Source organism: Papio anubis, chromosome X (assembly GCF_008728515.1).
Source record: "Papio anubis isolate 15944 chromosome X, Panubis1.0, whole genome shotgun sequence".
Lineage (NCBI taxonomy): Eukaryota > Metazoa > Chordata > Mammalia > Primates > Cercopithecidae > Papio > Papio anubis.
The window spans coordinates 87266056-87338144 of NC_044996.1; positions in this window are offsets into that span (position 1 = coordinate 87266056).

Consider the following 72089-nt stretch of genomic DNA (forward strand, 5'->3'; position numbering starts at 1 on the left):
CTGTGCAGAAGCTCTTTAGTTTAATTAGGTCCCATTTGTCAATCTTCGCTTTCATTGCAATTGCTTTTGGTGTCTTCGTCGTGAAACCTTTTCCTGTGTCTATATCATAAATAGTATTGCCTAGAATTTTTTCTATGGTTTTTATTGTTTTGAGTTTTACATTTAAGTCTTTAATCCATCTTAAGTTTTGTATATGGTGTAAGGAAGGAGAACAGTTTTATTTTTTACCATATGGCTATCCAACTCTTCTAGCATCATTTATTAGATAGGGAATACTTTCCCTATTGCTTGTTTTTGTCAGGTTTGTAAAAGATCTATGGTTGTAGGTATGCCACCTCCTTTCTGGGCTCTCTATTCTGTTCCACTGGTTTATATGCCTGTTTTTGTACCAGTACCATGCCATTTTGGTTACTGTATCCGTATAGTATATTTTGAATTCAGGTAGTGTGAGGTCACCCACTTTGTTGTTTTGCTTAGGATTGCCTTGGCTATTTGGGCTCCTTTTTGTTTTCATGTGAATTTTAAAATAGGTTTTCTAATTCTGTGAAGAATGCCATTGGAAATTTCATAAGGATAGCATTATATCTGCAAATTGCTTTGGGCCGTATGGACTTATTAACAATATTGACTCATCCTATTTAGGAGCATGAAATATTTTTCCATTTGTTTGTCTCATCTCTATTTCTTTGAGCTGTGTCTTTGTAATTCTCATTGTATAGCTCTTACACCTCCCTGGTCTGCTGAATTCCTATGTATTTTATTCTTTTTTATGTCTATTGTGAATGGTATTGCATTGTTGATTTGGATCTTGGCTTGGCTGTTCTTGGTGTATAAGAATGCCAGTGATTTTCATACATTGATTTTGTATACTGCTACCTTGCTAAAGTTGTTTATCAGCTTAAGGAGCTTTAGGACTGAGACAATGGGGTTTTATTGATATGGAATCATGTTATCTGCAAACAGGGATAGTTTGACTTCCTCCTATTTCGATGTGTTTTATTCCTTTCCATTGCCTGATTGCTCTGGCCAGGACTTTACATACTGTTTTAAATAGGAGTGGTGAGAGAGGGCAACCTTGTCTTCTGCCGGTGTTCAAGGGAACTGATTCCAGCTTTTGTCCATTTAGTATCATGTTGTCTATAGGTTTGTCATTGATGGTTCTGGATTTTTTGAGGTATGCTTTTTGAATACCCAGTTTTTTGAGAGTTTTTAACATGATGAGGTGTTGAATGTTATTGAAAGCCTTTTCTGCATCTGTTGAGATGATCATGTGATTTTTTCTTTAGCTCTGTTTATGTGATGAATCACATTTATTGATTTGCCTGTGTTGAACGAACCTTGCCTTCCAGGGATAAAGCCTACTTGATTGTAGGGGATAAGTTTTTGATGTGATGCTGGGTGCGTTTTGCTAGTATTTTGTTGAGGATTTTTGCATCAACGTTTATCAAAGATATTGGCCTGAGGTTTTTTGTTTTTTGTTTTTTGTTTTTTTTCTGTTGTGTTTCTGCAAAGTTTTGCTATCAGGGTGATAACTTATAGAATGAGTTAGGGAGAAGTTGCTCCTCCTCAATTTTTTGGAACAGTTTCAGTAGAAATGATACCAGTTCTTCTTTGTACATCTGGTAGAATTTGGCTGTGAATCAGTCTGGTCCAGGGCTCTTATTGGTTGGTTGGCTATTTACTACCGATTAAATTTCAGAGCTCATTATTGGTTTGTTCAATCATTTAATTTCTTCCTGGTTCAGTCTTGGAATGGAATATGTGTCCAGGAATTTATCAGTTTCTCCTAGATTTTCTAGTTTCTGTGCATGGAGGTGTTCATAATAGTGACTGACAATTATTTGTATTTTTATATGGTTACTGGTTATATCTCTTTTTGTCATTCCTGATTGTGTTTATTTGGTTCTTTTGTCTTTTATATTGTATTATTCTACAAGTAGTCTATCTTATTAATTTTTTGAAAAACCACTCAGTTTCTGAATTTATTGATCTTTCTAATGTTTATTTTGCATCTCAATCTCCTTCAGTTCAGTTCCGATTTTGTTTATTTCTTGTCTTTTGTTCACTTTGGGGTCAGTTTTTCTCTTTCATCTCTAGTTCTTTTTGTTGTGATGTTAGGTTAATTTGAGATCTTTCTAACCTTTTCATGTGGCTATTTAGTACTACAAATTTTCCTCTTAACAGTGCCTTAGCTGCCTTCCAGAGATTCTGGTACATTGTATCTTTGTTCTCATTAGTTTCAAAGAACATCTTGATTTCTTCCTTAACTTCATTATTTACCCAAAAGTCATTCAGGAGCAGGTTGTTTAATTTCCATGTAATTATGTGATTTTGAGCAATTTTCTCAGTCTTGAACTCTATTTTTATTGCACTGTGGTCTGTGAGATTGGTTGGTATAATTTTTGTTCTTTTGCATTTGCTGAGGATTGTTTTATGTCTGACTGTGTGGTCAATTTTAGAGTATGTGCCATGTGCAGATGAGAAGAATGCATATTCTGTTGTTTTAGGGTGGAGAGTCCTATAGATATCTATCAGATCCACTTGGTCCAGTGTTGATTTCAGGTGCTGAATATCTTTCTTAATTTTCTGCCTTGATGATCTAATATTGTCAGTGGATTGTTGAAGTCTCCCACTATTATTGTGTGGGATTCTATGTCTTTTTGAAGGTCTCTAAGAACTTGCTTTATAAATCTGAGTGCTCTTGTTTTGTAGGCATGAATATGTATATGAAGAAGACCTTTACCATTATGTAATACCCTTCTTTGTCTTTTTTGATCTTTGTTGATTTAAAGTCTGTCTTGTCTGAAATTAGAATTGTGACCCCTGATTTTTCTGTTTTCCATTTGCTTGGTAGATTTTTCTCCATTCCTTTATTTTGAGCCAATGTTTGTCATTGGATGTGAGATGGGCCTCTTGAAGACAGCATAACATTGGGTCTTGCTTCCTTATCCAGTTTGCCCCTCTGTGCCTTTTAGTTAGGGCGTTTAGCCCATTTACATTGAAGGTTAATATTGATATGTGTGGATTTGATCCTGTCATCATTAATCATTTTTTATGTTGGTGGATTCAACTCACCAATATTTTGTTGAGTGTTTTCAGGTCTATGTTCATGAAAAATACTGGTCTAACATTTTCTTCTCCTGTATTGTATTCATCTGGCCTTTTTAAAATTAATTTTTAATTTTTAACTTTTGAGGTACATAGTAGGTGTATGTCTTTATGGGCTACATGAGATATTTTGATACAGATGTGTATTGTGTATTAATCACATCAGGGTGAATGGATCTTACTCATTCTTTCAAAATATTTTTTGTACTCAATAAGCATCCTCATTTTTCCCCACCCACTACCTTTCTCATCCTCTAGTAACTATCCTTCTACTCTCTATGTTCATCAGTTCAATTATTTTAAATTTTAGCTCCAACAAATATGTGTGAACAGGCGAAACTTGTCTTTCTGTCACTGGCTTATTTCACTTAACACTTAAAAATGACATCACACTTAACAAATGACAGGATCTCATTCTTTTTATGGCTGAATTGTGCTCCATTGCATATAGGTACCACACTTTCATTATCCATTCATCTGTTGATAGACACTTAGTTTGCTTCCAAATCTTGGCAATTGTCAATAGTGTTGCAGTAAACATGGGAGTGCAGATATATCTTTGATATACTGATTTCCTTTCTTTTGGGTGTATACCTAGTACTGGCATTGCTGGATTTTATGGTAGCCCTATTTTTGGTTTTGTGAGGAACTTCCAAGCTCTTCTCCATAGTAGTTGTACTAATTTACACTTCCAGCAACAGTGTACAAGTGTTCCCTTTTATCCACATCCTCACCAGCAGTTGTTATTGCCTATCTTTTGGATACAAGCCATTTTCACTGGGGTAAGAGGATATCTTATTGTAGTTTTTATTTTAATTTCTGTGATGATCTGTGATGGTGAGCACCTTTTCATATACCTGTTTGCCATTTGTATGTCTTCTTTTGAGAAATGTCTATGCATATTTTCTGCCCATTTTTAAATTAGATTATTTGATTTATTCCTATACAGTTGTTTGGCTCCTTATATGTTCTGGCTACTAATCCTTTGTCAAATGGATAGCTTGCAAACATTTTCTACCATTATGTGGATTGTCTGTTCAATTTGTTGATTATTTCCTTTGCTGTGCAGACAGTTTTTTACTTGGTGTAATCCAATTTTATCATTTTTGCTTTGATTGCTGGTGCTTGTGGGATATTATTTGACAAATCTTTGCCCAGCTCAATGTCCTGGAAAGTTTCCCCAATGTTTTTGTAGTAGTTCCACAGTTTATGGTCTTAGATTTAAGTCCTTAATCTATTTTGATTTGATTTTGTATATGGAGAGATATAGGGGTCTAGTTTCATTCTTCTGCATAAGTATATTCAGTTTTTCCAGTACCATTTATTAAAGAGACAGTCCTTTCCCCAATTTATATTCTCAGGAACGTTGTCAAAAATGACTTCACTGTTCATGTATATGTTTGTTTCTGGGTTCTCTAGCCTGTTTCATTGGTCTATGTCTCTATTTTTATATAAGTACCATTCTTTTTGTTTTTTCTATAGCTCTGTAATATAATTTGAAGTTAGGTAATGTGATTCCTACAGTTCTGTTTTGTTTCACTTTGTTTCCCTCAGGATAGATTTGGCTATTCTGAGTCTTTTATGGTTCCATATAAATTTTAGGATTTTTTTCTCTTTTTCTGAAGGTTGTTATTAGTGTTTTGACACAGAGTGTTTTTAATCTGTAGATTGCTTTTGGTAGTATGGACATGTTAACAATATTGATTCCTCCAATCCATAAACAAGGGATATATTTCCATTGTTTCATGTCCTCTTTAACGTCTTTCATCAATGTTTTATAGGTTTCATTATAGACATCTTTCACTTCTTTGGTTAACTCTGAGGTATTATATTTTATTTGTAGTTACTGAAAAACTGATAATTTTCTTAATCTCTTTTTCAGATTGTTCACTGTTGCCATATAGAAATGCTACTAAATGTGTATGTTGATTTTGTATCCTGAAACTTCTTTTTTATTTTTTTTTATTTTTATTTATTATACAACCACCAACCACACCCATCAACCACTGAGATGCCCTTCCTTGCAGTCCAAGTGATTCATTGTTCAGTTCCCACCCATGGTGAGAACATGCGTGTTTGGTTTTCTGTTCTTGTGATAGTTTGCTGTGCCTTGCTGGTTTGCTGCATCCAAAGTCCCTACAAGGACACACAAACTCTCATTCTTTTATGGCCGCATAGTATTCCACGGTGTATATGCTTTCACATTTTCAATCCAGTTCAATACCGATAGACATTTGCGGATCTGTGTTCCATATTGTGAATAGCGCCGCTAATAAACATATGTGTGTTATTGCCTTTATACAGATGATTTATAACTTTGGTATATAATGCCCAGTAATGGGGACGGTTAAATATATGGTACTTTCAGTTCTAGATCATTGAGGAAGTCAGCCACTGTTTTCGAGCTGAACTAGTTTGTTATCTCACCAACAAGTGTAAGTGTTCCTTATTTCTCCACATTCTTCTTCAGTTACTCAATACCGACTTTGAATATCGTCATTCTAACTGGTGTGAGATGGTACTATTGTGTTTTTGATTTGTATTTTTCGACGGTCAGTGATGGTGAAAGCATTTTTCATAGCTGTTGGCTGAGCGAATGTCTTTCAGAAATGTTCACCATATCTCGTCTGCTCTGACGGGTTGCTTGGTTTTCTTCTAAATAGTTTGAAAGCCTCAGGTTCTGGATACAGCTCAGTTAAATGAGATTGCAAAATTTCATTCGTGGTCGTTCGTTCACTCGATGGCAGTTTCTTGTTGCGGTATCTTTTGTTTAAGGAGAGGTCTTCATTTCAAACATTTTGCTTTTGCCGCCGCGCTTGGTGTTTTAGACATGAAGTTCCGTTCACGCCTGAGCGTCCCGAATGGCATTACTTGTGTTTCTTCTGTGGGTTTTTATGTATTAGTCTAACATTTGCCTAACTCATCTTTACCAATTTTGCATAGGGAGTAGATCCAGTTTCAGCTTTCTACTAGCATAAAGTCATTCGTTCAATCATTTATCAGGGAATCTTTCCTGTTTTCGTTTCTTCAGGTCGTTATCGATGGTTGTAGATGCGGGTAATATTTCGAGACTGCTCGTGCCCATTGCTCATATCTCTGTTTTGGCACCATACCATGCCGTTATTAATGTAGCTCGTAGTAGTTTCAAAGTCAGGTATGATGTTCGAAGCCCTGATTTCAGATAGAGATGGCTTCGGTTCCACATGAACTTCTTTCCACCTGCAGAAACGCATTGGTGTTTTCGATGGGGATTTACTGAATTCATAAATAACTCAGCAGTCATTCATACGATTCTTCTCATTCATGAAAGATGGTAGCGCCCTTCCACTCGTTTCAGTACCTTCACCGAGCGTCGCTGTAGTTCCTTCTCGGAAGAAGTCTCTTTAAACTTTCGTGTTGATCCCCAGGTATTCTCATTCCCTGTGCCAACCGTGAACGGAAATTCTCACGATTTGCCCGTGCCTGTCCGTCAATGGCGTATAACACGCTTGTGATTTCGCGATGATTCCGGTATCCCGAGATACTTTTGCCGAGTTGTTATCAAGCCAAGCGAAGATTTTGGCCGAGACAACGGGAGCCTTCTTAAATACATAATCATGAAATACCGTAAACAGATACTTGACTTCTCTTCTTTCCCACCGAATACCCCGATTTCCGTACTCGACGTTTCAGCCAGAACTTCCGGGTCTGCGTTGAATAGAGTGGTGAGAGTAGGGCTATCCCGTTTGCGCCAAAGCCGCCAAAGCTGGTTTTTTCCAGCTTACCATTCAGCATGATACATACGTGGGCGTTGTCGCAAATAGCCTGATACCTTGAGGCAAATGCCCGACACCCATTTACCGAAATGCTTTTAGCAGAAAGGGCCGCCGAAATTCCGTCGCCTTTCGGCATCTGGCTGAGATAACATATTCTGTCAGTCTCCGCCTACATGCCGACTTCATGCCTTTGCCGATTTCATGCATGTTGAACCAGCCTGCATCCCAGGAGATGAAATTCACTGGCTGGTGATGCTTTCGACGTGCCGAGCCAGTCAGTATTTATTGAGATCGATAACACTGCGACAATATTCAAAATCTCTTTTTATTGTAATTATGTCAGTTTTGGTATTGAGCGATGTTACCCTCATAAAATGAATTGAGCCCCTCTTTTCTGCTGACAATAGTTTCGCGAAGCGAATGGTATTCTCTTAGTACCTTCGGTAATTAAAGCCGTGGTTCATCTATCCCGGGATCCTTTTCAGGCTTCTCCGCTATTGAACATTCAGATCAATTCTTCCTCGGTTTAGTTCGGCAGTGGTGCACCAGGAAATATCTCATTTCTTTTCAGATTTTCTCCAGTTTATTTGCATAGAGGTGTTTACAGGTATCCTCTCGATGATAATCGCAGTTTCTGTCGGCGTATTGTCCCTGGTCATTTTTATTTTCGTCTGGTTTGATTCTCTTCTTTGTTGTCTACAGCGGTACCAAAACATTTTGCTGATCTTCTCACTTCGACTACTGACTTTCTTGAGGGTTTTCTGTGTTCATCTCCTTTCGTTCGCTCATCTAGTTACTTCGCTCTGCCAGTTTTCGAATGTAAACAGCCAGCTTTCCTTTCCAGCCTACCATTGTGAGCGTTCACAGCTCGATCTTTCCGCTTTCTGGTATTTAAAAGTACCTCGCGCCTCTCTGGCCAATACCGTGGTGCCATCAAACCCAGAGATCTCGGTATGCCGTATCTGTTCATTGGTTTCAAACAAACATCTTTATTTTTGCCTTCATTCTCGGCGAGAGCACCAGTGTTCGCTCAGGAGCAGTGTCAGTCAAAGCCTTCACGTAGCGTTTGACCGAGTTTCTTCATCCCGAAAGTTCTAAGCTGATTGGCACCGTGAACCGAGACAGTTTGTTGGCTCTTCAGCCCCAGTATTTCAGCCGAGAAGCGCTTTCACTCTACTGGCGTAACGGACCTGGAACAGCGATGTGGTGCCGAGAAGAACGTAGCACTGTTGAGCTGGTGAGAGTCTATGTTCAGGTTCGCGCCACGGCAGACAATTCCTGACATCTCGTTAACTTTCATCCGCTGATCTTCAATGTCGACAGCGGAGTGCCGAAGTCCTCCCCATTGTTAGTTGCATGGAAATTAAGTCTCAGGTATTCGGTGATTCGCCTTTACGAATTCGGGGCACCCCCGGTATTGCGCATGTAGTTTAGATAGTTAAAGCTTTCCTCGCTGAATTGATCCTTTCGGCCATTAGTGTAATGGCCTTCGACTCTTTTGCCTGATGGTTTTAAAGTTCGTTTTGGTCAGAGCATCAGTATGCTGTCGCCCATTGCTTGGTGTCTTCATCCCTTTATTTTGAAGCCTGTTACAGCCCGCGAGATATTTCCTGAATACAGATGGCCCGACTTATTCAGTTTGCCAGTCTGCTCCTTTACCGACACTGTTTGAACCATTTGGCTACTATCGCCATATTGTTAGTGTGAATTCTTTGGATCTCGCCATTGGTGATATTAACCGGTTGTTTTGCCGTTGCTGATGCAGCCTTTTCCAGCCGATGATAAGCATGCTTGCGCAATGCCCGGCGGTCGTTGTTCCTTTTCCATATTTAGTTTCAGGGTCTCTTGTAAGATTAGGTTTCCAGGAGATTAAAATTTAAGATTCGCTTCATCTGTAAAGGATTTTATTTCTCCTCTCAATTTTTATGAAACTCAGCCTTGACTGGATGTTCTAAATGAAAATTCTTTTCTTTAAGAATGTTGAATATTGGGCCCCACTCTCTCTGGCTTGGAGAGTTTCTGCTGAGAGACGCCGTTAGTCTGATGGGCTTCCTTTGTGGGTAACCTGACCTTTTCTCTGGCTGCCCTTAAGATTTTTCCTTCATATTTCAACTTTGGTGAATCTGAATTATGTGTCAGTGGAGTTATACTTTCCTCGGTGAGTATCTTGTATGCTCTCTCTGTATTTCCTGGATTTGAATATTGGCCTACCCTTACTGTTGGGGAAGTCTCCTGGATGATGGTCCTGAAGAGTGTTTTCCCAAACTTGGTTCCATTTTCCCCCTCACTTTCACAGGCACCCTAATCAGACGGAGATTTGGTCTTTTACATAATCAAATACTCTTGCAGGCTTTGTTCATTTTTCTTTCTTTTTCGTTTCTCTCAGTTTTATTTCATTCATTTGACCTCAATTTCTGATACCTTTTCTTCCAGTTGATCGAAGTCGGCTACTGGAAGCTTGTGTATCGTCACGCATTTCTGGGCGTCAAGTATTTTCATCTCTTTCTTACTCGCTAAGCGCACCAGCTCCGGCCCAGCTTTTGATCCGCTGGCGATGAGCTGCTTCCTTGTCAGAGATGTGGATCTTATTTTTGAATTTCCAGCTTTTCTGTCTCTGCTTTTCCCACTTTTGTTTTATCTAAGGCTGGTCTTTGATGATGGTGACGTACTGGTGGGTTTTTCTGGTGTAGGTGTCCTTCCTGTTTGATAAGCTTCCTCTAACAGTCAGACTCTCAGCTGCAGGTCTATGTTGGAGATTGCTTGAGGTCCACTCCAGACCCTGTTTCACCTGGGTGTCAGCAGCAGAGGCTGCAGAAGATAGAATATTGCTGAAACAGCTAGTATACCTGTCTGATTTTGCTTTTGAGGCTTCCCTCTCAGGCATGCAGTAATTCCCACCCTGTGAGGTGTGGCGCGGTCAGACTGCCCCCTAGTAGGGATGTCTCAGTTAGCTACCTCAGGGATCAGGGACCACTTGAGCAGGCAGTCTGTCCCCTTCTCAGATCTCAAACCTCCATGTTAAGATCCACTGCCCCTTCAAAGCTGTCAGACAGAGTCGCCGCATCCGCAGAGGTTTCGCTGCTTTGTTGTTGTTTAGCTGTGCCCTGTCCCCAGAGGTGGGAGTCTACAGAGACAGGCAGGTTTCCTTGAGCTGCTGTGAGCTCCACCCAGTTCGAGCTTCCCAGCTGCTTTGTTTACCTACTTAAGCCTCAGCAATGGTGGGCGCCCCTCCCCCAGCCTCGCTGCTGCCTTGCTGCGATATCGCAGACTGCTGTGCTACCAATGAGGGAGGTTCCGTGGGCATTGGACCCTCCCGGCCAGGGGTGGGATATAATCTCCTGGTGTGCCCGTTTGCTTAAAGCGCAGTATTGGGGTGGGAGTTACCCGATTTTCCAGGTGTTGTGTGTCTCAGTTTCCAGATGTTGTGTGTCTCAGTTCCCCTGGCTAGGGAAAGGGAATTCCCAGGTGAGGTGATGCCTCGCCCTGCTTCAGCTCTCGCTGGTTGGGCTGCAGCAGCTGACCAGCACCGACTGTCTGGCACTCCCTAGTGAGATGAACCACGTACCTCAGTTGAAAATGCAGAAATCACCAGTCTTCTGTGTCTCTCGCGCTGGGAGTTGGAGACTGGAGCTGTTCCTATTCGGCCATCTTGCTCCCCCCCCCCCTTGAAATTTTACTGAATATATCAGTTCTAATAAATGAAAGAGGAGACATTAAAAACTGATACCACACAAATGCAAAGGATCATAAGAGGCTATTGTAAATAATGATCTGCCAAAAATGGATAATCTAGAAGAAATGGATAAAGTACTAGACATATACTAGACCAATAATAAGTGAAAACATTTGAGGACATTCAATCAGTAACAAAAATTCTTCAATCAAAAAGAAGCCCAGGACCTTATGGCTTCACAGCTAGATTCTAAAAAACATTTAAAGAACTAATACCAATTCTCCACAAACTTCCAAAAAATCAAAGAGAAGGCAACACTTCCAAATCTTTTTTACAAGACCAGCATTACCCTGATACCGAAGCCAGACAGACATCACAAGAAAACTACAGGACAATATCCTTGATGAATATAGGTGTAAAAATCTTCAACAAAATGCTAGCAAACAAAATTCAACAACACATTAACAGGATCACTCACCATGATTAAGTGGCATTTATCACGGGAATACAAGGATGGTTTAATATTAAAAAATCTCTAAATATGATATACCACATTAAAAGAATGAAGGACAAAAATGATATTATCATCTCATTAGATGCAGAAAAAAGCATGTGACAAAAGTCAACATCCCTTCGTGATAAAAACTCTCAACAAATAAGGTATAGGAGAAATGTACCTCAACACAATAAAACCCATATACAATAAACCCATGATAACATCATACTGAACAAGGCAAAGTTGAAAGCTTTTTCTCTAAGATCTGGATCAAGACAAGGGTGCCCACTCTCTCCACTTCTATTCAACAACTATTGTAAGTTCTTAACTTAGCAATAAGGCAATAAAAATAAATAAAAGGCATCCAAATTTGAAAGGAAGAAGTAAAATGTTGCTGTTTACTGATTATGCAATTTTATATGTAGAAAACTCTGAAGATTCCAGCAAAAAAAAAAAAAAAAAAAAAAAAAAAAAAAAGCTGTTAGAATTGGTCAACAGATTCAGTAGAGTTGCAGGGTACAAAATCAACATACAAAAATCAGCAGCGTTTCTGTAGACTAACAATAAACTTTCTATAAAAGAAATAAAGAAAATAATCCCATTTACTATAGCAACAACAAAAATGAGAATAAATTTAACCAAGGAGATGAAAGATGTGTACATCGAAAACTATAAAATATTAATGAAAGAAATTGAATAAGATACAAATAAACAAAAATATATCTTCTGTTCAATTGGAAGAATTAAAATTGTTAAAATGTCCAAACTACCCAAAGTGTCTACAGATTCAATCCCTGACAAAATTCCAATGTCGTTTTTAATAGAAACAGAAAAAATTCCTAAAATTCAGATAGAACCATAATAAGCTCCAAATTGCAAGGCAGTTATGAACAAAAAGAACAAAGCTGGGGGGCGGAGCAAGATGGCCGAATAGGAGCAGCTCCAGTCTCCAACTCCCAGCACCACCGACACAGAAGACCAGTGATTTCGGTATTTTCAACTGAGGTACTGGGTTCATCTCACTGGGGAGTGCCGGACGATCGGTACTGGTCAGCGGCTGCAGCCCGACCAGCAAGAGCTGAAGCAGGGCGAGGCATTGCCTCACCTGGGAAGCGCAAGGGGAAGGGAACCTTTTCCTCAGCCAGGGAACTGAGACACACAACACCTGGAGAATTGGGCAACTCCCACTCCCAATACCGCGCTTGAGCAAACAGGCACACCAGGAGCTCATATCCCAACCTGGTTGTGAGGGTCCCACACCCACGAGCCTCCCTCATTGCTGGCACAGCAGTCTGTGATCTACCGCGCAGCAGCCAGGCTGGGAGGGCGCTCGCCATTGCTGAGGCTCTGGTAGGTAAACAAAGCTGCTGGGAAGCCTGAACTGGGTGGAGCCTACAAGCAGCTCAAGGGAAACCCGCCTGTTCTCTGTAGACTCCTCTAGGGAAGGGCACAGTAAACAATAACAAAAGCAGTAAGACACCTTCTGTAGACGCGAAACTAATTCTGTCTGACAGCTTTGAAGAGAACAGTGGATCTCCCAAAACAGAGGTTGAGATCTGAGAAGGGACACAGACTCTGCTCAAGCCGGTCCTGACCCCTGAGTAGCCTAACTAGGAGACATGATTCCCCACTAGGCAGTCTGACACCCCACACCTCACAGGGTGGGAGTACACCCCTGAGAGGAAGCCTCCCAAAGCAAGAATCAGACAGGTACACTCGCTGTTCAGAAATATTTCCCATCTTCTGCAGGCCTCTGCTGCTGATACCCAGGCAAACAGGGGGTCTGGAGTGGACCTCAAGCAATCTCCAACAGACCTACAGCTGAGGATCCCGGACTGTTAGAAGGAAAACTATCAAACAGGAAGGACACCTACACTAAAACCCCATCAGTACATCACTACCATCAAAGACCAGAGGCAGATAAAACCACAAAGATGGGGAAAAGCAGGTAGAAAAGCTGGAAACTAAAATAAGAGCATCTCCCCCGCAGTTAGAGCCGCAGCTCATCGCCAGCAACGGATCAAAGCTGGATGGAGAATGACTTTCACGAGATGAGAGAAGAAGGCTTCAGTCCATCAAATTTCTCAGAGCTAAAGGAGGAATTATGTACCCAGCTAAAGAAACTAAAAATCTTGAAAAAAAGTGGAAGAATTGGACCTATTAGAGTAAACAGAGAAGGTCATAAATCCTAAATGAAAGAGATGAAACCATGATTGACGAGAAATAGACGCGGGATTAAATGCACAAGCTTCAGTAACCTAATTTGATCAACTGGAAGAAAGAGTATCACATTGAGGATCAAATGAATGAAAATGAAGCGAAGAGAAACCCAAAAGAAAAAGAAGAAAGAAATGAACAAAGCCTGCAAGAAGTAAGGGATTAAGTAAAGACCAAATTCCGCCTGATTGGGGTGCCTGAAAGTGAGGGGAAATGGAAACCAAGTTGGAAACACTCTTCAGGATATCATCCAGGAGAACTTCCCCAACCTAGTAGTAGGCAGGCCAACATTCAAATCCAGGAAATACAGAGAACTAATAAAGATACCTCGGAGAAGAGCAACTCCAAGACACATAATTGCCAGATTCACCAAAGTTGAAATGAGGAAAAAATTTTAAGGGCAGCCAGAGAGAAAGGCCGGGTTACCCACAAAGGAAAGCCCATCAGACTAACAGCAGATCTCTGGCAGAAACTCTCCGCCAGAAGAGAGTAAATAATATTCAACATTCTTAAAGAAAAGAATTTTCAACCCAGAATTTCATATCCAGCCAAAACTAAGTTTCATAAGTGAAGGAGAAATAAAATCCTTTACAGATAAGCAAATGCTTAGAGATTTTGTCACCACTAGCTTGCCTTACAAGAGACCCTGAAGGAAGCACTCAAAACATGGAAAAGGAACAACTGGTACCAGCCATCTCAAAACATGCCAAAATGTAGCACCATCGAGGCTAGGAAGAAACTGCATCAACTAACGAAAGCAAAATAACCAGTTAATATCATAATGGCAGGACTGGGTTCACATAACAATCTTAACCTTTTAGAAATGTAAATGGACTAAAATGCCCAATGAAAAGACACAGACTGGCAAACTGATAAAGAGTCAAGACTCATCAGTCTGCTGTATCTAGAGACCCATCTCACACGAGACACATAGGCTCAAAATAAAGGGATGGAGGAAGATTTTACCAAGCAAAATGGAGAAACGTTATTGCAATACTAGTCTCTGATAACACAGACTTTAAACCATCAAAGATCAAAGAGACAAAGAAGGCCATTCCAGAATGGTAAAGGACCAATTCAATAGGAAGAGCTAACTATCCTAAATATATATATCCGCACCCAATACAGGGATACCCAGATTCATAAAGCAAGTCCTTAGGGAGACTTCATAAAGAGACTTAGACTCCCCATACAATAATAATAATGGAGATCCCCCAACACCCACCGTCAACATTAGACAGATCAACTAAGAACAAGTTCCAAGATATCCAAATTGAACTCATCTCTGCAGCAAGCAGACCTAATAGACATCTATAGAACTCTCCACTCCTAAATCAAGAGAATATACATTCTTTCACCACATCGTACTTACTCCAAAATTGACCACGAATTGAAGTAAAGCACTCCTCAGCAAATGTACAAGAACAGAAATTATAAATAAACTGTCTCTCAGACCACAGTGCAATCAAACTAGAACTCCGTGGACTAAGAAACCATCCAAACCGGGCCAACCAAGCATGGAACTGAAACCTATGTTCTGAATCGACTACTTCGGGTACATAATGAAATGAAGGTAGAAATAAAGATGTTCTTTGAAAACCAATGAGAACAAAGATACGACATACCAGAATCTCTGGGACACATTTAAAGCAGTGTGTAGAGGAAATTTATATAACTAAATGCCCACAAGAGAAAGCAAGGAAAGATCTAAATTGACACTCTAACAACATCGCAATTAAGAACTAGAGAAGCAAGAGCAAACACACCTCGAAAAGCTAGCAGAAGGCAACAACTAAGATCAGAGCAGAACTGAAGGAGATAGGAGACAATAAAAACCCTCCAAAAAATCATCAATGAATCCAGGAGTTGGTTTTTGAAAAGATCAACAAAATTGACAGACCACTAGCAAGACTAATACAGCTAAAGAGAGAAGAATCAAATTGATCTAATTAAAAAATGATAAAGGGGATATCACCACCGACCCTAATAGAAATACAAACTACCATCAGAGAATACTATAAACACCTCTATGCAAATAAACTGAAAATCTAGAAGAAATGGATAATTTCCTGGACACTTCATACCTTCCAAGACTAAACCAGGAAGAAGTTGAATCCCCTGAATAGACCAATAGCAGGCTCTGAAATTGAGGCACAATTAATAGCCTACCAAATCCAAAAAAAAGCAGGACCAGGATGGATTCTTCACAGCTGAATTCCCACCAGAGGCAAATAAGGAGGAGCTGCTACCATCTCTTCTGGAAACTATTCCAACCATTGTGAAAAGAGGGAATCCCTCCTAACTCATTTCTCTTTATGAGGCCACCATCATCCTGATACCAAAGCCTGGCAGAGATACAAGAAAAAAGAGAATTTTGCACCAATATCCGATGAACATCGATGCAAAAATCCTCAATAAAATACTGGCAAACCGGATCTCAACAACACATCAAAAGCTTATCCACCATGATCAAGTGGGCTTCACCTGACGCAAGGCTGGTTCAATAAACATAATCCAGCATATAAACAGAACCAAAAGACAAGAACCACATGATTATCTCAATAGATGCAGAAAAGGCTTTTTGACAAAACTAACAGCCTTCATAAAAAACGCCAATAAAATTGGTATTGATGGAATGTACCTCAAAAATAATAAGAGCTATTTAGCGACAACCCACAGCCAATATCATACTGGACGCAAAACTGGAAAAATTCCCTTTGAAACTGGCATTAAGACAGGGGATGCCCCTCTCTCTCACCCTATTCAACATAGTGTTGGAAGTTCTGGCTAGGCAATCAGGCAAGAGAAAGAAACTAAGGGTATCTGTGCTGTGAAAGAAGAAGTCAAATTGTCCCCGTTTGCAGATGACATGATTGTATATTTAGAAAACCCCATTGTTCAGCCCAAAATCTCCTTAAGCTGATACAACTTCAGCAATGTCTCAGGATACAAAATTAATGCAAAATCACAAGCATTCTATACCAGTAATGACAAACAGAGAACTAACCAGGAAATGAACTTCCTGATTCACAATTGCTTCAAAGAGAATCAAATACCTAGGAATCCAACTTACAAGGGATGTAAAGGACCCTTCAAGGAGAATATACAAACCACTGCTCAGTGAAATAAAAGAGGACATGTCAAATGGAAGAGAACATACCATGCTCATGGATAGGAAGAATCAATATCGCGGAAAATGGCCATACTCGCTCCAAGGTAATTTATAGATTCAATGCCATCCTTATCAGCTACCAATGAGTTTCTTCTCACAGAATTGAAAACTGCTTTAAAAGTTCATATGGAACCAAAAGAGCCCGCGATCTCCAAGACAATCCCAAGTCAAAAGAACAAAGCTGGAGGCATTACGCCACCTGACTCAAACTATACTACAAGGCTGAAGAAAATCAAAACAGCATGGTACTGGTACCAAAAACAGAGATATAGAATTAAATGGAATGAACAGAGTCCTTGTGAAATAATACCACATCCACAGCCATCTGATCTTGACAAACCTGAGAGAAACAAGAAATGGGGAAAGGATTCCCATTTAATAAAATGGTGCTGGGAAAATTGGCCAGCCATAGCAGAAAGCTGAAACTGGATCCTTTCCTTACCCTTATACGAAAATTAATTCAAGATGGATTAGAGACCTCTAAATGTTAGACCTAATACCATAAAAATCCTAGAGGAAACCTAGGTACCACCATTCAGGCATTGGGCAAAGACTTCATGTCTAAAACACCAAAAGCAACGGCAGCAAAAAGCCAAAATTGACAAATGGGACTCTTTTAAACTAAAGAGCTTCTGCACCACAAAAAGAAACCACCATCAGAGTGAACAGGCAACCTACAGGAATGGGAGCAGGTAAATTTGCACTCCAACTACCCCTGGACAAAGGGCTAATATCCAGAACCTACAAAGAACTCACAAACAACTTACAAGAAAACAAACAACCCCATCAAAAAGTGGGCAAAGGATATGAACAGACATTTCTCAAAAGAAGACACATTCATACAAGCTGCTCAGACACATTAGAAAAAATGCTCATCATCACTGGGCCATCAGGAGAAATGCAAACTAAAACCACAATGAGATACCATCTCACACCAGCTAGAATGGCTTATCATTAAAAGTCAGGAAACAACAGGTGCTGGTGAGATGGGAGAAATAGGAACACTTTTACAATTGTTGGTGGGATTGTAAACTAGTTCAACCATTATGGAAATAGCATGGCTTATCTCAAGCGATCTAGAACTAGCTGCACCATATGACCCAGCCATCCCATTACTGGGGATATACCCAAAGGATTATAAAATTATGCCAAGCAGAAGACAATACGCAACACGATGTTTATTGGGCAGCACTATTCACAATAGCAAAGACTTGAATCAACCCAAATGTCCATCAGTGACAGATTGGATTAAGAAAAAATGTGGCACACATAACACCATGAAATACCATGCAGCCATAAAAAATGATGAGTTTGTGTCCTTGTAGGGGACATGGATGCAGCTGGAATCCATCATTCTTAGCAAACCATCACAAGAACAGAAAACCAAACAATCAGCATGTTCTCACCATAGGTGGGAACTGGAACAATGAGATCACTTGGACTCAGGAAGGGGAACATCACACACCGGGCCTATCATGGGAGGGGGGTGGGGGGAGGGATTGCATTGGGAGTTATACCTGATGTAAATGACGAGTTGATGGGTGCAGCACACCAACAAGGCACAAGTATACATATGTAACAAACCTGCACGTTATGCACATGTACCCTACAACTTACAGTATAATAATAATAAATAAATTTAAAAAAAAAAAGAACAAAGCTGAAAGCATCAAACTATACATCAAAGAGATAGTAATTAAAACAGCACAGTACTGGCACAAAAAATAGACACGTTGACTAACAGAATAAAATAAAGGTCCCAAAAATGAACTCACACATCTACAGACAACTGATTTTTGACAAAGGTGCCAACAATATACAATGGGAAAAGGATTGTCTTTTCCATAATGTTGGGAAAATTGGATGTCCATATGCAAAAGAATAAAATTGGATCCTTAACTGACATCATATACAAAATCAACCCAAAATAGATTACGGACTTAAACATAAGACCTGAAAACATAAGACCTTAAGCATTAAACTACTAGAGAAAAACATAGGGTGGGAAACTGCACATTGGTCTGGGCAATATTTTTTAGATATGACACCAAAAGCACAGGAAACAAAAGCAAAAATAGACCAAGAGGATTACATCAAAATAAAAAGTGTCTACACAACAAAGGAAACAAAACTGAAGGGACAATCTATGGATTGGGAAAAAAAAATATTTGCAAGTATATTTGAAAAGGAATTAATATCCAAAATATATAAGGAACTCAGCTCTATAGTATGAAAACAAATAATTCAATTAAGAAACGGGCAAAAGACCAGAATACACATTTCTCAAAAGAAGACATACAAATAGCTAACAACTAAATGAAAGTTCTCAACATCATTGATCATTAGGGAGATACAAATTAAAACCACACTGAGATACCACCTCACACCTGTTAGAAACGCTGTTATCCAAAAGATGTAGGTAAGTCTGAGAAAAGATATAGAGAAAAGAGAATGTTTGTATACTGTTGATGATAATGTAAATTAGTACAGCCATGGAAAAAAGTACAACGGTTCCTCAAAAAACTGAAAGAATTTGCATATACTCCAGTAATCTCACTTCTGCGTATTTACCTGAAAGATTTGAAATCAGTATGTTGAGGACATGTCTGTACTCTGATGTTCACTGCAGCACTATTCACAATAGCCAAGTTATGAAATCAACCTAAGTTTTCATCAATGAATGAATTAATAAAGAAATTGTAGTATGTATAGACAGTGGAATTTTTTTTTTTTGCTACAAACTTTTTTTTATTATTATTATACTTTAAGTTCTAGGGTACATGTACATAATGTGCAGGTTTGTTACATATGTAAACTTGTGTCATGTTGGTGTGCTGCACCCTTCAACTCATCAGCACCCATCATCTCGTCATTTACACCAGGTATAACTCCCAAGGCAATCCCTCCTCCTTCCCCCCTCCCCATAATAGGCCCCGGTGTGTGAGATTCCCCTTCCTGAGTCCAAGTGACCTCATTGTTCTGTTCCCACCTACGAGTGACAACATGCAGTGTTTGGTTTTCTGTTCTTGCGATAGTTTGCTGAGAATGATGGTTTCCAGCTGCATCCATGTCCCTACAAAGGACACAAACTCATCCTTTTTTTATGGCTGCATAGTATTCCAAAGTGTACATGTGACACATTTTCTTAATCCAATCTGTCACTGATGGACGTTTGGGTTGATTCTAAGTCTTTGCTATTGTGAATAGTGCCTCAATAAACATACGTGTGCGTGTGTCTTTATAGCAGCATGATTTATAATCCTTTGGGTATATACCCAGTAATGGGATGGCTGGGTCATATGGTACTTCTAGTTCTAGATCCTTGAGGTTAATATTGTTATGTGTGACCTTGATCCTGTCATTATGATATTAACTGGCTATTTTGCTCGTTAGTTGATGCAGTTTCTCCCTAGCCTCGATGGTCTTTACATTTTGGCATGTTTTTGCAATGGCTGGTACCGGTTGTTCCTTTCCATGTTTAGTGCTTCCTTCAGGGTCTCTTGTAAGGCAGGCCTAGTGGTGACAAAATCTCTAAGCATTTGCTTATCTGTAAAGGATTTTATTTCTCCTTCACTTATGAAACGTAGTTGGGCTGGATATGAAATTCTAGGTTAAAAATTCTTTTCTTTAAGAATGTTGAATATTGGCCCCCACTCTCTTCTGGCTTGTAGAGTTTCTGCCGAGAGATCTGCTGTTAGTCTGATGGGCTTCCCTTTGTGGGTAACCCGATCTTTCTCTCTGGCTGCCCTTAACAGTTTTTCCTTCCTTACAACTTTGGTGAATCTGACAATTATGTGTCTTGGAGTTGCTTTACTCGAGGATTATCTTTGTGGCATTCTCTGTATTTCCTGAATTTGAATGTTGGCCTGCCTTACTAGGTTGGGGAAGTTCTCCTGGATGATATCCTGAAGAGTGTTTTCCAACTTGTTTCCATTTTCCCTCTCACTTTCAGGCACCCCAATCAGACGTAGATTTGATCTTTTCACACAATCCCATACTTCTTGAAGGCTTTGTTAATTTCTTTTTCCTCTTTTTTCTTTAGACTTCTCTTCTCACTTCATTTCATTCATTTGATCCTCAATCGCTGATACTCTTTCTTCCAGTTGGTCGAGTCGGTTACTGAAGCTCATGCATTTGTCATGTAGTTCTCGTGTGTTGGTTTTTATCTCTGTCAGTTCCTTTATGGACTTCTCTGCATTAATTATTCTAGTTATCAATTCTTCCACTCTTTTTTCAAGAATTTTAGTTTCTTTGTGCTGAGTACGTAATTCCTCCTTTAGCTCTGAGAAGTTTGATGGACTGGAGTCGTCTTCTCTCATCTCGTCAAAGTCATTCTCCATCCAGTTTTGATCCATTGCTGGTGATGAGCTGTGTTCCTTTGCAGGGGGAGATGCACTCTTATTTTTTGAATTTCCAGCTTTTCTGCCCTGCTTTTTCCCCATCTTTGTGGTTTTATCTGCCTCTGGTCTTTGATGATGGTGACATACTGATGGGGTTTTGGTGTGGGTGTCCTTCCTGTTTGTTAGTTTTCCTTCTAGCAGTCAGGACCCTCAGCTGTAGGTCTGTTGGAGATTGCTTGAGGTCCACTCCAGACCCTGTTTGCATGGGTATCAGCACCAGAGACTGCAGAAGATAGAGTATTGCTGAACAGCGAGTGTACCTCTCTGATTCTTGCTTTGGAAACTTCATCTCAGGGGTGTACCCCACTGTGTGAGGTTTGGGGTGTTGGTCTGCCCCTATTGAAGGATGTTTCCCAGTTAGGCTACTCAGGGATCAGGGACCACTTGAGCAGGCAGTCTGTCCCTTCTCAGATCTCAACCTCCATGTTGGGAGATCCACTGCTCTCTTCAAAGCTGTCAGACAGGGTCGTTTGCATCTGCAGAGGTTTCTGCTGCTTTTCTTTTTTTGTTTAGCTGTGCCCTGTCCCCAGAGATGGAGTCTACAGAGACAGGCAGGCCTCCTTGAGCTGCTGTGGGCTCCCCCCAATTCGAGCTTCCCAGCGGCTTTTTTTTACCTGCTTAAGCCTCAGCAATGGTAGGCACCCCTCCCCAAGCCTCACTGCTGCCTTGCCGTATAATCTCCTGGTGTGCCCTTTGCTAAGACCCTTGGAAAAGCGCAGTATTGGGGTGGGAGTTACCCGATTTTCCAGGTGTTGTGTGTGTGAGTTCCCGTGGCTAGGAAAAGGGATTCCCTTCCCCCTTGTGCTTCCCAGGTGAGGTGATTCCTCACCCTGCTTCAGCTCTCGCCGGTCCAGCTGCAGCAGCTGACCGGCACCAATTGTCCCACACTCCCTAGTGAGATGAACCCAGTACCTCAGTAGAAAATGCAGAAATCACCCTTCTTCTGTGTCACACATGCTGGGAACTGGAGACTGGAGCTGTTCCTATTTGACCATCTTACTCCGCCTCCTAGACAGTAGAATATTATTCAGCCATAAAAAAGAAGAAATTCTGTCATTTATGATGACATGAATGAAATCGGAGAATGTTATGCTAAGCAAAATAAACCAAATCCAGAAAAACATTTCATATGTGCAATCTAAAACAATTAAACTCATAGAAGCAGCGTATAGTATGATGGCTACCAGAGGAAGAGGGTGAGGGAAACATCATAACATTACTTGTTACCTCATAAATATATACACCTATAATTTCAATACATTAATACAAGAAATATATTAATACAACAAAAATCAATACATTAACACATTAATACAATAAATTAACACAAGAAAAATTTTAAAAGATACTGAACTATTCATGTTGTCTATTTATTCTTTTAATTTTGGATAAAGTTTAACAGTTTGTGGGTTTCAAGGAACTGGTCCATTTCAACTAACTTGAATTTCTTTGCATAATAGTCTTCATTGTATTCTTACATTGTTTTTAATGTTTGTTTTATTTTTATTTTATTTTTTTTGTTTTGTTTTTTTTGTTTGTTTGTTTGTTTTTGAGACGGAGTCTCGCTGTGTCTCCCAGGCTGGAGTGCAGTGGCCGGATCTCAGCTCACTGCAAGCTCCGCCTCCCGGGTTCGCGCCATTCTCCCGCCTCAGCCTCCCAAGTAGCTGAGACTACAGGCACCCGCCACCACGCCCGGCTAGTTTTTTGTATTTTTAGTAGAGACGGGGTTTCACCATGTTAGCCAGGATAGTCTCGATCTCCTGACCTCGTGATCCACCCGCCTCGGCCTCCCAAAGTGCTGGGATTACAGGTTTGAGCCACCACGCCCGGCCTCGTTTTTAATGTTTGTAAACTCTCTACTAATTCTTTTATATGAGCTATTGTTGATTTATGTCTCTTTCTATTTCTCTCTGTCAGTCTGGCTACACGTTTATTGGTATTGATTGTATTGAATTTTTCAAAGAGCTAGTTTTTGGTTTCCTTAAATTTTCTTAATTTCATTGATTTCTGCTTTTTTTCATTATTATTTCCTTTCTTCTACAGCTTTGGGTTTACTTTGCTGTTTTTTCTAGTTTCTTAAGTTGGAAACTGAGATTAGTGATTTGAGGTGTTTGTTTTCTTCTTTGGTAGTATTAGCATTAAAAATATAAATTTCCCTCTGAGCACTGCTTCAGCTGCATTGCACAATATTGACAAGTTTTATTTTCTTTTTTTATATTGTCTAATTTTATTCGAGACTTTTTCTTTGACCCACGAGTTATTTATAATTGTTTTGTTTACTTTCTAAGGATTTGCAGATTTTCTAATTATTTTTCTATTATCAATTTCTAGCTAATTCTATTGTGGTCAGAAAAAAAATTCATTGTGGGATTTCAATTCTCTTTAATTTCTTAAAGTTTATTTTCTGATTCAGCATATGGTCCATCTTAGTGAATGTTCCATGTTTATTTGTAAAGAATGTGTATTGCACTATTGTTGGATAAAGTGTTTTATAAATTTCTATTATATCTAGTTGGTTGACAAAGTTTAAATTTTTTATATCCCTGCTGATTTTCTGAGTACTTCTCCGAATTAGTGAAAAATGAATGTTGGAAGTCTCCAGCTATAATTGTGAAATTTTGTATTTCTTCTTTCATTTTTATAAGCTATTGCCTTGTTTTGAAACTCTGTTGTTAAATGCATATGCATTCAGGATTGTTATGTCTTCTTGGTGAATTGGCCCTTTTATCATTACATAATGTCTCTCTGTATCCTGGGTAAGTTCCTTACCCTGAAGTCTAGTCGACTTGGTATTAAATATAGCAACCCCAGCTTTCTTTTGAAGAGTGTTTGCATGGTATATTTTTTCCATAATTTCCTTTTGAACTACCTACATCGTTATATATAAAGTAAGTTTCTTTTTCTTTCTTTTGTTTTTTTGTTTCTTTGTTTTGTTTGTGTTTGTTTTGTTTTTGTTTTGTTTTGTTTTTCGTTTGAGGAGTCTTGCTCTGTCCCTCAAGCTGGAGTGCAGTGGCATAATCTCGGCTCACTGCAACCTCCGCCTCCCAAGTTCAAGCGATTCTCCTGCCTCAGTCTTCTGAGTAGCTGGGATTACAGGCACTGTGCCACCACACCAGACTAATGTTTGTTTTTTTAAGGAGAGACGGGGTTTCACCATGTTGGCCAGGGTAGTCTCTAACTCCTGACCTCAAGTGATCCACCCGCTTCGGCCTTCCAAAGTGCTGGGATTACAGGCGTGAGCTACCGCACCCGACCCTAAAGTAGGTTTCTTATAGGTAGCACATAGATGGATTGTGTTCTTTTATCCACTCTGTCAAACTTTGTCTTTTAATTAATGTGTTTAGATCATTTACCATTAATGTAATTATAGATATGTTTGAATTTAAATCTACTTTTCAATTATTTTTCAGTTTTTTGAAATCCCATTTCTTATTTGTTGCCATCTTTTAGATTATTTGATTTTTAAATTCAACTCTAATGCATCTACTTACTTTTTGCATGGGCACATTTTTTACTGTATCTCTTCGTATAGTTTCTCCTGGTCACACTGGGAATTAAACCATACATAATTATTTTTTCACAGTTTATTTACCTCTTCAGGTGAAATGTAGAGCTCTTATTACCCTATAGGTCACTTTACCCTCCCCCCTTTTTATTGTAGATGTAGTTATATTACATCTACATACATGAAAGGCCCACTATACATGTATAATTTTGTATTTTAACCAATTAAACATTTTAAGTACTTAAGAGGATGAAAATTATCTGCTATATTTACCCAGGTATTTACCATTTCTATTGCTCTTCCTTCATTCCTGATATTGCAGGTATCTCATAATACTTTTTATTTCTGTGGAATTGGAAGTAATACTTGGACTTTCATTTCTGATTTTAGTAACTTAGGTCTTATTTCTTTTTATCTTAGTCAGTCTAGTTAAAGGTATGTCAATTTTGTTAATTGGGACAAACAGTCAATTACACAATAATACAGACTTCAATATCTCAACTTGTAATAATAGATAAAACAACCAGGCAGAAGACGAAATAAAAGACTTTAACAACAGTACAAACCAATTATATCTAAAGCAAATATATTAAAAAAACACTCCACCTAACAACAGCACAATCCATACTACCTAAAATTCATATGGAACCTCAAAGGACCCTAAGAAGTGAAACAATCTTGAAAAAGAACACAGTTGGAGGACTCACACTTTCTGATTTCAAAACCTATGACAAAGTTACAGTCATCAAAACAGTGTGGCACTGGACTAAGGACAGACTTATAGACCTTTAGAATAGAATAGAGATCTCCAAAATAAACCATCACCTGTGTGGTCAACTGATTTTTGACAAGGATTCCAAGGCAATTCAATTGAGAATGGACAGTCTTTTTAATAAATGGTGCTGGAAAAACTGGATATCCAGTTCCAAAACAATGAAGTTGGACCCTTACATTACATCACACACACAAAAAAATTAGTGAAAATGGATCAGAAATCTAAATATAGGAGCTAATAGTATAAAACTCAAAGAAAAAACCCATAGCAAATCTTCACAACATTGGTTTTGGCAATGATTTCTTGGATATGACATTCAAAGCACTAGCAACAAAAGAAAAACAGATAAACTGTACTTTATCAAGATTAAAAGCATTTTTTAATCAAAGAACACTATCAAGGAAGCAAAATATAACCCTTAGAAAGGGAGGAAATATTTTAAAATAATATATCTGACAAGTAATTAACATCTACAATATAAAAGAACTCCTCCAAGTCAATTATAACAATCAAAAATGCAATTAAAAAATGGACAATGAAGTTGAACAGATATTTTTTCAAAGAAGACATACAGATTCTCAGTAAGCATGTGAAAAGATGTTCAATGTCACTAGTTATTAGGTAAATGCAAATCAATTCCACAGTGAGATACCACTTCACACCCACTAATGTGGCTATTTTAAAAAATGGAAACTAGCAAGTTTGGCCAAAATGTAGAGAAACTGGAATCTTTGTGCATTCTTAGTGGTAAAGCTAACAATGGTATAGCCACAGTAGAAAACGGGTTGGCAGTCACTCAAAAAAGTTGAAGAATTACCACATGATCCAGCAATTCCACTTCTATGTATACACCCAAAAAAATAAAAGCAGGGTGCTGGGCATGGTGGCTCATACCTGTAATCCTAGCATTTGGAGGCCAAGGCAGGTGAATTGCATGAACCCAGGAGTTTGAGACCAGCCTTGGAAACATGACAAAACCCTATCTCTACAAAAAATACAAAAATTAGCCAGGTGTGGTGGCATGCACCTGTCATCCCAGCTACTTGGGAGGCTGAGGTGTGTGGAGTGCTTGAGCCCTGATCACATCACTACACTTCAGGCTAGGTGACAGAGTGAGACCCCATCTAAAACAAACAAACAACAACAACAACAACAAAAATTAAAAGCAGGAACTCAATCAGATTTGTGTGCACCAATGTTCATAGCAACATTATTCACAGTAGTCAAAAAGTGGAAACAACTTGTGTCCATCAAAACAGATAAACAATGGATAAGCAAAATGTGGGATACATATATATTTACAAATATATATATGAATATTATTCAACCTTAAGCCTTAAAAGGAATACAATTCTGATGTATGTAACAACATGGATGAACCTTGAAAACATTATGCTAAGTGAAATAAACTAGATACAAAATGCCAAATGTTGTATGGTTCCACTCATGTGGTATACCTAAAATAGGCAAATTCATAAAGACTGAGAACAGAATAGAGGTTAACAGAGGCTACAGAGAGAGAGAAATTGACGTTATTATTTAATGAGTACATACTTTCTGTTTGGGATATTCATAAAAATGTTCTGGAAATGGATAGTGGTGATGGTTGCATAACATCGTGAATGTACTTAATGCCACTGAACTGTACACTCAAAATGTAGAAAACCATAGAGTTTTAAAAATTTTATCCATAAGTATCTTTAATATGCCTAGTTAATTTACAGATACTTAATTCCTAGATACTAGATTGTTTTCATTGTTATTGCAAATGGTATCTCACATATCTTTTTTATTATGTTGCTGGGACAGAAATGTTGTTAATTTTTGTAAGGTGAGTTTTATTTGGCATGCTAAACTCACTTATTAGTTTTAATAGTTTATTTTTTGGTATTTCATATCTACACCTAATGAAAACTTTAGACCTTCTCTTTCCATACTCATGCCTCTTTTTAAAAATTCTATACTGAGTCGGGTAGAAACTCCCATACTCTGTGAAACAGTATGAGTGATAGTAGGCATGGATCTTGATCTCAATCTTAAATGGGACTTTATTTAAAGTTCCCCTATTAAGTACAGACAGTCTCCAACTTATAATGGCTCAGGTTATGATCTTCTTGACTTTAGATAGTGCAAAAGCAATATGCATTTGGTAGAAAGTATACTTGGAGTTCCCATACAATGATTCTGTTTTTCACTGTCACTACAGTATTCAATAAATTACATGAGATATTATTTTTCTGTGTAAAATAGGCTTTGTTTTCAATGATTTTTTTTCCCAACTGTAGGTTAATGTAAGGGTTCTGAGCATCTTTAAGACAGGTCAGGCTAAGCTAGGATGTTCAGTAGATTAGTTATATTAAATGCATTTTTGACTGATGATACTTTCAGTTTACAACGAGTTTATCAGGAAGTAACCCCATCAAAAGTCAAGGAGCATCTGTATGTCTGTTAGCTTTTTCATACATAACCTCTACAAAGTTAATAAGTTTTCTTTTAATTCCTAATTTACTAAGACTTTTTGTTGTTACTCTCAATAAGACTTGAACCTTATCAAATATTTTTCCTGCAACAATATGTTTGCCTCCCTTGACAGACTGTGAACATCATGAGTGCAGGCCTCAAGTCTGTCTTGTTCATTGTTATATTTTCAATGTTTAGCAGTATTCCTGACACATAGTGGTTACACAATAAAGATCCATTGAAATTAATGGATTCAAACTTTTGAGTACCTGTATGTGTAGAGGGTATCAATCCTGGACTTCAGTTCAATATATTTTTTCACTAAAGACAATTTGTTAATTGTATAACTCAAATGACACTGAGCAGATCACTAGTTTATGGACTGTCTTGAATGCCATGGCACTGTCTTATTCATTTACCCCAATCCTCTAGCATCTAGTCTCATCCTGGCATATCACCAGTGCTTAATTCATAGTTCATGAATGGATTTCATTTTTGAAATGTTTTGTTTTTGAAATCTCATCCTTCGAATGCACAATTGGAAAAACATTCTTTGTTTTGTCAGGCCACACATTTAGATTTTCTATTTGGAAAATAGGGATTCTGTACCTGTATGCTAGGAACTGGGGTAGCTATACCACCAACACCATCCTTTCCCTTTCTTGACTTCCTACTCATTGTCTAGACCACACAGCCCAACATTCAATGCTCAATTTTATCGATAATAATGAAGTAACTGCTATTTCCTCTGTGCCAGGTACTGTGATAAGCATGTTGATATTTATTCTCACATTCACATCTCTATGAGATAAATACCATTATTAGCCTTGTTTTACAGATGGGGAAAGTCAGGATCACAAAAAGTTACACAACACATAATTGGTGGATCTGGAATTCAAATTCAAACCCAGGTGAGTCTGACTACAAAGGCACACATTCTCAACCATTATGTCAGTGGCTTTCAAATATTTGTCCACAACCCACAGTAAGAAATACACTTTAAATTACAAATCTCTACACACTATTACACTTATGTATGTATGTATATAACATACCTATGAATGTGTGTGTATATATATGTGTTATACATATATATATATATATAAAGACATACATATAATACATACATAACAGATAGTTTCACAAACCAATACCTGGAATGACTGCTATTTTTTATTCTATTCTGTTACATTCTTTAAAGCACAAATATCTATACCCTGTATTGATTTCACAACTCACTAATGAATTGTGACCCCCAGTTTGGAAAACACTTCACTACACTGTGCTAAATCCTCAAACTTATTCATCCTTCACCACCTCCACTGCTACCACCTTAGTCCAACACACCATCATCTCACGCTTGAATTATCTAAAGAACCCCTTCACTGGGCTCTTTACTTTTGCTCTTGCCCCATTCTTAACACAACGGCCAGAGGAATCTTTTCCAACTCTGAAGCATGTCAATCCTATTCCAAACTCTCCAAAAATTTCCCATCACATTCATAACAAAATCTGAACTCCCAATCAGCCTACAGAGGTTTGCATATGCTAGACACTGCCTACCTCTCTGATGTCATGTTTTTCTCCTCTCCCCTTTGCTCGCTATGCTCCAATCACATAGGCCTTCTTTGTGTTCCTTGAACACCACAGCTTGCTCCTGATAAAGGTTTTTGCACTTCCTTTCCCTCTATCTGGATCACTCTGAGCTCCAATTTTCTTGTGCCTGGCTCCTTCTCCTCCAAATTTTAGCACAAATGTCATATCTTCAGAGAGGAATATTCTGAACACTCCATATCAAGTACCTCCTTAAACCAACTCAATTTTCTTTCTTATAACACCACCATCTCATTTTCCACGTAGCACTCCATCACCATCCAAAATTACTTTGTTAATTTTTGTATATGATTATTGTCTGTCTTATTCACTGTTGCATTCCCAGCACCCAAAACAATGTCTGGAACATTCTAGTTGTGAAATAATATATTTGATAAAGGAGTGCTTCCTTGTCTACCCCCTCAACTTAAGTCTAATTACAGGCAATGTGTACATTTTTTCTGACTCCTCCAGGGCCCAGTTTAGGCCAGTGCCCACATTTTTGACACAACTTATATTTGCCCATTGGTTGTTTCAGCTGGTCCTTATCAAGAGAAGGACAAGCCTTCTCTTTGTCCTCATAGTCCCTCCAAGAAGCAGGGAGAGGCAAGAATCCTGGTTCCTGCCTGAAGGCCAGAAATGAAAACCAGAGAGAGATTCATGAAAATTCTATACCCAGTCAGTGGCTATAATCCAGGCATTCTGGAAACTTAGACTTCTTGCATCTAAATCTCATGGTTTTAAGAGAAGAAGGCCTGTCCTAATCAATGCAGGACACTGGAACCAGATGAGGCATCAGAGTCAAGGGGCTACTTTGTTTAAAGATGGGACACAGGGAAGAGAGGAGGCAACCTTCAGGCCTAGACAGCAGCCTTCTCAGGCAAGGGACCTTGACCTCCCCTGTTCACAAGCAGTGAGCCAGTTACAAGGTGTGTCCCTCAGTCTCAGGTGGCCCTAGCCAGGGTAATAAAAGCAGATTCAAGGGAATAAAGTCTGTGGTTTCTGGACCTATGAAAGGTTGTCACTAGCCACAAGTAAGTGGAAGAACATTACGTGCTCATGGACAGGAAGAATCAATATCGTGAAAATGGACATATTGCCCAAGGTAATTTATAGATTCAATGCCATCCCCATCAAGCTACCAATAACTTTCTTCACAGAATTGGAAAAAACTACTTTAAAGTTCATATGGAACCAAAAAAGAGCCCGTGTTGCCAAGTCAATCCTAAGCCAAAAGAACAAAGCTGGAGGCATCATGCTACCTGACTTCAAACTATACTACAAGGCTACAGTAACCAAAACAGCATGGTACTGGTACCAAAACAGAGATATAGACCAATGGAACAGAACAGAGTCCTCAGAAATAATACCACACATCTACAACAATCTGATTTTCATAAACCTGACAAACCAAGAAATGAGGAAAGGATTCCCTATTTAATATATGGTGTTGGGAAAACTGGCTAACCATATACAGAAAAGTGAAACTGGACCCCTTCCTTACACCTTATAGAAAAATTAGCTCAAGATGGGTTAAAGACTTAAACATAAGACCTAAAACCATAAAAACCCTAGAAGAAAACCCAGGCAATACCATTCAAAACATGGGCATGGGCAAAGACTTCATGACTGAAACACCAAAAGCAATGGCAACAAAAGCCAAAATTGACAAATGGAATCTAATTAAACTAAAGAGTGTCTGCACAGCGAAAGAAACTATCATCAGAGTGAACAGGCAACCTACCGAATGGGAGAAAATTTTTGCAATCTGTCCATCTAACCAAGGGTTGATATCCAAAATCTACAAATAACAAACTAATTTACAAGAATAAAACAAACAACCCCATCAAAAAGTAGGTAAAGGATATGAGCAGACGCTTTTCAAAAGAAGACATTTGTGTGATCAACAAACATATGAAAGAATGCTCATCATCACTGGTCATTAGAGAAATGCAAATCAAAACCACAATGAGATACCATCTCATGCCAGTTAGAATGGTGATCATTAAAAAGTCAGGAAACAACAGATGCTGGAGAGGATGTGGAGAAATAGGAATTCTTTTATGCTGTTGGTGGGAGTGTCAATTAGTTCAACCATTGTGGAAGACAGTGTGGCGATTCCTTAAGGATCTAGAACCAGAAATGCCAGTTGACTCAGCAATCCCATTACTGGGTATATACTCAAAAGATTATAAATCGTTCTACTATAAAGATGCATGCAGAAGTTGTTGTTGTTGTTGTTGTTGTTTTTAACACTATTCACAATAGCAAAGACTTGGAACCAACCCGAATGTCCATCAGTGATAGACTGGATGAAGAAAATGTGACACATACACACCATGGACTACTATGCAGCCATAAAAAAGGATGAGTTCATGTCCTTTGCAGGGACATGGATGAAGCTGGAAAACATCATTCTCAGCAAACTAACACAAGAACAGAAAACCAAACACCATTCTCACTCATAAGTGGGACTTGAATAATGAGAACACATGGACACAGGGAGGGGAACATCACACACTGGGGCCTGTCAGGGGGTGGGGGCTAGGGGAGGGATACAGTTAGGAGAAATACCTAATGTAGGTGATAGGTTGATGGATGCAGCAAACCACAATGGCACGTGTATACCTATGTAATAAAACTGTACATTCTGCACATGTACCCCAGAACTTAAAGTATAATTTAAAAAGTGCTGGCTATGCAACTGTATACATAATATTTTATTTAAATCAACTATTTTTCTACTTGCAGAAATTTATTTTAAAAGGAAACTATAACACTTTTGCAAGTGGAGAAGCAACAATATTCCACCATCAAAAGATAAGCATAAAATAAATTTGTAACTTGTAAAGAAATGATCATAGTAGCCACCATAATCATACCCAATGTCACCTCTAGAATCCATGCCAAACATTGGGAAGCATTTAGTTGAGCCCATTGCTTTTCATATGAGGAAATCAAGAATCATAAGGCAAGAGTAATTTGAGCACATCCTCAGTCCGATCTCATATCTCCAAGGACCAAATATATTCCCCCCATTTTTTTTTTATCAAAGACAAGAGACACACAAGAAAGCTGCGTATGGTCATGCAAGTTCTCCACAGCACAACTCTAGGACATATCAGTTACATGGACTACAATGTGAATGGTGTTCCTTGGAGTTAACAGTGTACAACTTGAACCTGTTGGTGGGAATGTAAACTAGTTCAACCATTATGGAAGACAGTGTGGCGATTCCTCAAGGATCTAGAACTAGAAATACCATTTGATCCAGCCATCCCATTATTGGGTATATATCCAGAGGATTATAAAACCAACCTTTCGCTATAAAGACACATGCACACGATGTTTATTGCAGCACTGTTCATGGCTAGCAAAAGACTTGGAACTAACCAAATGTCCATCAATGATAATTGGATTAAGAAAATGTGGCACATATACACCACGGAATACTATGCAGCCATAAAAAAAGATGAGTTTATGTCCTTTGTAGGGACATGGACGAAGCTGGAAGCCATCATTCTGAGCAAACTTTCGCAAGGACAAAAAAAAAACACTGCATGTTCTCACTCGTAGGTGGAATTGACCAACGAGAACACTTGGACACAGAAATGGGAAATATCACACACCTGGGCCTGGTCGGGGTGGGAGGGGAGGGATAGCATTAGGAGACATACCAATGTAAAATGATGAGCACGGCGCAGCACACCAACATGGCACATTGTACACATATGTAACAAACCTGCAAGCTGTATTAAAATTCTAGAACTTAAAGTATGTAATTTAAAAAAAAAAAAGGTAAAAAAAAAAAAAAAAAACCCAGCTCTCCCTTTACAAAAAAAAAAAAAGAAAGAAAAAGAAAGAAAGAAAGGTTGTCACTAGCAGAGAGAGCAGACTGCTCTGTGTTGCCCCAGGGTGCTTTAGTAAGACCTGTGGGTAAGAATCCCAGAGAGGTAGATATCAGCTAAGCACAAAGATAGCATCAATGACAATATGTATTGCTTTGTGAAGCAATGAACTCTCTGTTACTAGAATTGCTCATGCAAAATTATATGAGCACCAACTTAAAGCCATTGACCTAGCAGTTTTTCCATCTCTAAAGATTCTTCCCTATGATGCTTGTATGGCTGGCTGCTTCTTGGCCTTCAGATCTCAGCCCACATGTCCCTTTCTCAGAGAGGGCTTCCTGACCATCCAATATAGAGTAGCAATCCAGGCAGTCCTATTTTAATTCTCTGCTCAACACTAATCATTATCTAATACTTATTGTGTTAGATATACATTGCCCCCACACTCCCATCATACCCTCTAAAATATAGGCTTCATGAGAGCAAGGGCCTTCTTTTGTCTGTCTTATATAATGTTATATTCACAGAGGCTAGAGCATTGCTAGTGCTCAGTAAATACTTGTCGAATGGCTAAGTGAAAAGGCCGAATGAGATATGTCAGGAATATTTCAGAAAAGACTTCTACATAGATAGACTCCTACATACTTCTGCATATATAATAAATCTTCTACAAGATTTACTAGATGACATTTTTATACTAGATAATGATGTACATTATGTTATAATATTACACAAATCTCTTTAAATATAGATGCAGTCTACAGCTATACCGCCCTCAATGTGCCCAATCTTATCTAAATATAGATGCAAAAAGTCTCAACGATATGCTAGAGAAGTGAATTTATCAATATATAAAAAGACTTATACTTCATTACTGAGGTGTAACCCAGGAAAGCAATGTATTTTTGCATCTGAAAGTCAATTAATGTAACACACCATATTAATAGGGTAAATTTCAACAACCACAGAATCATCCAAATAGATACTGAAAAATCATTTGAAAAAGTTCAATGCTCCTTCACAATAAAATGCTCAATAAATAATAAACAGAAGAGAAGTTTCTCAACTTACTTTAAAGCATGGATGAAAGATCCACAGTTAACATCAGAAAAAAAAGTTTCCCATAAGAAAAAAAAAAAAAAAAAAAAAGGTAAAATATGTATATAATGGATAAGGATATCCAGTACCTGCCAAATAAGGAAAGTAAAAACTTCAACAATTAACAAAGACTAATTTTTCAATGACCCATTAATTATAGAACAATTAAACAATGATATAAAATTACACTTACCTATAAATTAGAAGTACCTTTCAATTTACCCATAGATTTAACACACTTTATAATGAATAGAAAAAAACATAACTGCCTTTTTAAAAGTTAAAAAAAAAAAGAAAAAAAAAAGAAAGTGAACTAATACAACCACTTTGGAAAACAGTTTTTTAGTTGTGTAATATGCTAAACATGTGCTTATTATATAATACAGCTATTGTAGTCTCTCAAAAAATGAAAGCACATGTCCATGAAAAGTCTTTTATGTAAGCGTTCATAGTAGCTTTATTTGTAATAACCAAAAAACAGGAAAAGGTTCATATGTTAACAAGTGAATGGATAAACAGATTGTGGTAAATCCATTCAATTGGAAAGTGCCTATCAATAAAACAGAATGAACTATTGATACATATAACATGTATAATCCAAAATAATTATGCTAAGTGACAGAAGCCAGAAAAATGTACATACTATATAATTTTATTTATTAAAAGTCCTAGAAAATGCACACTGACTTATAGATAGAATGCAGGGTAGTGCTTACCTGGGAATGGAGCAGTAAGGAGGTGGAGGGATATATAATAAAAATTATGAAGAAACTTTTAGGGGTGATAGATATGTTCATTATTTTAATTTCAGTGATGGTTTCATGGGCATATTCATATGTCAAACCTTATCAAATTGTGTGTACATTTTATTCTATGTCAATTATACCTCAATATATCAGTTTAAAATAAAAAAATAAATAAAAAGTACCTACTGAATTCTCACTGCAAACCTTACTTGCAAAAGCAGTGAAAATCTAGTCTAGATATCCTCTTTAATAATGAGCTACCAATAAACACAATAAATAACTCATATACCATTTCATTCATGTGTTGAATGTTCTCAACCACTCTACAATAATTAGTTTGCATCAGGCTTTCCATATTACTTACATTTATAGAATTTCATTCCAATAGGTGTCATGTGATTCTTAATATAATTAGAATGGAATATTTTTGCATTTTCCATATTATGATGCATAGTTGCATAGTAAGGGGTATATTCTTATATTCATATGGTCCATCTCCAGTGTGCATTATCATGTGTCTTTGAATAAACATGAAAGAAATGAAGGCATTCCCACATTTTAGACATTTATAGAGTTTTCCTCCACAATGAGTTATTTTATGTCATCAAATAGAACTGGACGAGCTAAAGGCCTCATAATATTTCTAATGCTGATAAGGTTTTTCTTCAGAGTCCTTTCACATTTTCAGACCACATTTCTTCTAGTCACAGGGTTTTTTCTTCAGTTGGTTTTGTTTCATATCTTTGAAAGAAACCTAGAAAATTGAATGCTTTCCTACATTTCTTCCATTCACAAGATTTAACTCCAGTGAGTTCTTTCGTGTATTCGAGAATCACCAGTGTATCTGAAGGCTTTAACCACATTTTTTATAGGTTTATAGAATTTTTATAGGGTTTATCTCTGGTACAAGTTATTCCACGGTTATAAAGATGGCTGGAACAACTGAAGGCTTTCCCACATTGCTTATATTCACAGGGTTTCTCTCCACTGTGAGTTCTTTTATGTCTATAAGGGTAACTGAAATGACTGAAGGCTTTCCCACATTCCTTACATTCATACGGTTTCTCTTCACGATGAGTTATTTCATGCCTATAAAGGTTCCTGGAATGACTGAAGGCTTTATCGCATTTCTTACATTCATAGGATTTGTCTCCACTATGAGTTCTTTCATGTTTTTGAATAAAATGCTCAATAAATAATGAACAGAACAGAATGACTAAAGGATTTACCACATTGCTTGCATTAATAGGGTTTCTCTCCAGAATGAGATTTTTCATGGTTATAAAGAGGAATAAAATATGCAAAGGATTTACTACATTTCTTACACTCATGGGGCTTTCTTCCAGAGTGAATACTTTCATGTCTTTTATTAAAAAACAAGGGAAAATCAAATGATTTCCCACATTCCTTATATTCACTGGACTTTGCTCCAGTGTAAGTTCTTTTATGTATTGGATAGGAAATAGAAAAACTGAAGAGTTTACAATTTTCTTTACATCCATAGGGCTTATCTGCAATGGGAATTCTCTGTTGTATTTGAAATAAATTGGAAAAATCAAAGGCTTTCTCACATACTGTACATTTATAAGGTTCATTTACAATGGAAGTTACCATGTGTCTTTGAGTACTTGTGAGATAAATGAGGGCTTTCTGACACTGTTTAGATTTAGATGACTTCTCTCCACATTCTGCACACTCATATTGTTTGTATCCAGAGTGAGACATAATGTGTCTATGAAAGGACAGATGATATATGAACACTTTTCAACACAATGCATTCATGTAGTTTTACTCCAGTGCTAAGGTTTTTTGTTCAGGCTAAGATTTGGAATCTGGGTGAAGGTTTCTCTCCACTGACGACATTATTTAATTTCATCCAGTGTGTTTATCATACGATTTCTGGAAAAATGACTACCACATTATTAATGGTTGTCTCATTAATGATTTTCTATTTATTAAAAGGTCTTGAACTTAGATTGTTACCAATATCAGAAAATTCCACGTTTTCTGCCCTGACTAAAGTGTTTGAAAGTAAATGAATTGATTACTCTCCAACAGAGCTACCTCCACCATAGCTATTTTCAAATATTTATATATACAGTTTCTTAGCACTGTTTCCAAGTGAACTACTTTGCAAACACTGAACATTTATGTACATGGAAGTGTATATTTTTGGTCAACATATTTTATGAATAAAGTTTGCTTATTTTTTTGGTTTAGTTAAGTGACTGTGACATGCTGAGATTCCCTTAAGGAATAATGCTTTCTCTTGTGAGTAGAAACTACCTTAAATATCTGAAAGAATTTTTTTATACTGATTTTCAATATGTTGGTCTCTCCATTGGTTTTCTATATAACTCAAGTTCCTTAAGATTTGTTGGATCACATCTTTATGTGGATTCCTCCAGGAAGGACCTTGCAAAGGCCTCTCTTCCCAGGTAAAAGTCACAATCACATCTTCAAAGGACACTGAGTCCATTTCCTGACTTATTGGGTGTGCCAGTACACTTTCTGCAGATCTCCCAGTACCTACAGGTCACAAGGGTTACAGAGGTTGTGATGAAGCCACCTTGGGGTTCCAGAAGCTGAGGAGAAGAGCAATAGAGATGGGACCCTGAGCTCATGCCATGGAAACCAAGGTTTCACGAGATTGTGGAAAGCAGTCCCATTCTCTCTGACTGCATGCCTGATTGGACCTACTAGATGACTTTCTTTAACTTTTATTTTAGGTTTAGGGCTATGTGTGCAGGTTTGTTATATAGATAAAATTGTGTCATGGGGATTTGGTGTACAGATTATTTCATCACCCAGGTACTAATCATAGTATCCATTAGTTATTTTTCTGAATCCTCTCCCTTCCACCCTCATCCCTCAAGTAGGCTCCAGTGTCTATTGTTCCCCTCTATGTGTCCATGTGTTCTCATCATTTAGCTCCCACTTATAAGTGAGAATATGTGGTGTTTGGTTTTCTGTTTCTGCATTAGTTTGCTAAGGATAATGGCCTCCAGCTCTGTCCATGTTCTTGCAAAGGAAATTACCTCGTTCTTTTTTATGGTTGCATAAACTATGGTGTATATGTATCACATTTTTTTATCCAGCCTACTGTGAATGGGCCTTTAGGTGGATTCCATGTCTTTGCTATTATGAATAGTGCTACAATGAACATACACACATGTTTGTCTTTATGATAGAACAATTTATATTCTTTTGGGTATATACCCAGTAATGGGATACTAAATGACTTTTAAAGTTTTTGCAGTTTCAAACACAAAGGTATCAGAGCTTGTGACACATGTGAGGCAACCATATGAGTCCCAGAGTTGTTCTTGAGAAGTGATTCTCAAAGTGCAGTCCCCAAGCCAGGAACATCAGCATTATCTGGGAACTTGTTAGAAATGCAAATCTTTGAGCTTCACCCAGACCGACTGCACCCAGGCCAACTAAATCATAAACTCTTGTGGAAGGGCTGAGAAATGTGTGTTTAGATATGCTCTTCAGATGATTCTGATGCATGCTCAAGTTTGAGAATCACTGGTCTAGAGAAACCAGTAGTTGGCTCCCCATGCTTGCCCAACACACAGCACTAGGCAGGGCACATCTCATTCCTACTTGCACGGCTTCAACTGCCACCTTTCTATATCTTGCCAAGACTCTCTCTGAGGCTCTTGGTATTGCCTTACATTCAAATTGTCTAAATGAGAGCTTACAGAATTCTCCCCAAGCCTGACTCTTTTCCCTTGAGCCAAAGTTTGTCCTTTACACAGAATCCCTCAGACTCCAAATCCTGAGTCCCTCTATTTCCCTCTCTCTTTCAAATAGTCACCAAATCCTGTTGATTCTTTTGGACAGCAGCTTTTGCATCTGTCTTTTTCTTTTCATCTCCACTGTTTTCCCCTTTACATTTCTTCCCCTCCACATCCTGGGCCTTCATGGCCTCATCTCAGCTGGACTAGCTCCTAGTTGATCTTTCTGCCTCCAGCTTCTCTTGAGAGGCAAAAATGGCTTCCAGAGCTTTGTTCACAGGTGCTCCCACTCTCAGCATAGAATACCCTTCATCCGTATTACCATGCAGTGTGGCAATGTAGTTCAGAATGAAAAAGCATGGATTCTTGCAGGTAGGCTGCCTGAGTTCAAATACTGGTCTCACCTTGTATTAGTCCATTCTCATACTGCTATAAAGAAATATCCAAGATTGAGTAATTTATAAAGAAAAGAGGTTTAATTGACTCACAGTTCCACATGGCTGAGGAGGCCTCAGGAAACCTACAATCATGGTGGAAGGCAAAGGGGAAGCAAGTCACCTCTTACATGGTGACAAAAGAGAGAGGAGGGAACTGCCAAACACTTTCAAAACCATCAGATCTCATGAGAACTCCTTCACTATGATGAGAACGGCATGGGGAAAACTGCCCCTATTATTCCATCACCTCCCACTAGGACCCTCCCTGGACATATGGGGATTATAATTCAGGATAATATTTGGGTGGGGACACAGAGCCAAACCATATAATTGCACCCCTGGTCCCTCCGAAATCTTGTACTTTTCACCTTTCAATATCAATCATGCCTTCCCAACAGTTCCCCAAAGTCTTAACTCATTATAACACTAACTCAAAAGTAAAAGTCCAAAGTTTCATCTGAGACAAATCGAATCTTTCTCACCTATGAGCCTGTAAAATCAAAAGCCAGTTAGTTACTTCCAAGATACAATGGGGGTACAGGCATTTGGTAAATTTTCCCATTCCAAATGGGAGAAATTGGCCAAAACAAAGGGGCCACATGCCCCATGCAAGTCTAAAACCTGGCCAGGAAATCATTAAATCATAAAGCTGAAAAATCTCCTTTCACTCCATGTCTCACATCCAGGGCATGCTGATGGAAGGGGTGGGCTCCCAAGGCCTTGGGCAGCTCTGCCCCTATGGCTCTGCAGAATACAGCCCTCTTGCATGCTTTCATTGGCTGGCATTGAGAGTCTGAAGCTTTTTCAGGTGCACGATGTAAGCTATCAGTAGATCGATCTTTCTGGGGTCTGGAGGACGATGGCCCTCTTCTCACAGCTCCTCTAGGCAGTGCTTCAGTGGAGACTCTATGTGGGGGGCCCAACCCCACATTTTCCTACCATACTGCCATAGCAGAGGTTCTCCATGAGGACTCCTCCCCTGCAGCAGACTTCTGTCTGAAAATCCAGGCATTTCCATACATCCTCTGAAATCTAGGTGGAGGTTCCCAGAGCTCAATTCTTGTCTTCTGCATACCTTCAGGCCCAAAACCACGTGGAAGCTACCAAGGCTTGTGGCTTGCACCCTCTGAAGCCATGGTCAGAGGTGTACCTTGGCCCCTTTTAGCCATGGCTGAAGCTGGAGCATCTGGGACACAGGGCACCAAGTTCCAAGGTTGCACAGAGCAGTGGGGTACTGAGCCTGGCCCACAAAACCATTTTTCCTTTCTAGTCCTCTGGGCCTGTGATGGGAGGGGCTGCAGTGAAGATCTCTGACATGCCCTGGAGACAATTTCCCCATTGTCTTGATGATTAACATTCTGCTCCTCATTACTTATGAAAATTTCTGAAGCTAGCTTGAATTCCTCCCCTGAAAATGGGTTTTTCTTTTCTACCACATAGTCAGGCTACAAATTTTCCAAAGCTTTATGCTCTGCTTCTCTTTTAAACATGAGCTCCAATTCCAAACCATATTTTTGTGAATGCATATAACTGAATGCTTTCAGAATAAACCAAGTCACCTCTTGAATGCTTTGCTGCTTAGAAATTTCTTCCACCAGATACCCTAAATCACCTGTCTCAAGTCAAAAGTTCTGCAGACCTTGCACCCTCTGAAGCCATGGTCAGAGCTGTACCTTGGCCCCTTTTAGCCGTGGCTGGAGCTGGAGCATCTGGGATGCAGGGCACCAAGTCCCAAGGCTGCACAATTGTGCAGGGGCAAAAATGATGCCAGTCTCTTTGCTAAAGTATAGCAAAAGTGACTTTTACTCCAGTTCCCAATAAATTCCTCATCGCCATCTGAGACTACATCAGTCTGGACTTCATTGTCCATATCGCTATCAGCATTTTGGTCAAAAAAATTCGACAAGTCTCTAGGAAGTTCCAAATTTCCCCACATATTCCTGTCTTGTTCTGAAACCTCCAAACTGTGTCAACCTCTTCCTGTTACCCAGTTCCAAAGTTGCTTCCACATTTTCAGGTTATCTTTATTGCAGTACACCACTATTCTGGTACCAATTATCTGTATTAGTCCATTTTCACACGGCTATAAAGAAATACCCGAGACTAGGTAATTTATTTTTAAAATATGGGTGAATTGACTCGGTTACTCAAGGCTGGAGAGGCCTCAGGAAACCTACAATCATTTCAGAAATTGAAAGGAAAGCAAGGCACCTCTTATATTGTGGCAGGAGAGAAAGAGAGAGAAGTGGGGAACTGTCAAACACTTTTAAAGCCATCAGATCTCCTGAGGACTCCTTCACTATCATGAGAACAGCATGGGGGAAACTGCTCCCATAATCCAATCAGCAACCACCAGGTCCCTCCCTTGACACATGGGGATTACAATTCAGGATGAGATTTGGGTAAGGGCACAGAGACAAACCATATCACACCTCTTTCAAGCTGTGTGATCTTGGGCATGACTTCTGACGTCTCTATGACTCTTATTTCTCATCTGAAAAATGGGGATCATGGTCAGAGTTCCTACTTTATGGGACTGTGGTGAGAATTAAATGGGTTACTGTATGTAAAGTACATGGAATGATGCCTAGTTTTGAGGTAAGTACAATATATGTGTTTGTTATTGTTAGTAGTAGTCTCAGTACCTAATCTTGAAACCCAAATCAATTCCTATCTTTTCTTCAAAGACTGTCTTGACATCCAGAAGAAACTTCTCTGTCTTTTGTTTTCCTGTAACATTTAATCTCAGTGATAGAGTCAGATGGAACATTAAGGCTCAGAGAGGGTCTAAGACTTATCCAAGGTCAACCTAAGTGACTACTAGTTAAGACTAAGGCTCCCTGGCACCACAACATTCTCAGATCCTTCTGAAGCCTTCATTTCAATCCCTCTCAATCTTATGTGTCCAAAAAAAATAAAAATAAAAATAGCGGGGGCCCCAGAATAATCAAAAAACACATATTTTAAAATAGCTTTTAAGGTGCCTTTAGTCTTCTTGGTCAGAAGAATGGAAGTACAGGGGTTGGTGTTGAGAAAAAGACCAGGTGTGAGGAATGTGAGCACTAAATGTGTGAAGATGGAATCCAGCTGTTTTTACACTCAGGTTCAGGCATACACATTATCTCCATTCAGAAATCCCAACTTTTACTGGGTAGATGGCAGGGAGATGACCATTGCTCAAGGAGGCTAAGACCCTGTCTCAGAGGAAAAGGGGGAGAAGGATGGGTGGACTGAAACAGGTAGCTATGATTTAATGGATGTCAGTATGATTTGAGAACCCTGAGGCATTGGGCTAAACACTGAATGAGAAAGTCATACAGATGACTAATGATTGGCTTGACTCTGTGACATGGCAGTCTTCTTCCAGCTTCCTTGACAGGCTGGAGAAGCCATTAAAATGTGAGCATGGTTTGTTCTGACAAGTTTCTGCAGGACCAAAAAAGAGATTTGAAAGAATCGTGGCTTTCCAGACAGCAACCTTCTGGCAAACAGGACTCAGTCTGGACTGTTAGAGATTGGGATATCCTGGGTTTTAGCATCCACAGGCTCAGCTGCCCAGAAAGGCAAGCTCCCCTCATAGAATGAAACACCAACGGAAACTGAGGACAAGGCAGTCAAGTAGGTATTATAGTTTGAACGTTTGTCCCCTACTAAACCTCATATTGAAATTTGATCCTAATTGCTGGAGATGCAGCCAAATGGAAGGTGTTTGGGTCATGGGGGCAGATAGTTCACTAATAGATTAATGCCCTCCCTGTGAAGAGGGATGGGGAGGGTGAGTGAATTCTCACCCTATTCGTTCCCAGGACAGCTGGTTGTTAAAAACAGTCTGGGAATATAATTCGAATTGGACTTTCAAGATGGCCGAATAGGAACAGCTCTGGTCTGCAGCTCCCAGGGAGATCGACATAGGAGATGGGTGATTTCTGCATTTCCAACTGAAGTACCTGGTTCATCTCATTGGAACTGGTTGGACAGTGGGTGTAGCTCTCGGAAGGTGAGCTGTAGCAAGGCAGGGCATCGCCTCACCCAATAAGTGCAAGGGGTTGGGGGATTTCCCTTTCCTAGCCAAGAGAAGCCATGACAGACAGTACTTGGAGAAACAGTACACCCTGACCAAATGCTGTGCTTTTCCCACAGTCTTAGCAACCAGAAGACCAGGAGATACCCTCCCGTGACTGGCTCAGTGGGTCCCATGCCCACAGAGCCTTGGTCACTGCTAGTGCAGCAGTCTGAGATTGACCTGCAATGCTGCAGCTTGATGGGGGGAGGGGTGTCTGCCATTGTTGAGGTTTGAGTAGCTCACAGTGTAAATAAAGCAGCTGGGAAGCACAAACTGGGCTGAGCCCACCACAGCTCAGCAGGGCCTACTGCCTCTATAGATTCCACTTCTGGGGGCAGGGCATAGTAGAACAAAAGGCAGCAGACAGCTTCTGCAGACTTAAATGTCCCTGTCTGAGAGCACTGAAGAGAGCAGTGGTTCTCTCAGCATAGCGTTCAAGCTCCAAGAATGGACAGACAGCCTCCTCAAGTAAGTCCCTGATCCCCATGTAGCCTGACTGGGAAACACCTCCCAGTAGGGGCTGACAGACAGCTCAAACAGGTGGGTGCCCCTCTAGGAAGAAACTAACAGAAGAAGGATCAGGCAGCAATATTTGCTGTTCTGCAGCCTCTACTGGTGATACCCAGGCAAACAGGGTGTGGAGTGGACCTCCAGCAAATGTCAATAGACCTGCAGCTAAGGGGTCTGACTGTTAGAAGGAAAACTAACAAACAAAAAGGAAAGGCATCAACATCAACAAAAAGGACATCCACACGAAAACCCCCTCTGTAGGTCACCAACATAAAAAACCAAAGATAGATAAAACCACAAAGATGGGGATAAACCAGAGCAGAAAAGCTGAAAATTCCAAAAAACAGAGCATCCCTTCTCCTCCAGAGGATTGCAGCTCCTCACCAGCAAGGGAACAAAACTGGATGGAGAATGAGTTTGACAAGTTGACAGAAGTAGGCTTCAGAAGGTTGGTAATACCAAACTTCTCCAAGCTAAAGGAGCATGTTCTAACCCATGGCAATGAAGCTAAAAACCTTGAAAAAATGTTGGATGAATGGCTAACTAAAATAACCAGTGTAGTTAAGACCTTAAATGACCTGACGGAGCTGAAAATCACAACACAAGAGTTTCGTGATGCATGCACAAGCTTCAATAGGTGACTTGATCAAGTGGAAGAAAGGATATCAGTGATTGAAGATCAAATTAATGAAATAAAGCAAGAAGACAAGATTAGAGAAAAAAGAGTGAAAAGAAATGAACAAAGCTTCCAGGAAATATGGGACTATGTGGAAAGACCAAATATACGTTTGATTGGTGTACCGGAAAGTGATGGGGAGAATGGAATCAAGTTAGAAAACACTTTTCAGGATATTATCCAAGAGAACTTCCCTAACCTAGCAAGGCAGGACAACATTTAAATTCAGGAAATAGAGAACACCATAAAGATACTCCTCGAGAAGAGCAAACCAAAAACACATAATTGTCAGATTCACCAAGGTTGAAATGAAGGAAAAAATGTAAAGGGCAGCCAGAGAGAAAGGTCGGGTTACCCACAAAGGGAAGCCCATCAGGCTAACAACAGATCTCTTGCAAGAAACCCTACAACCAAGAAGAGAGTGAGGGCCAATATTCAATATTCTTAATGAAAAGAATTTTCAACCCAGAATCTCATATCCAGTCAAACTAAGTTTCATAAGTGAAGGAGAAATAAAATCCTTTACAGACAAGCAAATGCTGAGAGATTTTGTCACCACCAGGCCTGCCCTACAAGAGCTCCTGAAGGAAACACTAAACATGGAAAGGAATAACCGGTACCAGCCACTGCAAAAACATGCCAAATTGCAAAGACCATCGACACTATGAAGAAACTGCATCAATTAATGGGCAAAATAACCAGCTAATATCATAATGACAGGATCAAATTCAAACATAACAATATCAACCTTAAATGTCAGTGGGCTAAATGCCCCCAATTAAAAGACACAGACTGGCAAATGGGATAAAGAGTCAAGACTCGGGGATCCATGCCAAGATGGCCAAATAGGAACAGCTCCAGCCTCCAGCTCCCAGACAGTGGGGGCAGGACAGTGGGTGCAGCCCAACAAGTGAGAGATGAAGCAGGGTGAGGCATTGCCTCACCTGGGAAGCTCAAGGGAGAAGGGAATTCCCTTTCCTAGCCAAGGGAAACCGTGACACACAACACCTGGAAAATCGGGTCACTCCCACCCTAATACTATGTTTTACCAAGGGTCTTAGCAAATGGCACAGCAGGAGATTTTCTCCCGCACCTGACTCGGAGGGTCCCATGCCCATGCAGCCTCCCTCATTGCTAGCACAGCAGTCTGAGATCTAACTGCAAGGTGGCAGTGAGGCTGGGGGAGGGGTGCCTGCCATTGCTGAGGCATAAGTAGGTAAACAAAGTGGCCTGGAAGCTCGAACTGTGTGGAGCCCACCACAGCTCAAGGAGGCCTACCTGTCTCTGTAGACTTCACCTCTGGGGACAGGGCATAGCCAAACAAAAGGCAGCAGAAACCTCTGCAGATGTAAATGTGCCTGTCTGACAACTTTGAAGACAGTAGTGGTTTGCCCAGCATGGAGTTTGTGATCAGAGAATGGACAGATTGTCTGCTCAAGTGGGTCCCTGACCCTGGAGTAGCCTAACTGGGAGACATTCCCCACTAGGGGCAGACTGACACCTAACACCTCACACTGTCAGGTACACCTCTGAGACAAAACTTTAAGAGGAACGATCAGACAGCAACATTTGCTGTTCAGCAATATTTGCTGTTCTGCAGCCTCTGTTGCTGATACCCAGGCAAACAGGGTCTGGAGTGGACCTTGAGCAAACTCCAACAGACATGCAGCTGAGGGTCCTGACTGTTAGAAGGAAAAATAACAAACAGAAAAGATATCCACACCAAAACCCCATCTGTATGTCACCATCATCAAAGACCAAAGGTAGATAAAACCACAAAGATGGGGAAAAAGTAGTACAGAAAAGCTGGAAATTCTAAAAATCAGAGCACCTCTCCCCCTCCAAAGGAATGCAGTTTCTTGCCAGCAACAGAACAAAGCTGGATGGAGAATGACTTTGACGAGTTGAGAGAAGACTTCAGACAATCAAAATTCTCCGAGCTAAAGGAGTAATTACGAACCCAGTGCAAAGAAACTGAAAACCTTGAAAAAAGATTTGACGAATGGCTAACTAGAATAACCAATGCAGGAAAGTCCATAAATGAACTGATACAGATGAAAACCATGACAAAAGAACTACGTGAAAAATGCGCAAGCTTCAGTAACTGACTCGATCAACTGGAAGAAAGGGTATTAGTGATTGAAGATCAAATGAATGAAATGAAGTGAGAAGAGAAGTTTACAGAAAAAGGAGTAAAAACAATGAACTAAGCCTTCAAGAAACATGGGACTATGTAAAAAGACCAAATCTACGTCTGATTGGTGTACCTGAAAGTGATGGGGAGAATGGACCAAGTTGGAAAACACTCTTCAGGATATCATCCAGGAGAACTTCCCCAACTTAGTAAGGCAGGCCAACATTCAAATTCAGGAAATAGAGAGAATGCCACAAAGATACTCCTCAAGAAGAGCAACTCTTAGACACATAATTGTCAGATTCACCAAAGTTGAAATGAAGGAAAAAATGTTAAGTGCAGCTAGAGAGAAAGGTCGGTTTACCCACAAAGGGGGGTCCATCAGACTAACAGAGGATCTCTCGGCAGAAACTCTCCAAGTCAGAAGAGACTGGGGGCCAATATTCAACATTCTTAAAGAAAAGAATTTTCAAGCCAGACTTTCATATCCAGCCAAACTAAGTTTCATAAGTGAAAGAGAAATAAAATCTTTTACAGACAAGCAAATTCTGGGAGATTTTGTCACCACCAGGCCTGTCCTACAAGAGCTCCTGAAGAAAGCACTAAACGAAGAAAGGAACAACTGGCCCCAGCCACTGCAAAAAAGTGCCAAAATGTAAAGACCACCAAAGCTAGGAAGATATCGCATCAACTAATGAGCAAAATAACCAGCTAACCTCATAATGACAGAATCAAGTTCACACATAACAATATTAACCTTAAATGGAAATGGGCTAAATGCTCCAATTAAAAGACACAGGCTAGCAAATTGGATAAAGAATCAAGACCCATCAATTTGCTGTATCCAGGACACCCATCTCACGTGCAGAGACAAACATAGGCTCAAAATAAAGGGATGGAGGAAGATCTACCAAACAAATGGAAAACAATAAAAGGCAGGGGTTGCAATCCTAGTCTCTGATAAAACAGACTTTAAACCAACAAAGATCATAAGAGACAAAGAAAGCCATTACATAATGGTAAAGGGATCAATTCATCAGGAAGAGCTAACTATCCTAAATATATAAGCACCCACGACAAGAGCACCTAGATTTATAAAGCAAGTCCTTAGAGACTTACAGAGAGACTTAGACTCCCACACAATAGCAATTGGAGATTTTAACACCCCACTGTCAACATTAGACAGATTAACGAGACAGAAAGTTAACAAGGATATCCAGGAATTGAACTCAACTCTGCACCAAGGGAACCTAATAGACATCTACAGAACTCTCCACCCCAAAACAACAGAATATACATTCTTCTCAGCACCACATCACACATATTCCAAAATTGACCACATAATTGGAAGTAAAGCACTCCTCAGCAAATGTACAAGAACAGAAATTATAACAAACTGTCTCTCAGACAACAGTGCAATCAAATGAGAACTCAGGATTATGAAACTCACTCAAAACCACTCAACTACATGGAAACTGAACAACCTGCTCCTGAATGATTACTGGGTACACAACGAAATGAAGACAGAAATAAAGATATTTTGGGATAACATTCCAGAATCTCTGGGACACATATAAAGCAGTGTGTAGAGTGAAATTTATAGCACTAAATGCCCACTAGGGAAAGAAGCAGGAAAGATCTAAAATTGCCACCCTAACATCACAATTGAAAGAACTAGAGAAACAAGAGCAAACACATTCAAAAGCTAGCAGAAGGCAAGAAATAACTAAGATCAGAGCAGAACTGAAGGAGATAGAGACAAAAAAAAAAAATCCTTCAAAAAAATCAATGAATCCAGGAGCTGGTTTTTTGAAAAGATCAACAAAACTGATAGACCATTAACAAGAGTAAGAAAGAGGAAAAGGGAGAAGAATAAAATAGACACAATAAAAAATGATAAAGGGGATATCACCACCGACCCCACAGAAATACAAACTACCATCAGAGAATACTATAAACACCTCTACACAAATAAACTACAAAACGTAGAAGAAATGGATAAATTCCTGGACACACACACTCTCCCAAGACCAAACCAGAAAGAAGTTGAATCCCTGAATAGACCAATATCAGGCTATGAAATGGAGGCAATAATTAATAGCCTACCAACCAAAAAAGTCCAGGACCAGACGGATTCACAGCCGAATTCTACCAGAGGTACAAGGAAGAACTGGTACCATTTTTTTTGAAATTATTCCAATCAATGGAAAAAGAGGGAATCCTCCCTAACTCATTTTATGAGGCCAACATCATCCTGATAACAAAGCCTGGCAGAGACACAACAACAAAAGAAAACTTTAGACCAATATCCCTGATGAACATTGATGCAAAAATCCTCAAAAAAATACTGGCAAACCGCATCCAGCATCACATCAAAAAGCTTATCCACCATGATAAAGTAGATTTCATCCCTGGGATGCAAGGCTGGTTCAACATATGCAAATCTATAAATGTAATCCAGCATATAAACAGAACCAAAAACAAAAACCACATGAATACCTCAATAAATGCAGAAAACGCCTTTGACAAAATTCAACAGCCCTTCATGATAAAACTATCAAAAAATTTGGTATTGATGGAACATACCTCAAAATAATAAGAGCTATTTCTGAAAAATCCACAGCCAATATCATACTGAATGGGCAAAAACTGGAAGCATCCCCTTGAAAACTGGCACAAGACAGGGATGCTCTCTCCCACCACTCCTATTCAACATGGTGTTGGAAGTTCTGGCCAGGGCAATCAAGCATGAGAAAGAAATAAAGGGTATTCAACTAGGAAAAGAGGAAGTCAAATTGTCCCTGTTTGCAGAAGACATGATTGGATATTTAGAAAACCCCATTGTCTCAGCCTAAAATCTCCTTAAGCTGATAAGAAACTTCAGCAAAGTCTCAGGATACAAAATCAATGTACAAAAGTCACTAGCATTCTTATACACCAATAACAGGAAAACAGAGAGTCAAATCATAAGTGAACTCCCATTCACAATTGCTTTAAAGAGAATAAAATACCTAGGAATCCAACTTACAAGGGATGTGAAGTACCTCTTCAAGGAGAACTACAAACCACTGCTTAATGAAATAAAAGAGGACACAAACAAATGGAAGAACATTCCATGCTCATGGACAGGAAGAATCAATATCGTGAAAATGGCCATACTGTCCAAGGTAATTTATAGATTCAATGCTATCACCATTAAGCTACCAATGAATTTCTTCACAAATTGGAAAAAACTACTTTAAAGTTCACATGGAACCAAAAAAGAGCCCACATTGCCAAGACACTCCTAAGCCAAAAGAACAAAGCTGGAGGCATCATGCTACCTGACTTCAAACTATACTACAAGGCTACAGTATGCAAAACAGCATGGTACTGCTATCAAAACAGAGATATAGACCAATGGAACAGAACAGAGCCCTCAGAAATGATTCCAGACATCTACAACCATCTGTTCTTTGACAAACCTGAAAAAAAAAAAAAAAGAAATGGGGAAAGGATTCCCTATTTAATAAATGGTGCTGGGAAAACTGGCTAGCCATATGTAGAAAGCTGAAACTGGATCCCTTCCTTACACCTTATACAAGAATTAATTCAGGATGGATTAGAGACTTAAATGTTAGAACTAAAACCATTGAAACTCTCGAAGAAAACCTAGGCAATACCATTCAGTACACAGGAATGGGCAAGAACTTCATGTCTAAAACACCAAAAGCAATGACAACAAAAGCCAAAATTGACAAATGGTATTTAAATAAATTAAAGAGCTTCTGCATAGCAAAAGAAACTACCATCAGAGTGAACAGGCAACCTACAGAATAGGAGAAAATTTTTGCAATCTACTCATCTGACAAAGGGCTAATATCCAGAATCTACAAAGAATTCAAACAAGTTTACAAGAAAAAAACAACCCCATCAAAAATTGGGCAAAGAATATAAACAGACACTTCTCAAAAGAAGACATTTATGCAGCCAACAGACATATGAAAAAATGCTCATCATCACTGGTCATCACAGAAATGCAAATCAAAACCACAATGAGATACCATCTCACACCAGTTAGAATGGTAATCATTAAAAGGTCAGGAAACAACAAGTGCTGGAGAGGATGTGAAGAAATAGGAACACTTTTACACTGCTGGTGGGACGTAAACTACTTCAACCACTGTGGAAGACAGTGTGGTGATTCCTCAAGGATCTAGAACTAGAAATATCATTTGACGCAGCCATCCCATGACTGGGTATATACCCAAAGGATTATAAATTATGCTGCTATAAACACATATGCCCACGTATGTTTATTGTGGCACTATTCACAATAGCAAAGACTTGGAACCAACCCAAATGTCCATCAATGATAGACTGAATTAAGAATGTGGCACATATACACCATAGAATACTATGCAGCCATAAAAAAGGATGAGTTCATGTCCTTTTTAGGGACATGGATGAAGCTGGAAATCATCATTCTCAGCAAACTATTGCAAGAACAGAAAACAAAATACCACATGTTCTCAGTCATAGGTGGGAATTGAACAACGAGAACACTTGGACACAGGAAGGGGAACATCACACACTGGGGCCTGTTGTGTGGCTGGGTAGAGGGGAGGGATAGCATTAGGAGATATACCTAATGTACATGACGAGTTAGTGGGTGCAGCACACCAACATGGCACATGTATACATATGTAACAAACCTGCACATTGTACACATGTACCCTAGAACTTAAAGTTTAATAAAAAAGAAAAAAAAAGAGTCAAGACTCATTGGTGTGCTCTATTCAGGAGACCCATCTCACATGCAAAGACACATATAGGCTCAAAATAAAGGGATGGAGGAAGATCTAACAAACAAATCAAAAGCAAAAAAAAAAAAAGCAGGGGTTGCAATCCTAGTCCTGATTAAACAGACTTTAAACCAACAAAGACCAAAAAAGACAAAGAAGGCCACTACATAATGGTAAAGGGATCAATTTAACAAGAGGAGCTACCTATCTTAAATGTATATGCACCCAATATGAGAGCACCCAGATTCATTAAGCAAGTCCCTAGAGACCTACATAGAGACTTAGACTCCCACACAATAATAATAGGAGACTTTAACACCCCATTGTCAATATTAGACAGATCAATAAGACAGAAGGTTAACAAGGATATCCAGGACTTAAACTCAGCTCTGGACCATGTGGACCTAATACACTTCTAGAGAACTCTACACCCCAAATCAACAGAATATACATTCTTCTCAGCACCGCGTCACACTTATTCTAAAATTGACAATATAATTGGTAGTAAGATACTTCTCAGCAAATGTAAAAGAACAGAAATCACAACAAACTGATAGACCACAGTGCAATCAAATTAGAATTCAGAATTAATAAACTCACTCAAAACCACACAACTACATGGAAGCTGAACAACCTGCTCCTGAATGACTATTAGGTAAATAATGAAATTAAGGCAGAAATAAAGATGGTAAAACCAATGAGAGGAAAGACACAATGCACCAGAATCTCTGGGACACATTTAAAGCAGTGTGTAGAGGGAAATTTATAGCACTAAATGACCACAAGAGAAAGCAGGAAAGATCTAAAATTGACACCCTAACATCACAATTAAAAGAACTAGAGAAGCAAGAGCAAGCAAATTCAAAAGCGAGCAGAAGGCAAGAAATGACTAAGGTCAGAGCAGAACTGAGGAAGATAGAGACACAAAAAATCCCTTCAAAATAAATCAATGAATCCAGCAGCTGGTTTTTTGAAAAAATCAACAAAATACATAAACCGCAAGCAAGACTAATAAAGAAGAAAGAATAATCAAAAATAATCTAATAAAAAATGATAAAGGGGATATCACCAACTATCCCACAGAAATACAAACTACCATTAGACAATACTATAAACACCTCTATGCAAATAAACTAGAAAATCTAGAAGAAATGAATAATTTCCTGGAAACTTACACCCTCACAAGACTAAACTAGAAAGAAGTTGAATCTCTGAATAGACTAATAACAGGTTCTGAAATTGAGGCAATAATTAATAGCCTACCAACCAAAAAAAAGTCCAAGACCTGATGGATTCACAGCTGAATTCTACCAGCGGTACAAAGAGGAGCTGGTACCATTCCTTCTGAAACTATTCCAATCAATAGAAAAGAGGGAATCCTCCCTAACTCATTTTATGAGGCTAGCGTCATCCTGATACGAAAGTCTGGTAGAGACAAAACAAAAAGAGAATTTTAGACCAATATCCCTGATGAACATCGATGCAAAAATCCTCAATAAAATACTGGAAAATCGAATCCAGCAGCACATCAAAAATCTTATCCATCACGATCAACTCGGCTTCCTGGGATGCAAGCCTGGTTCAACATATGCAAATCAATAAACGTAATCCATCACATAAACATAACCAATGACAAAAACCACATGATTATCTCAATAGATGCAGAAAAGCCATTCAAAAAAATTCAACAAACTTCATGCTAAAAACTCTCAATAAACTAAGTATTGATGGAACGTATCTTAAAATACTAAGAGCTATTTATGACAAACCCACAGCCAATATCATACTGAATGGGCAAAAACTAGAAGCATTCCCTTTGAAAACTGGCACAAGACAAGGATGCCCTCTCTCACCACTCCTATTCAACATAGTATTGGAAGCTCTGGGTGGGGCAATCAGGCAGGAGAAAGAAATAAAGGGTATTCAATTAGGAAAAGGGTATTCAATTAGGAAAACAACACACATCTAGAACCATCTGATCTTTGACAAACCTGACAAAAACAAGCAATGGGGAAATTATTCCCTATTTAATAAAAGGTGCTGGGAAAACTGGCTAATTATATGTAGAAAGCTGAAACTGGATCCCTTCCTTACACCATATACACAAATTAACCTTAAGATGGATTAAAGACTTAAATATAAGACCTAACATCATAAAAGCCCTAGAAGAAAATCTAGGCAATACCATTCAGGACATAGGCATCTACAAAGTCTTCATGACTAAAACACCAAAAGCAATGGCAACAAAAGCCAAAATAGACAAATGGGATTTTATTAAAGTAAAGAGCTTCTGCACAGTAAAAGAAATTATCATCAGAGTGAACAGGCAACCTACAGAATGGGAGACAATGTTTGCAATCTACCCATCTGACAAAGGGCTAATATCCAGAATCTAAAAAGAACTTAAACAAATTTACAAGAAAAAAAAAAAAAACATCAAAAAGTGGGCAATGGATATGAACAGACACTTCTCAAAAGAAGACATTTATGCAGGTAACAGACATATGAAAAAATGCTCATCATCACTGATCATCAGAAAAATGCAAATCAAAACCACAATGAGATACCATCTCATGCCAGTTAGAATGGCAACCATTAAAAAGTCAGGAAACAACAGACGCTGGAGAGGATGTGGAGAAATAGGAATGCTTTTACACTGTTGGTGGGAGTGTAAATTAGTTCAACCATTGTGCAAGACAGTTTAGTGATTCCTCAAGGATCTAGAACTAGAAATACCATTTGACCCAGCACTCCCATTACTAGGTATATACCCAAAGGATTGTAAATCATGCTACTATAAAGACACACACACATGCATATGTTTATTGTGGCTCTATTCACAATAGCAAAGACTTGGAACCAACCCAAATATCCATCAATGATAGACTGGATTAAGAAAATGTGGCACATATACACCTTGGAATACTATGCATCCATAAAAAAAAAAAAAAGATGAGTTCATGTGCTTTGCAGAGACATGGATGAAGCTGGAAACCATCATTATAAGCAAACTATCACAAGGACAGAATACCAAACACTGCATGTTCTCACTCACAGGTGGGAGTTGAGCAACAATAACACATGGACACAGGGCAGGGAACATCACACACCGGGGATGGTCATGGGTGGGGCGCTGTTGGCAGGATAGCATTAGGAGAAATACTTAATGTAAATCACAAGTTGATGGGTGCAGTAAACCAACATGGCACATATATACCTAGGTAACAAACTTGCACGTTGTGCACATGTACCCTAGAACTTATAGTATAATAAAAAAAAAAAAAAAAAAAAAAAGAATTGAAGGGAGGGAGAGGGAATGGGTTGAAAAACTAACTGTTGGGTACTATGCTCAGTGCCTGGGTGAGGCGATTAATCATATCCTGAACCTCAGCATCACACATTATACCCAGGTAACAAACCTGGACATGTACCTCCTGAATCTCAAGTAAAAGTTGAAATTATTTTTTAAAAATGAATATAATTCATAAGTGTTCAGCTCAGCAAAGTTTCAAAAGTTGAACATGTTTATGTAACTGGCATTCTACATCAAAAAATAGAACATTATCAGGACTGTAAAAGCTCCCTCCTTCCTGTATCAGTCTCTACTTACCCTTCCAAAGTGATCACTGTCCTGATTTATAGACAAAAAATTAATCATGTCTGATTTTGAAAGGCATATAAACAGAATCATAGAAAAAAAACAGAACAAAAAAAACCAACAGTCTGGCACCCCCGCCCATTTCTTCCTTTCTTCCCATGTGATCTCTGCATGTGTCAGCTCCCTTTCACCATCAGCCATAAGTGGAAGCAGCCTGAGGCCCTCATCAGATGCGTAATCTTTAACTTTTCAAGACATCAGAATCATGAGCCAAATAAATATTTTTTCTTTATAAATTACCCAGCTTCAGATATTTCTTTGTAGCAATACTATACAGATTAAGATGAAAGGTTTACTCAGGGACAAAAAAAAAAAAAAAAAAAAAACAGTCAAGGGGAGAATGAGATGAGATCACAGAATCTTAGAACTGAAAGGCTCTCTCCTCCTCCATTGCTCAGACAGGAAACAAGGGTCCCAAAAAGGGAGGAAAGGAGCCCAAAGTCACACAGTAAGATACAGACACCAGATATCAGATTGAGGTCTAGGGATCTTAATTTCTAATCTATTCACTTTTTTTTTTTTTTTTTTACTAATTTTGTGAGGCAAGTAATTGATATCAAGTTGCATATTTAACACTAGTATGACCCTTAAAATACGATGGAGGTTGAAGACAATTTTTTTTTTGAGTGTAGCTTCTATCTCGTAAAATAATGTGAAATTCGATCCACAGTTTGAGGCTGGGAGAGACGCAATGTACAGAACACTCATGGTATTAATGCTGCCCCCCTCCCACCCCCGCCCCCACCAATATTCTTTCTGTCTCCTAGAATGGCTATTGCAATCAAATAAAATAATACTAGTGAAAAATCCCATCCCCACAGCACAGACAGACACTTATCCTCTGATTTCTGTAAAATAAATAACAAATTTTTATTGAGTACAGTGTCTGTGACAGGGATTATTCTGAATTATTTACAGATAGTAATCCATCTTCTCATTACAGCAATCCTTTAAGGCAGTTGCTGTTATCATCCCAACGTTAAGGCAGGTACTGTAAAGATCACCTCAACTTTAGGGATGACAAACTGAGGCACAGTTATGTGACTTCCCCTGAGTCACAATGGGAGGAGCAAGAAAGAGTTGTCTGAACCCTAATTTTCAGAGCAAAGGCTTTTAAGAAGAAAACTGAGGTCAGGTGGTGTTGTTTGGTTTCAATATTATAGAATCTAGCATTTTCTGAGCACATTATATTTTCTATGTGATTCTGTACACATTCTCTTTTTGCTCCTCACAGTAAACCTGGTGGCTAAGGAGGGAGGGAGGGAAGGACACACCACATCCATTTTATTGATAGATGAGGAAACTGAGGTCCAGAGAAAGAAATAGCAATGCAGGCCCAGGAGAACAAGAAAGTCAGAATTTTGCCCTAACTGCTAGGCGGGCAGTACGCAGGCACTTTTACAATGCAGGGCTATGGGATTCCCATCCAAAGCTTCAGGGAAGACACTCCGTGATTCCTGAGAAAGATGCTGGGAAGCTGTAGACCAACTTCATCGGTGTGGTGCCTGCCATAGGTTCAGCTAGCCAGAGAGGAATCAACATGAGACCATCCACACTGTATTCTGGCCAAGCCTAGAGCGGCTCAGAGAGGATAGACATGGCAGCATCAGGACCTGAAACTTCATCACCCTGTTGCTGAACGTTGGTTCAGATTTTACTTTCAGATAACAAATTACTAAGTCATCAAAAGGGCATAGTGGAACTAGGGAACCAAGCTTTGAACGGAGAGTCAGGGGATACAGGGGACCCAGTTGCTTAGCTTCCTTTGTGACTTTGGCCAAGTGCTGCCCCTGATTCAGCCTGAGTTCCTCCTTTTCTAACATGAGGAGGTTGGACTCTTTTGTTATTTAAATTTCCCTCTAGCACAGGAGATTTTAGCCTGAGGTTCAAATTTAAAATTCAGGAGTTAATTTTAATGGAAAAAAATATGTCTATTTTTACTAAGCTCTGACTGAAAATTGCCGTTTCCTTCAGTGATGAATGTTGGCACCAAACCACAGTAGTATTAGAAGCAGAGATATATTTGTATCATACTACAGTTGTGGTAAAAAAATAGCGAAGTATTATTAAAGCTCATCACCACTTTGTAATTGTGTTAATAGACTAATGCATCAATAATGATAGACATATATTACTATATTATACATTTTAACAGCTTCATTGATGTACAATTTACATACCATGAAGTTCACCTGTTTAAAGTATAGAATTCAATGATTCTGTATATTTAGAGTTGTGCAATCTTCATCATAATCTAATTTAGAACATTTTCATCACTCTAGAAAGAAATCTTGAACCCACTGTTGAAATCCTTCAGCCAAAGACCACCAGGGAATACACCTATGTTTGGGTTTATTACTTACAGCAGAAAGAGAGAACACACACCATGGGGAACCAGGGGGTGTCTCAGTAAGAGGTATAAGAAAAAAACTTACTGTAGGATTTGGGTTTTCGTTGGATGATTTGAAAGTGTATCTAAAGAAGTGGAGGTTTGCTCTAGATTGTATGCTATCGAAATGGAGGACAATTTTATGATTGCACATTTTAATAACTGTTATCTATAGGGAGGGAAACTAGAGCAAGGATAAAAGTGTAATTGGTAAAGAAGTAGCAATCACTCATTTTGGCCAAGGAGGGGTGCTCGGTACAGATAGCATAGCAAGCTGATTTTTGCCTGTGCTTAGACAGAAGTATGAAGTGACCTTGACTTGTCTCATTATATAATGGTCTCATAGTAACCTTGTCTGAAGTTGGTATTTTGTGAGATTATTAATATCGTCTATGAAAATAATATTATTTAGCTGTGAGTGTGAGGCCAGCCTTAAATGTTAGAGATTGCTCTTTTTTTTTTTGTAATTCTCTCATTTGGATAAGGACAGATGAAGTTGGGCCACAGCACATGAATCCAGAGTACCCAGATATTAACCACTGCAAGATTTTGATTACAATCTATAGGGCGTCCATCCAATATTGTTTGTAGTTTATCTGGGGTTAATCCTTTCTACTACTTCTGTCATAAGATGAGATTTTGAAACACCTGACTTGACAATAGCTGCTTAGTAGTATTTAAGACTCTGGACAGGATATATTGGCCAACTGTAACATAGGCAATTGTCAGAAACAAAATGATTATTAGTCTTTGCCATAAGTCCAGACTCAGGCAATGGAAACATGTCCAAGAATTCGGTGAGGTCTGTTTCAGAAAGCCAGGTGGCTTTTTATCTTAGCCTAGTCACAGACTGTTCTGTTTGTCCTGTAGTATTTATATAAATGCAATAAAAAAAATGCCATAGCACAATTCCCCTTGGCTGAGAGGAAAGAAAGGGCTATACAATTACCCATGATAACTTTACTTAATTAATTCAGACTAATTTGTTGGCCTTCCAACAGAAGTAACTTATAATTTAATGACTTGTGAAAAAGTTTTCAATCACCCTTTCTAGTTCTATTATTCCCACTATGAGAACTGCAGATCACAGAATATTCATGGAGAAGAAATTGGTTATCCCTCCAGGAAGTTTTACTGAATAACCTGTACTTGTTTTATTTTGGAGGCTTCAGGGTATTGCCTTTAAATAAATAAAATTTACTGAAGGGATAGTTTTAAATATCTGGAAATATCTAACAATTGCTGCTAACACACAGGAAAAATTAATGAACACTAGAACTCATTTTTCCTATCTACCTGCAATGTATCCTTTACCCAGCCTCTCCCCATTTTCCCCTCCTCCCTACTCTCCCCAGCCTCCAATACTGGGTTTTTCTTTATGGGAAGTTTCTTGATTACTTATTCAATCTTTTTCCTTTTAATAGTTCTAAGTAGACTTTTTGTTTCTTCTTGAGTCAGTTACAGTAGTTTATATCTTTCTAGGAATTTTTGTCCATTTTATTTATATTATTTATTGACATATAAATGTTCCCAGAATTCCTTTATAATTTTTATTTCTATATAGTTAGTAGGAGTAATATCTCCTGATTTTAGTAATTTTAATCTCCTTTTTTATTTGTCAGTCTAGCTAAAAGTTTGTCAACTTTATCAAACTTTTAAAAGAAACAACTTTTGGGTTTGTTGATTTTCTCTATATTTTTTTCTATTTTCTATTTCATTTATTTTAGTGATAACTGTGAAAAGAAAATAAAAACTCAGGACCCCAATTCACTATGCCAAAAGGAAAATAAATAAATAAATAAGCTAAAAGCTGAGTCATGCAAGAAATTGCCTTTCCTTTTGTTCCTAAGCAGATAGCTGCAGGTAAAAGTTTAAATATTTCCACTATATGTTCACCTTATCTTTATGTAAAGTGCCGATTTACTGAGCATGGGAGTAATACATAACTGACTCTTCCCCTACCTGCTCCTCTTCTCTTGCAACATGCGGATTCAATAACGTGACCATAGCCTCCCTCTTTCCCTTCTAGCCTGCTTTTCTCCTTTAAATATCCAAGCCCCCAAAATCATCTTGGATAAAGGCACAGACTTGTCTCCCAAGCGTGTCCTTAACCTTGGCAAAATAAACATAAATTGATTGAGACCTGTCTCAGATACTTTTTGGTTTACACAACTTTCAGGTCACATTTGACAGAAACCAGTCTTCCAAATTAATCCACCTTGGGGAAGTCTCGTGACTCAAGGGCAACATTCTCTCTCTGAGTAAATAATGTTACTGTAAATTTCTCAGATTTTTGATGTATTGATCAATGTGTAACCTACGGACACTAAATTGGATGCTGATTTATTTTAAGGTTAACTGAAGCATGAATTTCCACTGGATTGCCTTGCATCTAGACATATTTAGCCTCTATGATATAATCTGTAACCAATGATTATAACTTCTGTATTGTATCCTCCAATGAAAAGAGGACAACTCCATTATGAGGAGTCCCTCTCCCTTCTTTTAAACTTCTATAAAATCCTCTCACTTAGTGACAGATTTCAGAACACCCCCCAGCGTTGATGGTGTGTCTTCCAGATTGATCCTCACATTTAGCTTCCAATAAAGTTTTATCAAATTATTTCTGCCTCACTAGCCTTAATTTCAGTCAAATTTAATTATAATCTTTATTATTTTCTTCTTTCTGCTCACTTTGGCTTTACTTTGGGTTAGGTAATTGGTTTAAGATAATTCTTCTTTTGTAATATAGGCATTTATAGCTATAAATTTTCAAGAACTACTTTAGCTGCATGTCAAGTTTTGGTGTGTTATGTTGGTGCTTTTATTCATCTTAAACTGTTAATTTTTGAGTAGTCTCTTCTTTGCACCATTAATTATTTAGAAGTGTGTTTTATAAATTCCACATACTTATGAACTCAAATTTTCTTCTGCTGTTGATTTTTAATTTTATTTCATTGTGATCAGAGAGTCTTATATTGTGAAATATATATTTGGTACTTGTCCCCATTCCCAGCATACAACTCCCTAAATCCTTGGAATCTTCAAAGGGATAAGTATCTTTTTGTATGCTAATGAGTTGACCACAGGAGGCATGGTAGTGCATGCCTGTAATTCCAGCACTTTGAGAGGCCAGGTGGGTGGATTGCTTGAGCTCCGGAGTTTGAGACCAACGTGGGCAACATAGTGAGACATAATCTCTAAAAAAAGAAAAAACAATGAGTTGACTGATGGCTGTAGCCTCTAGGTAGCTTCAGGATGGATGCGGGTCACCAGAAAGACAAAGGCAGAATTAGAGGGCTGGAACTTTGAGCCCCACCCGCTAACCTCCAAGGAGGAGACAAGGGCTGAAAATGAAGCTGATCACCAACGGCCAATGATTTAATCAATCATGACTATGTAATGAAGCATCCATAAAATCTCAAAAAAGAGTGGATTCGAAGAGTTTCCCAATACCTGAACACATGGAGATTTCTGGAAGGTGGTGCACCAAGGAAGGATTTGGACAATTCGCACATGTAATCCTGTACCCCCACCCTATGCATCTTCCTTTGTAATATTCTTTAAAATAAATCAGTAAGCGTAAATAAATGTTTACCTGAGTTCTGTGATCCACTCTAGTAAATTGATCAAACATGAGTAGGGAATAATGGGAACCTCAACTTATAGCCCATCAGTCAGAAGCACAGGTGAAACAACCTGGGCCTTGTAATTGGCATTAGAAGCAGGGAGCAGCCTTGTGGGACTGAGCCCTCAACCTGTGGGATCTGATGCTATCTCCGGGTAGATAGTGTTGGAATTGAACTGGGTTGGAGGATATCCACCTGGTGTCTGCTGCAGAATTGCTGGCTTGCTTGATGTGCACTTACATCTGCTGTCAGAAGCACCTTGAAAGAGTATAGTGGGAGAAACTGAGGTTTCTGTTTGTTTATTTGTTTGTTTTTCTCAGAGAGCATGAAGTGCATGATTTCAATCCTCCTAAATTTACTGAGGCTTGTTTTATGACCTAGCATGTGATCTATCCTGGAGGATGTTGCATGTGCACTTGAAAAGAATGTGTATTCTGCTGTAGTTGGATAGAGTGTTATACAGATATTGTATAGTTGATTTATAATGTTGGTCAGTTCTTCTATATCATTGATATATTCTGTTATTCTGCTATCTTTACTATTCTAAAATGGCCATCTTTATATATGTTAACAGTTTTTGCCTCAGTGTCTATTTTGTCTCATATTGATAAAGCCACTCATGTTCTTGGCCAGGTGCAGTGGCTTATGCCTATAATCCCAGCACTTTGGGAGGCCAAGGCGGGCGGATCACTTGAGGTCAGGAGTTCCAAACCAGCCTGATCAACATGGTGAAACCCCAGCTCTACTAAAAAATACAAAAATTAACCAGTCATTGTGGTGGGTGCCTGTAATCCCAGCTACTCAGGAGGCTGAGGTGGGAGAATCATTTGATCCCAGGAGGCAGAGGTTGCAGTGAGCCGAGATGGTGCCAATGCACTGCAGCCTGGGCGACAGAACATGAGTCTCCATCTCAAAAAAAAAAAAAGCCACTCATGTTCTCACATGATTGCTGTTTGTATAGTATATCTTTTTCTTCCCTTTTACTTTCAACCTATTTGTATCTTTGAATTTAAATTGTGCTTCCTATAGAGAGCATGAAGTCTGATTGTGTCTGATGATCACTGTCTTTTGATTGGATTATTTAATCCATTCACATATTATGTTACTATTGATATGATTAGATTTATGTCTGCCATTTTATTTAATTTTATTTCAAAACATTTTTCTGTAGAGATGGGGTCTCGCTATGTTGCCCAGGCTGGCCTCGAACTCCTGGCCCCAAGTGATTCTCCTGCCTTGGACTCCCAAAATGCTGGCATTACAGGTGTGAGCCACCATGTCTGGCTTTTGTTTTCTATGTGCTCCATGACTATATATTTCCTCTGTTCCTCCTTCACCGTGTCCTTATGTCATAAATTGATACTTTTTAGTGTAAAATATTAATTTCTTTAATTTTTAACCATAATTTTTAAAATTATTTTATGAATGATTGCTCCAGGAGTTACAATATGAATCATAGTGAATCACAAGCTACTTTAGATTTATATAAAATTATTTCTAGTAAGGTATAGAAACTTTACTCCTGTGTAGCTCTCTTCCCCCTTTTTCATGTTATTACTATTATAAATATTATACCTATATAAGTTTTCAAACAGTACTTTTTTATAATTTTCATTTCATATAATTTAATGTCTTTTTTTTTTTTTTTTTTTTTTTGACGGAGTTTAACTCTTGTTGCCCAGGTTGGAGTGCAATGGTGCGATCTCGGCTCACTGCAACCTCCACCTCCTGGGTTCAAGCGATTCTCCTGCCTCAGCCTTCCCAGTAGCTGGGATTACAGGCATGTGCCACCACGTCCGGTTAATTTTGTATTTTTAGTAGAGACGGGGTTTTTCCATGTTGGTCAGCCTGGTCTTGAGCTCCTGACCTCAGGTGATCCTCCCGCCTCGGCCTCCCAAAGTGCTGGGATTACAGGCTGAGCCACCGTGCCTGGCCAGTTTTATATATTTTTCGAGAAACAAAGAGAATAAAGAAGAACACACATATTTCTAGTTTTTTTTTTTTTTTTAATTAGACTTCGTATTTACCATTTCTGGTTGTCTCTATTTCTTTCTGTAGATTTGAGTTGTCCTCTACTCTGTTTCCTCACCTCCATATAGCTTAATTCCTACTCTCTTTTTATATTGTTATTGTCAAATATGTTGCATTTCTATATGTTATAGATCCCAAAATAAATTTTATGTCATTGTTTTATGTAATTGTTTTTTAATTTGCATGTTATAGAATTCACCATTTTAAAGAGTACATTTCAGTAGATTTTCAGATATTCACAGAGATGTGCAAGCATCACCACTAAGTCCAGTTATATTCATAACCCCCAAAAGAAACTACTTACCCATTACCAGTCACTCTCCATCCTTTCCTATGCCTAACCCTTTGCAGTCACTAATCTGCTTTCTGTCTCTAAATTTGCCTATTCTGGGCATTTCATATAAACAGAATCACATCGTATGTGGCCTTTTGTTTCTGGTTTCTTTTACTTAGCATAATATTTTCAAGGTTTATCCATTATGTAGCATGTATTGGGACTTTATTTCTTTTTATGGCTGAATAAAATTCCATTGCATAGATAAACCATATATTGTTTATCCATTCATCAGTTTCTGGACATAGTGTTGTTTCCACTTTCTGGTTATCATTAACAATGGTGCTATGAGTATTTGGGTCCAAGTTTTCATGGGGACATATGTTTCCAATTATCCTGGGTGAATACTTAGGATTGGAAATCCTGAGTCTTATATTAACACTACCAAATACTATGTTTGGAGCTATTTGAGGGACAGCAAAACTGTTGTCCACAGAAGCTGCACTATTTACATTCTCATCAGCAATATATGACAGTTCTAATATGTCCATATCCTTACCAACAGTTGTTATTTTCTGTTTTAAAAAAATTATAGCCATAATTGTGAGTGTGAAATAATACTGCATTGAAGGCTAGATTTGCAGTTTCCTAATGAATAAATATGCAGAACATATTTTATTATTGCTTATTGGCCATTTGTATATCTTTTTTGGAGAAACGTCTATTCAAATTTTCTGTCCATTTAAAACATTTTATTATTTATCTTCTTATTGATGACTTTTAAAGTTTCACTAGGAATTGGGTAGAATGGCGAATAGGAACAGCTCAGTCTCAACTCCCAGCTTGGCGTACAGAACAAGTGATTTCCAGCATTTTCAACTGAGGTACTGGGTTCATCTCTGGGGAGTGCTGGGCCGATCGGTGCTAGTCAGCTGTGCAGCCGACCAGCGAGAGCTGGGCGCCAGGGCATTGCCTCACCTGGGAAGCCTGCCAAGGGGAAGGGAATCCCTTTTCCTAGCCAGGAGACAGAGACAAACAACACACATGGAAAATCAGGTAAATCCCACACCCCAATAAACTTTAAGCAAACAGGCACACCAGGAGATCATGTATCCCACCTGGCCGAGAGTCCACGCCGCAGACCTCCCTCATTACTTAGCACAGCAGTCCTTGATCTACCAACAAGGCAGCAAGCAGGCTTCCAGGAGTGAAGGCATTTGTTGCTGAGGCTTAAGTGGTAGCAAGGCTGCCGGGCTCCAGACTGGGTGGGCTCACAGCAGCTCAAGGAAACCTGCCTGTCTCTGTAGACCCCCACACCTCTGGGGACAGAGGCTACAGTAAACAACGCAGCAGAAGCCTCTGCAGACGCAAACGACTCTACGGCTCAGCTTTGAAGGCAGTGGATCTCCCCAGCACACGGAGTTGAGATCTGAGAAGGGACAGACTCCCTGCTCAAGTGGGTCCCTGACCCCTGAGTAGCCTAACTGGGAGACATCCCCACTGGGGCGTGGCACCTCACAGGGGTGGAGTACACCCCTGAGAGGAAGCTTCCAAAGCAAGAGAATCAGACAGGTACACTTTCTACGCTGTTCCAGCAATATTCTATCTTCTGCGGCCTCTGCTGCTGAGTATCAGGCAAACAGGGTCTTGAGTGGACCTCAAGCAGGGTCTGACTGTTGTTAGAAGGAAAACTATCAGAGCAAGGAGGACACACCACCACCAAACCCATCAGTACACCATCATCGGAAAAGACCAGGAGCAGATAAAACCACAAGATGGGGAAAAAGCAGGGGCAGAAAAGTTGGAAATTGTTCAAAACTAGAGTGCATCTCCCCGGCAAAGGCGGCGGCTCATAAGCCAACGGATCAAAGCTGGGCGGAGAATGACTTTAGCGAGATAGAGAGAAACTTCAGTCACATCAAATTTCTCAAAAAGGAGAATTCGTGCAGTGCAAAGAAACTAAAATTCGTGAAGAATTGTGGCTAAAATTAATTAGTAAGAAGGTCATAAGCAAAGAATGAAAAGGGTGAAAACAAACCGCGAGAAAAAGCGTGACCGTCACAAAGAAAACTTCAGTAACCGACTTGATCAGCTGGAAGAAAAGAGTATCAGCGACTGAGGATCAAATGAGATAAGGAAATATGAAAAGGAAAAGAGAAACAAAAAAGAAAAAGAAAGAAAATGAACAAAGCCTGCAAGAAGTATGGGATTGCTTAATAAGAAGACAAATCAGATCGGTGGGGCTGCCACAAAGAAGTGAGATAGATAGAAGTTGGAAAACACTCTTCAGGATATCATCAGGAGAACTTCCCCAACCTAGTAGAACTGACCAACGATCAAAATCCAGGAAATACAGAGAGCATACAAAGATGCTCCTCGAGAAGAGCAACTCAAGGCCACATAATTGCCAGATTCACCAAAGTTGGGAAATGAAGGAAAAAATCTTAAGGGCAGCCAGAGAGAGAGAAAGGTGGGTTACCTACAAAGGGAAGCCATCAGACTAACAGCAGATCTCTCGGCAGAAACTCTCAAAACCAGAAGAGAGAGTGGGGCCAATATTCAACATTCTTAAAGAAAAGAATTTTCAACCCAGAATTTCCCGAAATGACTAAGTTTCATAGTGAAGGAGAAATAAAATCCTTTACAGATAAGCAGAATGCTTAGAAATTTTTGTCACCACCACCAGGCTTGCCTTACAAGTTTATCCAAGAGCTGAATTAAAGAGTCAAGACCATCAGTCTGCTGTATTCAGGAGACCCACATCTCACACTTGCCAAGAGACATACACTTAAAACAAAATGAGGGATGGAGGAAGATTTACCAAGCAAGTAAGAACAAAAAGCGAGGAGGTTGCAATACTAGTCTCTGATAAAACAGACTTTAAACCATCAAAGATAAAAGAGACAAAGAAGAGCCATTACATAATGGTAAAGGGATCAATTCAACAGGAGAAGAGCTAACTATCCTAAATATATATGCACACCCAATACAGGAGCACCCAGATTCATAAAAGCAAGTCCTTAAAGAGACTTACAAAAGAGACTTAGACTCCCATACAATAATAATGGGAGACTTCAACACCCCACTGTCAACATTAGACGGTCGAGACAGAAAGTTAACAAGGATATCCAGAATTGAACTCATCTGCAGCAAAACAGACCTAATAGAGCATCTAGAGACTCTCACTGATCAACAGAATACATTCTTCTCAGCACCACATCGTACTTACTCCAAGGAATAGGCATGTTGGAAGTAAATCACTCCTCAGCAAATGTACAAGAACAGGGAAATTATAACAAACTGTCTCTCAGACCACAGTGCAATCAAACTAGAACTCAAGGTTCAGAAGCTCAATCAAAGAGCAGCTCAGCTACGTAGGCAGACAACCTATAGACGACTACTGGGTACATAGCGATGAGGCAGAAATAAAAGATGTTCTTTGAAACCAATGAACAAAGATACCATAACATACCAGGAAAATCTCTAGGACACATTAAAAGCAGTGTGTAGAGATTACTCGCTAAGCCACACAGAGAAAGCAGGAAAAGATCTAAAATTGACACTCTAACATCTGATTAAAGAACTAGAAGCAAGTAAACACATTCAAAAGCTAAGCAGAAGGCAAAGAAATAACTAAGATCAGAGCAGAACCAGAAGGAGATAGAACCTGCTCCTCAAAAATCAATGAATCAGGAGTTGGTTTTTGAAAAAGATCAACAAAATTGACAGACCACTAGCAAGACTAATGAAGAGAATCCGTGAAGCGCAGTAAATGATAAAAGGATATCACCACCGACCCACAGAAACCTGACTACCATCAGAGAATACTATAAACACCTCTATACGATAAACTGGAAGATCTGAAGAAATGGATAGCTCCCTGGACACTTACACTCTTCAAGACCAGGAAGAGTTGGACCCTGAATAGACCAATAGCAGGCTCACAAGAATTGAGGCAATAATTAATAACCTACCAACCAAAAAATTCCAGGACCAGATGGATTCACAGCTGAATTCTACCAGAGGTACAAGGAGGAGTTGGTACCATTCATGCAAACTATTCCAATCAATAGAAAAGAGTCACCGTTAACTCATTTTATGAGGCCAACATCATCCTGATACCAAAGCTAGCAGAACACAACAAAAAAGAGAAATTTTAGGCGAATATCCTGATGAACATGTCGATGCAAAATCCTCAATAAAATACTACAGCAAACCCGGACTCAGCAACACATCAAAAGCTTATCCACCACCACTTGATCAAGTGAGCTTCATCCCACAGGATGCAAAGGCTGGATCAACATTAAAAATCAATAAACATAATCCAGCATATAAACAGAACCAAAGACAAGAACCACATGATTATCTCAATAGATGCAGAAAAGGCTTTTGACAAAATTCAACAGCCCTTCATGCTAAGCTCAATAAATTAGGTATTGATGGAGCATTACTCAAAATAATAAGGCTATTTATGACAACCCACAGCCAATATCATGCTGAATGGGCAAAACTGGAAAAATTCCTTTGAAAACTGGCACAAGGTGGGGATGCCCTCTCACACCCGATTCAACATAGTGTTGGAAGTTCACAGCTAGGAGCGAATTAGGCAGAAGAGCAAGAAATCAAAGGGTATTCAGTTAGGAAAAAGAAGTCAAATTGTCCCTGTTTGCAGATGACATGATTGTATATTTAGAAACCCCATTGTCTCAGCCCAAAATCTGTAGCTGATAAGCAACTGTAAAGTCTCAGGATACAAAGTGTGAATCAGAAAGCAAGTACTACCACTAACAGACAAACAGAGAGCCAAATCATGAATGAACTTCCATTCACAATTGCTTCAAAGAGAATCAATACAAGAATCCAACTTACAAGGATGTAAAGGACCTCTTCAAGAGAGGAGAACTACAAACCTGCTCAGTGAAATAAAAGAGACACAAACAAATGGAAGAACATACCATGCTCATGGATAGGAAGAATCAATATCGTGAAAATGGCCATACTGCCCAAAGGTTATTTATAGATTCAATGCCATCCCATCAAGCTACCAATGAATTTCTTCACAGAATTGGAAAAAGGCTTGCTTTAAAGTTCATATGGAACAAAAATTACATCTCAAGACAATCCTAAGTCAAAAGAACAAAGCTGGAGGCATCCAGCTACCTGACTTCAAACTATACTACAGACTCCAGAAAGTAACAAAACAGCATGGTACTGGTACCAAAACAGAATATAGACCAATGGAACAGAACAGAGTCTCAGAAATAATACCACACATCTACAGCCACATCTGATCTTTGTAAGCCTAGGAAAGAGAAACAAAGAGAAATGGGGAAAAGGATTCCTATTTAAAAGAAAATAGATTGCTGGGAAATTGGCTAGCCATAGAGTAGAAAGCTGAAACTGGATCCTTTCCTTACTCATATCACGAAATTAATTCAAGATGCATTAGAGAGACTTAAATGTTAGACCCTAATACCATAAAATCCTAGAGAGGAAAACCCTAGGTAGTACCATTCCAGGACATAGGCATGGGCAAAGACTTCATGTCTAAAACACCAAAAGCAACGGCAGCAAAAGCTAAAATTGACAAATGGATCTAAACTAAGAGCTTCTGCACAGCAAAAGAAACTACCATCAGAGTGAACAGGCAGCCTACAGAATGGGAGAAAATTTTTGCAAATCTACTCATCTGACAAAGGGCTAATATCCAAGAACCATACAAGGGAACTCAAACAAATTTACAAAAAGAAAAAACAAACAACCCATCAAAAAGTGGGCCAAGAGGACAGACAGACATTTCTCCAAAGGAACATTCATACAGCCAACAGACATAGCAATACTCATCATCACTGGCCGTGAAATGCAAATCAAAACCACAATGAGATACCACCACACCAGTTAGAATAGCGATCATTAAAAGTCAGAAACAACAGATTGCTGGAGAGGATGTGGAAGAAATAGGAACACTTTACACTGTTGGTGGGATTGTAAAACTAGTTCAACCATTATATGGAAAACCGTGGCGATTCCTCAAGGATCACAAACTAGATGTACCATATGACCCAGCCATCCCATTGCAGGGGATACCCAAAGGATTATAAATCATGCTGCTATAAGACACATACACCGCGTGTATGTTTATTGCAGCACTATTCACTAGCAAAGACTTGGAATCAACCCAAATGTCCATCAGTGACAAGATTAGTTAAGAAAATGTGGCACCACCGCATGGAATACTATGCAGCCATAAAAAGGATGAGTTCTGCGTCCAGCGCTTTGTAGGGACATGGATGCAGCTGGAAACCATCATTCTTAGCAAACTATCACAAGAACAGAAAACTAAACACCGCATGTTCTCACTCATAGGTGGGAACTGAACCAATGAAGATCACTTGGATCAGGAAGGGGAACATCACACACGGGGGCCTATGTAATGGGGAGGGAGGTTACATTGGGGTTATACCTGATGTAAATGACGAGTTGATGGGTGCAGCAGACCAACATGGCACAAGTATACATATGTAACAAACCTGCACGTTATGCACATGTTCCCTACAACTTAAAGTATAATAATAATAAATAAATTTTAAAAAAATAAAAAAAAAAAAAAAAAATAAAAAAAAAAGAAATTATCAAAAGGACCAATAGATATTCTAGAGTTTTATATAGGCAAACATAAAAGACAATATAAATTTTACTACCATGTGACTTAAAATACAACTACATAAAGCAACAATTATGAATCTATGTTAGTGGGTACACAACGTGTAAAGATGTAACTTGTGACAATAACGGCATAAAGATGGGGGGATACAGTGAGATAAAAGCAGTGTTTTTGTATATTATTGAAATAAAGTTGGTATGAATCCAAATTAAATTGTTATATATTAAGATGTTACTTATAATCCTCAGGGAAACCACTAAAAAAATAAAACCAAGAAATGTGGTAAAGGAAACTATAAGAGAATGAAAATGGTACACAGGAAAATATCTATTTAACTCAAAGGAATGCAGTAGTAGAGGAACAAAAAGACCTAAGAAACTTGAAAACAAATAGCAAACTGGCAGGCAGAAATTCTACCTTATCCATAATTAAGTTAAAAGTAAATGAACTTAAATCGTCCATTTAAAAGGAAGGTACAAAACAAATAGCTAACTGGCCAGCAGAAATCCTACCTTATCTATAATTGTGTTTAAAGTAAATGAACTTATATTGTCCATTTAAAAGGAAGATACAAAACAAATAGCTAACTGGCGGGCAGAAATCCTACCTTATCCATAACTAGTTTAAATGTAAATGAACTTAAATTGTTCATTTAAAAGGAAGATACTGAGACATTTGATGAAAACAACATGATGCACATACTTCCTATGAGAGACATGATTTAGAATCAAAGACACAAATGGGCTGAAAGTAAATAGTTGCAAAAATGTATATCATGCAAATAATAACCAAAAGAGAAGTAGAGTGGCTATACTAGTATCAGGCAAAACAGACTCCTTCAAATTATCTACAGATTGATGTAGTCCCTATTAAAATCCCAATTTATGTCTTTTCTTTTTCTTTTTTTCTTTTTATTTTTTTGAGACAGAGCTGGAGTGCAGTGGCATGATCTCTGCTAACTGCAACCTCTGCTCCCAGGTTCCAGTGATTCTCCTGCTTCAGCTTCCCAAGTAGCTGGGATTATGGGTGCCTGCCATCATGCCTGGTGAATGTTTTTGTATTTTTAGTAGAGACGGGGTTTCGCCACGTTGGCCAGGCTGGTCTCGAACTCCTGACCTCAGGTGATCCACCCGCCTCAGCCTCCCAAATTACTGGGATTATCAGCATGAGCCACTGCACCCAGCTCCAACTGATTTCTTCACAGAAGGCATTAACGTTTGATTTTTCTGGCTCTTGTTATAATGAGTGATTTTTTTTTTTATTGTATCCTAGACATTTTGTATATTATGTTAGGGGGCTCTGCTTCTATATAAATGTTTTATTCTAGCAGGGAGTCATCTTGTTTATGTTAGGAGGCAGGTCCTGGTCTACTTTTGTGGGCCGTGGTTCCAATGACAATTTAATTTTCCTTATGATTATGCTGCTATTTTAATCTGCTTAATTTATTTGGTGCTTCTGGGGCCCCAACTTGCTTCTGCTTATGCTGCCTGAGGGGTGGGAGGAGTGTTCCCTAGGCCAAACCACCTGGCAAATCTAGGTTAGGGCAAAAGAGTCATTGTCCTGCAGGGAGAATGAGCACTTCCCAGGCAGGGCTGCTTATTTTGATGGGACAACCCTGCTGATGCCACCTAGTCACCTTATGTGTCTCAATGGGAAAGGAGAGTCTCAGGCCTGTTAGGGAAAGGAAGTGGTTCCTTTACTTGCTTATTGTCAGTGGGGCTCCCACTGACAATAGTCCCTTTGACTATGCTGCCAGGATCACCTGATGTTGGGATACCTATTCTATCTTGGGGAAGGTTGAGCCTTCCTGGGCTGCCTTCTGATGCTAGGTTGACAATTAGGAAATGCCAGGTTGTGGTTGCCTACTTCTCTTGGATGGGTGATCCGTGATGCCCTGCAGTTGTGCTATTCCTTCAATCCTGTGGTCCCATCCCAGCTTGCTTTCTTCTTATCACTTTTTCAAGTTTTGGTGGTGTCTTGCACTATTTTCAGAGTTTATAGTTGTACTTTGAGAGGAAGAGCAGGGAGAAACTATCTTTTGTAGACCAGAAGTTTCTGTGAAGCATTTCAAAAAATCCTTATTAATTGTCTCAAACAATGAGCAATATGTGATTTCTATCATCAAGGAACTATGGTCTAGTGGAAAAGATGAGACAAGAGTATAAACAATTCTAATAGATGCATTTACTATTTAACATATTTTAGCTTATAGTTAATAAATATTCAGTTTCAAACATTTATTAACTTGTGC